Raw genomic sequence first — 72089 nt, 5'->3', positions numbered from 1 at the left:
GTAGCTTTTCCACTCTGACTGGTTATTGACTGAATTCTCAATAAAGGGACCCATTTGCCACCTACTTTAGCCAGATGATTCTGGAATTTTTTGCCAAGAAATGTATAAAACACTGGACAAACACAACAATACAAATAAGCTATATTACGTGTGACATATAAAGCATAGTCAAGACCATCACTGCAGGAGGACCTGTCTTCTTGGCTTTTGAGGAAAACAACTATGTTATATGGGGTCCAGAAGAGGAAGAAAGTGACCACAATGATGAAGATGAGTTTTACTGCCCGGGCCTTCTCCTTCATTTTGGTTTTAAAAATTGTGTGGATAATTCTGCTGTAGCAGTAGGTTACAACAATCAAGGGGAACAAGAAAAACAAAACAAATTGTTGGTAATAACCCACCATTTTCCATGTGTTCATGACCTCAGCAGAGTACCCAGTTTCTTCGCACAATGTCCCCAATTTTTTGTCTTCTCTGACATCATAGAATATGAATTCCTTTATGGATGCTAAAATACTGATAGACCAAGTTACTAGACTGGAAACAAAAGCGTACAACACACGTCTCTTCTTTGCAGCAGTCACAGCATAGACTACAGCTAGATACCTGTCAAATGTCATCAGGGTAAGAAACAGAATGGAGCTATAGAATCCAATAAAATAGATGCTGCCTATCAGCTTACACATTCCTCTGCCAAAGATCCACTCAGATGAATGATATGACGCCAAAAATGGCAAGGAGAAGGCAAACACCAAATCAGAAATGACCAAGTTCAGGATGAATATGTTGGTGGTAGTGTTCAGAGTCTCATATTTAAAAATAATATGTAAGACCAATCCATTGCCAAGGAAACTCAGCATGAAAATCACATAATAAACAGCTGGTATAAACTTTGCACCAAACCTGTTTACGTCGTCTTTGTCACAGAGATAAACAACATCATCAGTGGTATCATAATAATCTGTAGGAGGAATGCTGTTTTCTGAAGAAAAGTACGTAACATTGGAAAGAGTCATTCTAGAGAGTTCATACCAACCTGTTAAAAAAGGAAATGTAAAAAGTAATTTGGTTGCATAGCTGTGCAACAATACATGTACACAGAGTTTAAGGCATGCTGGTATATGAATGCATAGAAAAAAATATAACTGATTTATAAAATAATAAATTTAAGGCATAAATTAATGTAAAATCACAAGGCCAACTCACCAAGTCTTACATGAATACAGAATAAACCTTTCACATAAATTATGTCTTTCCCACCACCGTCTTATCTTTTTTGTTAACCACTTCCTTAGTGCAAACTGCACTTATGTGTCAATTGAAGTTTGAGTTGTCTTTCTGCCTTGAATGTCGGTTGAAGGACCAGACACACTCAGTGATGACTAAGATGTTATTCAGCAACACTTAAATTTGGTTCAGTACAATTATTGTGCTTGTTTCACTTCTCTGATCTGAGAATCTACTAGACTGCTATTCCACTAACCAAATAAAAATTTGGTGATCCCTGAATTAATGACATCCCCAACAAATTGTGGTGATCATTTATACTGTTTAGGAGTAGGACTAGCTTTAATGGTACTCCAATTTTCCAAACACATACTTAAAGACATGCACAATTACAGGCTACAGTAGGTTAGGTTGTTTGGTCACCCTAAATGTGTGGGTATGTGAATAGATGTGCTCTCCAAATGACTGGTGTGTGGTTCAAGGTTGGTTCCTGCATTGTGTGATGTGGCTGATAGGCTGTGACACCTTGTGATTCTAAAGCTGAATGATGCTGGCTCCACTTTTATTGGCTTTTACTGTTTTCAAAGTCCAAGCCATGTAATATAGAATAGCATTTGCACCCTTTAATTTATCTTTATTAGTCTCATATGTATCAACACAATCTATATGCAGTATATACTGTAAAAGTCGTGTATGTGTGGACTGTGGTGGGCTGGCACCCTGCCCAGGGATTTTTTCCTGCCTTGCACCCTGTGCTGGCAGGGATTGGCTCCAGCAGACCCCCATGACCCTGTGTTAGGATAGCAGGTTGGGTAATGACTGACTGACTGTACGTTTGTATATACGTGTGTATGTTCCAGCATCACTTCCGAACGGCTGGAGCAATTTTCATGCAAGTTGGTACACATGTTTCTCATTGGTCGAATAAAAATACCGTAGGGTAAAATAAACCCTATCCCACCGCCTTCTGGGTACTCTGCAGTGAGTGTGTACGCCTGATGAGCCCAGAATTTGGGTGAAACACATGTCACATACTCTTGCATTATTTGACAGTAAAAGCTATTTCAACCATTCTATGATCTGCTTCTCGCAACTGAAAGAGGGCACCGTGGCGGACGTTAGCCGACTTGCTGAACAACCACAAGCGTTAACTGGTAGGTAGCCACCCATACAATCGGATTGTGATTCAGACTATGAATGCCTTGACATGTAATTACCCCGATCTACTGTCAAATAAACGAACCACACACCGTGGCGCAACGTTAGAGGCTTCGCCGCTGACGCCTGAGGTTCGATTCCCGAGAGGGGGTGCAGTGAGTGTGTATGCCTGATGAGCCCAGAATTAGGGCGAAACACGTGTCGTGTACTCTTTGCATTATTTGACAGTAAAACTATTTCAATATATATATATATATATATATATATATATATATATATATATATATATATATATATATATATATATATATATATATATATATATTATATATACACACACACATACATATGTATCAGCGCTTCCCGATTCATTTTACCCTCGCATCCCCTGTGATGGACGAGGCAGATTTCACTCCCCCTTGGTTTAAAAAAGAAGTACGAAAAAATATGAGGTTAACGCAGAAAAACAGATCACCAATTGAAGCTTTATGAATAATGGATACTTTATTCACCATCAATAATTGTTTTGGTAAAGCCATACTCAGTGTGATCCTCCATCCATTTTCTAATTTTTTCGCGACTAGCCACGATTAAATGAACGGTAAAAAAGTAAGAATGAAGTGAGGGTAACTTATTGAGGCAGGCAGGCAACAGCACAATAGCGTGCGGGCTCGATGTAGTGCCCGTCAAGTTGATCTAAAATGTGCGATCAGATTCGAAAAAATATATCTTTTCTAGTTCTATTTGGATATAAGTAGGTTCTATTTAGTCGACAGAAATATCATTGGTAGGAATGTAAGTTGAATTTAGTCTTTAAATTTCTATGTTGAAGGAAACTTTATGCAATGATGACTAAATTTAACTTACATTCCTACCAAAGGTATTTCTGTCGACTAAATAAAAATTACTTATATTTAAAATTTAACTAGAACTTGAACAAATACGATAGTTCATATATACCCACGCAGCACTAAGTGCACATAAGAGCGGAAGTCATCCGTTTTAACAAGCAGCGTATTGCACTGATACGAAATAGCCTGCCCATTTAATTATTTAGGAATGGATAGATAAATTAAGATTTTGTACAAATAATGTTTTTCATTTTTCTTCCTCGATGGATTCTGGCACCCCCCACAACAGCTGCTCACACCCCAAAGGGTATATATACAGTATACAGTATATGTGTGTATATGTATGTGTGTATATATGTATATATATATATGTGGATGTACTGTATGTGTGTTGTAAAGAAACAAAGACACAGGCATAAAGGTTTGGGGTTTCCGCCCCGTATACTGTAAAAATCAGAAAAATATTGCAATTAGTTGCCACAGTCAAGTACATGAAATCAGTTCAGTGTTTTGACAGTTCAAAGATGGCAGCGAAGGAGTATTTATGTAGGAGGGGCCAGAAGTAGAGGTATGCTGGGTAGGAGCCGAGATGGATGATGGGATTGATGACATCATAGGTAGTGGACAGAGTAAGGGCGGAAGTAGCGTACTGTGGGAACTGTTGAAGGTAGGCTCATGGCGGCGGTGCGTCTTTCTTTCTGTAAGAAACAAAGAGAGAAAGGTTAGTACCCCACCACTAACCTCCTGGCGTATGACTTTCCGATCTTATTTAGGTCCGTCTGAGGCCCCCTACTCGCACGTGCGTGACAGTGGCTCCTCCAGACCACGAGGGGGCGACCACCCTGGTTGTGTTGGGGGCTTGGAAGCCCAACCCTGTAGGGGCCCGTGGCCACTGCCAGGCGGCGCCCCGGTGCATGAAGAACCTTGGACCTCAGCACTTCCGCCACACCAGGAAGTGCTGGGAGGAAGAAGACTAGGGACACCCGGAGGGCTTCCGGGTGTGCAGCCGGCACTTCCGCCATACGGAGGTGTTGTCCGCGGGGGATTGCCGGGAAGCAGCTGAAACCCATTCGGGTTGGGATAAAAGGAGCCGCCTCCCTCCGTTCATTAGCAAGTCGGGTGGAAGATGACGGAGCTCGAGAGTGGAGTGGAGGCGGCCAGAAGGAAAGGCATTTGGTGACTGTGAGGCCTGGACTTTGGGGGATCGGGGCTGGAGGCACTGGGTTTGCACTGGACTACATTTGTAAATAGTTTGTAAATAAAGAAGTGTGTTGGGTGAAACAACGATGTCCGTCTTTCTGTGTCCGGGTCCAGTTCCACAATGTATATATGTAGATGTGTATGTATATGTATATGTGTATATGTATATATATATCTTTATATGTGTGTGTGTGTGTATGTATATAAATGTATGTGTGTATGTATGTATGTATGTGTGTACAGATATATGTGTATGTATATGTATGTGTGTATATATGTAAATATGTATATATATGTGGATGTGTGTGTGTGTATGTGTATATACATATAAACTGCTAAAAAAATTTAAAGGAACACTTTGAAAACACATCAGATGGGAAAAAGAAATCCTCCTGGATATCTATACTGATATAGACTGGGTAATGTGTTAGGAACGAAAGGATGCCACATCGTTTGATGGAAATGAAAATGATCAACCTACAGAGCCCTGAATTCAAAGACGGCCCAAAAATCAGAGTGAAAAAATTATGTGGCAGGCTAGTCCATTTTGCCAAAATTTAATTGCAGCAACTCAAAATTGTATGCAGCACTTTGTGTGGCCCCTGTGTTCTTGTATACATGCCTGACAACATCGGTGCATGCTTCTAATGAGATGACAGATGGTGTTGTGGGGGATCTCCTCCCAGATCTGGACCAGGGCATCACTGAGCTCCTGGACAGCCTGAGGTGCAACCTGGTGGCATTGGATGGACCAAAACATAATGTCCCAGAGGTGTTCTATTGGATTTAGGTCAGGAAAGTGTGGTGGCCAGTCAATGGTATCAATTCCTTCATCCTCCAGGAACTGCCTGCATACTCTCACCACATGAGGCCAGGAATTGTCGTGCACCAGGAGCCACTGCACCAGCATAGGGTCTGACAATGGTTCCAAGGATTTCATCCTGATACCTAATGGCAGCCAAGGTGCCTTTGTCAAGCCTGTAGCGGTCTGTGTGACCCTCCATGGATATGCCTCCCCAGACAATCATTAACCCACCACCAAACCTCATGCTGAATGATGTTACAGGCAGCATAATGTTCTCCATGGCTTCTCCAGACCCTTTCACTTCTGTCACGTGCTCAGGGTGAACCTGCTCTCATCTGTAAAGCACAGGGCACCAGTGGTGCATCTGCCAATTCTGGTATTCTATGGCGAATGCCAATCGAGCTGCATGCTGCTGGGCAGTGAGCTCAGGGCCCATTAGAGGACATGGGGCCCTTGGGTCACCCTCATGAAGTCTTTCTGGTTGTTTGGTCAGAGACATTCACACCAGTGGCCTGCTGGAGGTCATTTTGTAGGGCTCTGGCAGTGCTCATCCTGTTCCTCCTTGCCCAAAGGAGCAGATACTGGTCCTGCTGATGGGTTATGGACCTTCTATGGCCCTCTCCAGCTCTCCTAGAGTAACTGCTTGTCTCCTAGAATCTCCTCCATGCCCTTGAGACTGTGCAGGGAGACACAGCAAACCTTCTGGCAATGACACGTATTGATGTGCCATCCTGGAGAAGTTGGACTACCTGTGCAACCTCTGTAGGGTCCAGGTATCGCCTCATGCTACCAGTAGTGACACTGACTGTAGCCAAATGCAAAACTAGTGAAGAAACAGTCAGAAAAGATGAGGAGGGATCATGGGGGTCTGCTGGAGCCAATCCCAGCCCACACAGTAACCAATCCTGGGCAGGGTGCCAATCCACCACAGGATACACACAAACCAAGCACACACTAGGGCCAATTTAAAATCACCATACCACCATGTCTTTGGACTGTGGGAGGAAACCCACGCAGACACAGGGAGAACATGCAAACTCCACGCAAGGAGGACCCGGGAAGCGAACTCAGGTCTCCTAACTGCGAGGCAGCACAGCTACCACCACGCCACCCACATTGACAATCATGTTACGTTATTTTTAAAATGTTTCATTTTATTTTTCATTACTTCTTTAACACACTACTTCTCTGCTGTGAAGCGCGGGTATTTTGCTAGTATATACAGTATATATATATATAGATATAGATATATATTTATTTATAAAAGTAAAGTACTACATTTTACATGATAAAACAATGTTTAAAATGTACATTGCATTATACTCAAAACAAAGAGTAAGAAAAATAATCTTTAAAATAAAGGTAAATTACCAGGAAATCAAATCATTCATTACCTAAAAGGTGAGAAACCACAAAAACTTTATTGCAAAAAAAATATAATAACTCTTGAAAACCCCCAGAAGTAGATTAAACCTGAGCAAGCCAAACCCTTACAATAATAGTAAAAATTCAAATAAAAATGGGAGCTTGACGATTCTTTTAACTACAGCTAGTGGATAAGAGGAGAAAATGAAAAACAAATGCTATGCCTTAAAACAAGAATGTCTAACTAGAATTAAAGTTATGTTTATTCAGAAATTACCTATTTTGTGAAGGGGAACCACAAACAAAAGACAAAGTGGAACTCTCAAAGCCCCAGCAGTACGACTTATAATTGACACAATCACCCGAGGCAGCCTAAAAAATACCACACACTTAAAAAGGAAGAAGTAGGCATTAAGCACAAATATCTGTTGGTTACAATAATTAATAAAGAAAAAACAAACAGCTAATGAAAATAAAACAGAACACAGACCAGGGACAGAACCCCTGAAAATCCTGTCTACCTATAGTACTTCTCTGGGGTCCCTGTTGATGCAAATCTACGTACTCCTGCTGGAATTTTGTGACAGGTTTTTCACTTCCCCAGAAGACATTTAAAGGACAGTTCTAACACCTCAACAAGCTATCCTTCCTGATGTGTTAACTGGTCTTGCCAATGCTATTATTAAGGCCTGCTAACAGTAGGAATTATAAAACTCCACCCTTATAAAAATGAAAATAATTGTATTTTTAAGTGAACCACCACTGGAGCATTGGCATCACATTTAAAATTAGTTCCCTATGCCCTATATTGATGAGCATTTAAACTCATTGCAAGGTTAAGGTGATTCTAAGGTGATTGATCTAAGAAGTAGTTACTCTTAAACTGAGGAGAAGATGGGCTTCACAACAGGAAGTGAAATGTGCAAGTAATGCCCTTTATGTTGTTTATGTGGCAAGCACCTTTGAACATCTGACGGACATACCTCTCTTGCAGTGCCTTGTACAGCATATCTAAATGATCTAATGAAATACAGACAGCCTTTTGGTAGCCCTATGGATTTTCTGAAAATAGTCATTCACTAGTTGAGCAAGGCAGGCATCAAGCAGCTTTCTGTGGAGTGTCACTGCTGCATCAAGGTCTTGTTTTTGAGGTCATTGAGTAAATAGGAAACAATCTTGATTAAGAAAGACAGTTGGAAGGCTATTCAGTTTCTGTATTTGACCTTGAATTATCAGTGGTTTGCCATTATTGCATCATCTCTACATCGTGTACTGTTTTGTGAGGGCCTTTTCAGTGTAGCAGAGGAAAGAAGGAAGTATTATGAAACCTTAAGAAAGCCCAATACTTATTCTTTGAGCTACTACCCCATAAGAGTCTGCCATTTTTACTGGATATTGGTGCTATAGCTGCAATATTATTTTAGCTGCAAACAGAGTAAGTAGTGGCTTGCTACACATAAACATGAAGTAACAGTGGAAGCAAAACAATTAATTTAGCCACTTGTAACAAATGTGCCCTCCTGGCACCTGACCCGACACAGATGGACACGGAGGCACATGTAAAATAAAATAACTATTTTTCTTCAGCTGGAGGGCACATCTTTCCCATGTCCCTAGCCACAGCACAGTCCCAAAAACCACACAAAAGAAATCACCACCACAAAACACTCTTCTTTCTTCGCAATTTCTCCCAGGCAACTTCGTCTTCCTTCTCCTCCCGATTCTGGCTCCCGGAGTTGTGGCTGTCGGCTCCTCTTATAGCCCACCCTGAACTGCTGCAGGTGCTTGTTGACCTACTTCCAGCTGTACCTCCGGGTGTGGCTATGTTCCTGCCCAGATGGGCTCGTTAAGCCGTGCAGCTCTGTGCAGCTCCCCCTGGCGGAGGCCACAGAGCCCAACAGGGCTGAGCTCCGATATTCCATAATAGTGGCCTTGAGGCAACCCAGGGGAGCTACCACCACGTGTTCTGGGGGAAGTAAGTGGCCTCCCATGGCTGTTCCCCCGGATCCAGTGTTAGAGGGGTGTCCTGGCTGAGCATGGGCCCCGGCCATCTGCCACACTGCTATTCATTTTTACATTCTGCAAGGAAGGACCAAGGACCATGCAGCTCATTAATGTATTCTCTCCTTCTGAGAACATTAGAAACAGATTTCCTGATGACTGGCATGACATCAGTTGGGCCTTCAGTTTACTGTGGAGCATTGTGAAGGGGTCAGCAACCCCAGCATCGATGCACTTTCCAGTGAACTGTGTGAAGGTTTGGAGTCCCAGTACTATAAGCTTGAGGAGGAGTGAGACAGAAGGGAGAGGTCCTGAGTAAGTCCAGCATCTATTTGTCGCATTCTTGTAAAGGCCTCATACCTTGCTCCACCATTTCCACTTTGTTGCAATTTCCCCATTTGTTTTACCTATTTTTCCCAATTCATTTCTATTTAGCTTGGAAGGAAAATTAACCCAGCCACAGGGGATGCACAAGCCAATGTGTTTTTTCATGCTGGCACCAAGCTCGGACAAATGGAGAGGGTTACGTCAGGAAGGGCATCCGGTGTAAAATTTTGCCAAATCAATATACGGACAATAATATAAATTTCCCTACCGGATCAGTCGAGCCCCGGGTTAACAATGACCGCCACCAGTACTATTAGCCAAAAGGGTGCTGGCGGAAATTAGGCTACTGTTGGCCAAAGAAGGAGGCAGGAGGAGAGGAGGGCGGTAAAGAGGGTGGAACTGAGGGTAGAAACTTTGAATGTTGGCAGTATAACTGGTAAGGGGAGAGAGTTAGCCAATATGATGGAGAAAAGGAAGGTTGGTATATTGTGCATGCAAGAGACTAAATGGAAGGCGAGTAAGGCTATGTGGATCGGAGGAGGATTCAAATTGTTGATGGGAGGAGAAATGGGGTAGGAGTTATTCTGAAAGAACAGAATGTCAAGAGTGTTTTGAAGGTGAAAAGAATGTCAGAGTAATGATTATGAACCTGGAAATTGGAGGTGTGATGATGAATGTTGTTAGTGCATATCCCCTGCAGGTTGTGTATGCGACGGATGAGAAAGAAGATTTTTGGAGTGAATTGAATGAAGTGATGGACAGTGTACCCAAGGGACAGAAAGTGGTGACTGGAGCGGATTTCAATGGACTTGTTGGTGAAGGGAACAGAGGAGACAAAGAGGTGATGGGCAGGTGTGGTGTCAAAGGAAGGAATGAGGAAGGTCAGATGCGAAAAGGATGGACAATGCTGTGGTGAATACATATTTTAAGAAGAGGGAGGAGCATAGGGTGACGTACAAGAGAAGAGGAAGAGGCACACAGGTGGATTACATCCTATGTAGGAGTCAATCTGAAGGAGATTGAAGACAGCAAAGTGGTGGCAGGGGAAAGTGTAGTTAAGCAGCATAGGATGGTGGTCTGTAGGATGACATTGGAGATCAAGAAGAGGAATAGAGTGAGGGCAGATCTAAGGATCAAATGGTGGAAGTTGAAAAAGGAAGACTGCAAGGTTGAGTTTAGGGAGGAAGTGAGACAGGCACTGGGTGGCAGTGGAAAGTTACCAGACAGTAAGGAGACAACAAATGTAGTAAGGGGGACAGCAAGAAGGGTGCTTGGCATGACATTTGGACAGAAGAAGGAGGAAAAGGAAACCAGGTGGTGGAAAGGGGAAGTAAAGGAGAATATACAGAGGAAGAGGATGGCAAAGAAGAAGTGGGATAGTCAGAGAGATGCAGAAAGTAGACAAGAGTACAAGGAGATAAGGGCGCGAGGTGAAGAAAGAGGTGGCGAAGGCTAAAGGAAAGGCGGGTGATGAGTTGTATGAGAGGTTGTACACTAAGGAGGGAGAAGAGGACCTGTACCGATTGGCTAGGCAGAGGGACCAAGCTGGGAAAGATGTGCAGCAGGTCAGGGTGATAAAAGATAAAGATGGAAACGTACTCACAAGCGAGGTCAAAACTGGAGCGCTGGAGTCTACAGTTTTGAGGCAGTACTAAACATTGTTGATGCATTTTTATCTTCCATGATTTTTAAAATGTAAGTGCCTTAAAACCTGAGAACAGTTTTGAGTGAAACTTAACTTAACAATTCAGGTGATTTATAGCAATAGATTGTAATTACTTTATTTATGGCTCCATTTTCCTTTAATCTTTTTATGAAAACACCATATGACTACATCATAGAAACTCTGACATTTGTCTGCGTATAGCTTAAATAAATGTTAGGAATCCCTGTTAGTGAAATATTTGTAAGTGTCGCTGTAAGACATAGCAGCACTTGAAGCTGTGCAGAGGACAGCAAATAAGTGCATCCCAAGACTACTCTGACAGACTCATAGAATTAAACCTTTTTAGATCTTGAGAAGTTCAGACTGCATAGGGACCTAATCCACGTATTTAAAATCTTCAAAGGCATTAATAGAGTACAGCCGTGGCCAAAAGTTTTGAGAAACAAATATTAATTTTCACAAAGTTTGCTGCTTCAGTGTTTTAAAATCTTTTTGTCAGATGTTTTTATAATATACTGAAGTATAATTACATTCATTTCATTAGTGTCAAAGGCTTTTATTGATAATTACATTAAGTTTATGCAAAGAGTCAATATTTGCAGTGTTGGCACTTCTTTTTCAAGACCTCTGCAATTTGCCCTGGAATGCGGTCAATCCACTTCTGAGCCACATCCTGACTGATGGCAGCCCATTCTTGAATAATCAGTTCTTGGAGTTTGTCAGAATTTGTGGGTTTTTGTTTGTCCACCCAGCTTGAGGATTGACCACAACTTCTCAATAGGATTAAGGTCTGGGGAGTTTCCTGGCCATGGACCCAAAATTTTGATGCTTTGTTCCCCAAGCCACTTATTTATCACTTTTGCCTTATGGCACGGTGCCCCATCATGCTGGAAAAGGCATTGTTCATCACCAAACTGTTCTTGGATGGTTGGAAGAAGTTGCTCTCAGTTGGATGTTTTGGTGCCATTCTTTAAATATTCATTCTGACTTTCTAAATCATAAAATTAGATTAGGTGAGCTTCAGAATGTATGGCAAATGTATAAATTAGGTTGCCAACGCCTATCCCAGCAGTACTGTGTGCAAAGCAGGCAACCAAATAGGGCATATGGCAGGCACATGCACATTTCCTTATATTTTTAAAGTCACCTATAACCCTAACCAACATATTACTGTAGAAGACAGTCAGTCTGGTACCTTCCAGTTCAACTGTATGGTATGCAGAGCATCCAGGGAAACCTAGATCCACTAGGGTGAGCTCCTTGAGGGTGCCAACAGGTTTTCAATAATGTTTGGTGTCATGCATGCACATCTCTGGATCATACTCTGGGCTCATCTGAGGAATGTAATACTGCTCCATGTCGAGAGGAGTTGCTGACGCTAACATTCTCATCTCTTGTTCTATCTGCAGAACAGAGAAGACGCCTAGTGAGGACAACTGACTCAACCCTTTCTGGCCCCCGAACTTTAAATTCCACTGCTGCCAAAAGGAGGTGTTCAGTCTTGCAAAGAACTCAACACAAGCCAGAGTTGCTTCCTGACGGTCTTTCTGTCACTTAGCCTAACGTCAATCTTGTTTTTGTGGCTTTTTCCTGCTGACGCACATAACGGAAGGTTTGGCGACATGTAGTTCTTTTATTCAACTACATTTGATAATATGGAAGTATTCCTGAATGGTTACCCAGAAGTATTTTTGGTTTAAAAGCATCTTACATCCAGTACACTGGCGTGCTTGGGAGCTGAGAGGTAGTTGGAGACAGATGAATGTGAGTAAGATAGGAAGGAAGGCCAGAGGATTGTAAAGAAGGGTTATTTGTAGTAGGACCTAAGGAATGTTTTCAACATGGTGTTTAAATGGACCAGTAACCCCTTAGGGTAATCTTTGCTGTACAGGAAAACATGACAAATTAGGTGTTGTTGTTTTACTCCTTTGTGCACTATTACTTCTCCCCTGCTATTGTTATTCACTGCTTTTTGTTAATAAATTCTCTTTTTTTTTATAACTTTGGATTCTCTAATCATCAGGTTTCTGAATTCTGGAATAGCTCTCAAGTACCTGTTAATGTCCATATCTCATATTCGGGGTCTGGAAGCCCATTTTTTGACCTTTGTCATATCTTCTAAGCATGTCTAAGAAATACATACACAGTCCTAAACTGTAACAATAGAAACCTGGCTTTTTTGTAGGCTATGTTATCGAAGACAGTGCTTGAAATCTATACTGCATTCAATACAGGGCATTCAAAAATGCTTTCTTTTACAAAGACAGGGCAATACAGACTCCATTCTGTTGGCCTTAGTGCAAAGCAGTCTGTCAGACAAACCTGACCCTACAACAAAACAGCGCCAGGTCACATGCAGCTGTGGTGACAGCTATCCTGCCTTTGCCTGCTTTCTCTCCTGATCCTAACCCTATAGAGCGCCTTTGGGACTCCCTTGATTACAACATCTGGAGATGTGACTTTCTGCCTGTCAATGCCCAGGAACTTCATTACGGCCATGTGTAGAAAGTGGATAACTGCAGATACAGAGATTTATTAACTTAGCCAGAGGTGTCAAGCAGTGGCAGCTGCAGGAGGCAATCACACAGGATACCGAAGGACTTCAAGATGACTGTTATTAATGTTCAGAGTTGTTACTGTTTTCCTGTTGTTTTTATTATTGTCCTGTTTTTGTTTTTCTACTATTCTCTTTTGTTTTTTATCATTTCAGCAATGCATATTAAACTTTCAGTCCCAACAATGAATGTTATGTTTGTTTTTTCATTACTATTTTATATTGTTTCTTTCATAAATAACAAAAGGTAGCCAAGCTGCTTGATGAATAATTTCAATGGGCTTAAAATTGGCCCAGGCATCACTTGATCACACATATGAAACAGAATGGAAAATAGAGATAGGTGTTATGCTATCTTCTGTTCCACAGTTAGTAGCCTCCTTTGCATTATACAATTGTTTAATATTGTTTTCTTTTTTCAATTGGAGCACAGACAGGTGAAATGACTTGTTCATGGTCACATTGTGTCAGTAACAGGATCTGTACCCACAAGCTCGGTGCTTGACGTCCAATGCCTTAAACACTATGCTACACTGTCTAATCCTGTAAAAATATACCAACAATGACATGTAAAATTGTTGTTATGTGTAACAGAAACATTTAAATACCAAAATGTTAACATAAGTACAGTAGGAAAGGTATGTCTAGTCCCTGAACAGCACGATCAATGTGCCAAATGTGTTATTGTTGGCTACCACACCATAAGCCTTAATGACTTCCACATGTCCTCTGAAACAAACATTGACAGTTGCTGCATTAGTGCTTAGGGGGCTATTGTCTTTCTTATCCTTCTACTCGATGGCAATCATTTTACCCTTTTGCCAAATAACTACTTGCATGACAGTGAACCTTCAGGTGGCCAAATTCACCAGGTTTATCATAGCAGTTTAGTCATTCAGTGCTGTATGCAACAATTTCACTGTGTCAATGTCTGATTACCAATTCACATTGTTCTATCTACCACCTGATTCAACTAACGGTTCAGTTTCAATTTTTTTTTAAAAGTGGCTTCACAGCTTCTTGTGGGGCTTTACCCCACTCGTGAATATTGATGAGTTACCTTAGAGTGGCAAAGCACATAGAAATATTCATGTTTCTATTGCAGGGTAATGTCATTCTATCCACTAGATGGAAGCAGAGTACTGTCCCGAATGTTATTCAGGCCTAACGTTATACTGTAGATTGAATTATAACAGCTACTGTATATCTTGAAAAATATTTTAAGTTAACTGTAATTTGCATATAAGTTTGGGCAGAAGAGTATTTTGGGGTTGATGCTAAGAAGAGTAAATGTTACTGTTTGTTAGAACCATAAAATTATCAGCCAAACACAATTTGCTAATGGTATTATTTACCCATACTTTTTTTCTAAAACAAAAAAAAATCATTAAATTCTAGTCTAATTCTTCCAAAAAATGTGAAATTAACAAGACCAGGAAATGTAAGAAGAGTTTGAGAGCCACAAACCATTACTGTATAATATCTGTTTAAAAGACTAGATATTAAACAATAGAAAGTTGCATTTAAATTAAGGTTGTTAGACATTGTAGTCAAATGATGTCAGCTGGTCCAAAATGAGCATTGTCCTTCTAAGGGAGGAGTTAGAAGCAAGGCTAGAGCTAATGCAAAGGGGTCATTGTCTGGGTCTTTAACATCAGATCTAGAAGTGAAGAGGAAGCTAGAATAACATCACAGTTGCAGACAGATTCTTCTGCAGCTTTACCCTTAAAATTATGTCCTGAAAAATTAGTAATCTACATATATATGAAATGATAAGCAGAAGAAGAAAGAAGAAGAGGAAGAAAGCCTTTACTGTAATTGTAACAAAATTACGAGCCCCACTCTAACTGGGTAAAAAAAGCAAAAACAACACTACTTTTCATGACACACAACCAATGCTACAACCAAAAAAATTAAAACAGTAATGTTATATGTAAAAATATAGATATATATATACAGTATATAAATAACTATAAAATATATATAAAGAAACTGTTTCTGAATCTATCAGATCATACTTTCAAAGATTTATAATGCCGACTAGAGGGCAACAGTTCCAACAGCTGGTGACTAGGCTGTGAAGGATCCTTAATGATGTTTGTAGTTCTGGTGAGATAGTGGAAGCGAACAATATCTTACAGAGAGGGCTGACAACAGCTTGCGATTTTTTGTGCTGTGTTTATGACTCTCTGGAGAGCCTTCTTGTCTGTTTCCATGTATCTGGCATATGATACTGTGATGCAGTATGCCAGGATGCTCTCAATGATTGAACAATAGAAACCCACTAATAATTTTTGCTCAAAGTTGTTTTTCCTCAGCACTCTCAGAAAGTGCAGTCTCTGTTGTGCTTTTTTGATCATTGCTGTGGTGTTGTCAGACCATGAAAGGTTCTCTGCAATTTGGGTTCCCAAGAATTTGAAGGTCTGCACCCTTTCCATATGGTCTCTGTTGATATATAGTGGAAGTGGTTCTGTGCTGTGCTTTCTGAAGTCTAGAATGAGTTCCTTGGTTTTTATGGTATTCAGTGCTGAGTTTTCTCCGTCTCTGAGTCTCGTCTCTGTAGGCTGACTCATCTCCTTCTAATTTGAGCCCTATTATAGTGGTTTCATCTGCAAATTTAATGGTAGTATTTCTGGAATGGATTGGGGTGCAGTCATATATGTACAAAGAGTAAAGTAGTGGGCTCAGCATACAGCCTTGTGGAGATCCTGTGCTGAGCAAAATGGAAAAAGAGAGATGAGGGTCGAGTTTAACCCTTTGTAGGTGGTTTGTCAGAAAGTCCTTTATCCAGATGCTGGTAGAGAAGGGGAGGCCTAAGTCTTTCAGTTTGCTTACCAATATGTCAAGGATTATGGTATTAAATGATAATCTGTAGTTTACGAAGAACAGCTTTACATAGCTTCCTCTTTGGTCTACATGGCTCAGCTCCGTATGTAGAGCAGTAGCAACGGCATTTTCTGTGAACATCTTTGATCAGCAAACTGATGCTGGTCAAAAGTGGATGGGAGGCAGAATTTAACATTCTGTAAGACCAATCTCTCAAAGCACTTCATTTAAGATCTTGGTGGATATTTTTTTAGGGACAGGAATAATAATTGATTTTAGGCAGGGTGGAATAGTGGTTGATGCCAGAGAAAGATTAAAATTCTTTGTGAAGACCCTGGCAACTGTCGTGGCGAAAAAATTCATCATCAGAAGGCTTTTTACCTAAAAATAAAGGCTATTAGAACTCAAGATAGACAGACAGAGTTCTAAGGATTTATTGCAATAAATCAACACAAAAAATAACAAGGACTCAACCCAATACGGCCAAATTAGATTGAGCGACGATCATTTCAGCCGTTGAAGCTTTTATAACAATTTCTTATCATTTTGGCTCATTTAATTATCTGACTCTGCACCTGGTTCAACTGTCCATTGTTCCTCTTGGTGTCTGTTTGGCTTATTCTGATTGGTCTAAGACTGGGTGGATGGCTTCCTCTTTCCATCTTTGGGCTTCCCTAGTGTAATTTCCTATCTTTTCTGACCTTGCTCTAATGAGCTGGTTTGCTTACCTCCGCTGACTCCCTCTTACTCCCATCCGACCAAATCTTGAGTTTCCATAGGAACCCTTATCATCTCCTTAGACTGGTCTGCTTGTGGAATGTGTTCTCTTTCTATTCTGTTCCCATTTTTTCTAACTAGCCAAGGCTACTAATCCATATATGGGTTTTCCTCTCTTAGGCTTTCCAAACTTTTTACTATAGTGACCTGAAGCTTAAGCTTTAATTAAAAAGAAGTATAGTATGTGCTTTCATTTGATCATTGCTTGCCATGCTTGATTTGTCTTAATTTCTACACTAAAGTTAATTGCTAATATATTCTTGTAATATTTTTGCTAATGCCTGCATTTGCTAAGATGCATTACAGTGTGACCTTGCTTGTAGCAAAGGCCTTTTGTTGCCTTACTGCTGATTCGGCAACTCAGCTGAATACAGAGGCCTTTTTTGTAAGTTATCTCTTCCTAGCCTTGAATCACAGGTGTCCTCCACTCTTATCCTGTCCAAAACTGGTTTCGCTGAATCTTTTAGCTATTCTTTTCATTACTTTGGAAAATTTGCTGTAAGCCTATAAAATAATGCAATATAACTGCTTTTTTAGTTAACCATTTGCTAGACCTTTATATTCTAATTTATGCTTAATCTAATGTTTTAGAAGCTTTTAATTACTTTCTATGGCTCGTATATGTTAATTTGCTATTCTCTTATGCTAATAAAAATTTTTCCTTCTACATTCCTCCCTTTTGAGGTTTAATCAAACCTCAACATCTAACCTGATTCCAAAAGAAAGGAAGGGGATGTTGATTCAATTCTTCTTCAGAGCCCAATACGGACCCTTCACAGTTCTTCCCCTGAGCTTGTTTGGTCTTTGATATGCCCACCAGCATCAGTATTCCCAGAATCAGCAGGATTGTCATCAAGAAGAGAATAAAAATCTGCAACTGAAGATGTCCATGGTTCAAGAAATTGGATGCACACTTGTTTGACAGCAACTCTAGTAATAACTAATTAGGAAACTGGTAATAAGCAACATAATACCATTCAAATATATAACAATACCATTAAAAGAGTAATTTCTGCTTCATTAACATGAACCCCCATGATTCCCAGGTTCAAATAAAGCTAATACTAATTATATTGGTTTTACCTTTCCTTTCTAAGATGGATTTACACTAAACACATAATGTATGTCCCAATTCCTAAATATGGTGAAATAACTATTTAACGTACCTAATTCTTTGTGTTCATCCACAATCAGACCTATAAATAATAGTGTTGGTGGTGATACAGATGGCATAAATATTTATCTTAAATAACTCAAAAGTTCTCAGTTTTAGGTTGCCACTGCTGTGCACAATGATAATCAGAGATAAAGTCCTTATACACCTCACCATGCTCACATCTTAACACACTCATTCATAAAATTGCCCAAATATACACCCAGCTGTGGTCTCAACCTTGAGCCACCTTTATCACATTAATGCAACCATTTTGTGGACAGTAGGTGTCAATCCTCCCTTCGGAAGACGTCAGCACTACCTTCCAAAATGCAAATCACTGGGTCATTTTTGAGGTCACATTCATTTCAATTTCAATTTCAAGGGTTATACCCAAGCTTCTTATTAAGGATTCATATCTTCAGACTTCATCTGGGCTTTTTAATTTACAGACCACATATTCACCACTGTATGTATAAGACACTCCATCTCCTATGGGCCAAATTATTACTTCATTTCACTAATTTCCATAACATACTGTATATACTCATCAAGCCATGATGTTAATCATTTGACCTGTATCACCATCAACATGCTAGCCTAAACTGTTGTATCCTATTCTAAAAGTTATGGATGTCCTGACCTATAGTAGGTGTCCCTTATCCCCAAAATACTAGTTATGTGTCATCCCATATGCTTACTATTATTCTTTTCAATTAAATGAATGTACCTAATGTTAAGCTCTACATTATTTGCTATAATACTACAGTCAATAACCTAGAATATCTAAACTGGACTGTAACTAGTAATAATGGATTGCCCCTGCAATGACAATCACTTAACAATCTCTAATAGATCCCTTTATGTTATATTAGACTCAATTCTGATTAACTTTACAAATAACAAAATCATTGGTCCTTAAAGGTAACTTATTATCTCATACTAAATATCAGAAGGCATATCAGAAGATTTACCTAAAAATATCTATTCTTAACCAATATGAATTCATAATAATCATGTAGTATTCCCATTATTGCAAACATTCATTAAATACATATTATTTAGGAGTCCCTATATTCTGCTTTGCTTACAAATAATTAGCTTTCCCTTCTATACCTTTCATACTTTACAGTTCAAACACTTTTAATTTAAAAGATGTTGCTATTTGTCAAACAAGTGGACAGTCAAAGTAGGCTCCAGCAAGAACATTGAGCCCTGCAAAGTAAAAGTGTGACAAATTTTCTTCTCTAATAAGGATTAAAGCAGGCGTTGGGGTCCAATATCCCAAGTAAAAAGGACCACATCTAGAAGGTTTGGACCAAAGCAGGCAGATGTCATCTATGATTCAGAATCCACGATGATCTTTTGGGCTCAAACATCACCAGCATAGTTGAGCTCTTGGCAGCAGGTATCTATGATGCCTGGAACTGGAATCGAAGTGCGTTGTCCAGTAGTCAGCTGATCGATGGCCTGATTCATGACTTGATTCCCTCTCTGGTATGGCTGGGTTCTCCTTAGAGTCAGATGATTAGTTTATCTGCAGACCTTTATCACAGCCCAATCTCTGGTTCAACTTCAAATGCTGTCATCTACGATGCACTAGGAAAAAACAGCTTTCACCTGCAGATGTAAAGACTTAAAAATGCTCATTTAAATAGTCAGCCTATTAATTCTTCATTAGTAGCTACTTATGGATCCAAAAAATAATTTGTCATAAGATGTCAGATCTGTTTCGTTGGGGGTACCCCTATTAAAAATATTGCTAACAGTGAAACAAACGGTCATTTCAATCCAGTCTGTGCTTGTCTAAGTCAATTTGTCTTTAAACAGTCAGAGTAAAAGTTTAAATTGATAAGCAACAAAGTTCAAGTCCTCCTTTATAACTGTTTCCAGTTTCGCCTCGGTTGCAATTTCCACTCAATTAAAAAACATGTCCCAAGTCATTATTAAAATAAAGTCAATCAATGTATTACAAAGGGAAATGTACTCAATAATAAATCATTACAAAAATTGGTCCCAATAATATTGACATAATATTCAAATTATCTGCATTTGTTCCATAATAATTAAAAAATAGTTCCAAAATTTAAACTGGTTTCAAAAATGTAAAATTTAAACAAAATTAAACATACTTATACCAATACTTATTATACCAACCCTTCCCCCCTTATTGACACTTGTGTCAATATTGCTGTTTTTATTTTTACAAGTAGAGGAGATGTGGAGCAAGAGGGTAACTAAAACTGATCCCATTAATATAATAATAAAAGCCAAATTTTATAGCTCCCTTACAGGGAAGACAAATACGTCCAGGGATAGAGAACAAACAAAACCAAAGAGAAGGTTGAGTATTTATTAGTTAAAGAGCCATGCTCCGTGGAGGTTGGTGTAAAAATCAAGAAGGCTTCAGTCAATTATAATAAATTTGTCTTAGTGTTCATTGTACCCGCCTTTATATGATCATCAAGTATACCAGCAACCTCCAGAGAACATCTCATAGTTAGCATAGCAAGTAGAGTCAAGAAAGAAATCCACAATCTGGATGGGTAAATTCTTAATCTTTTCCTTTTTGACATTAAATATATAAAAAAATAATTAGGCTCCACATTTCCTGTCCCATGTATCTAATTATAAAGCATTGTTCAAATGTACAAAGTCCTAAAAACATTTTTTTTTTTACACAAGGTGTTCACGTTTGAGTATATTTGGACCATATCTAAGATTAACAAGGTCAGTGATGTAAAATATTTTATCCCTTCCCATTCAAAGGCCCTTAAATTATTTCAAAGGTTATTTAGCAGCAAAAAAAATAATCTTGGACTTCATCTCTAACCCCTTAAAAGCTTAAGGTTTCTAGACATGTATCCCAAATAATATTTCTTTCTTTCTTATTACTAATTATTTAATTAAAATACCACATACATTTGGATCTTAGTTTAGAATCTTAATAAATATTATTATTATTATTATTATTAAAATGTCTCATTCAATATTTCATTAATGCATCAAAAATATAAAAGTGAACCTTCCATTAGTTTTGTTGTTATACCAGTATTCCACTATATTTCACACAAACATGTCAATATTACACACAAAGGAAATGAGGAAAGAAATCAATATATCAGAATGCCCTATAATGCAAAATGTGCCTTTATTTATTTACTATAAAGCCCTCTCAGAAATTTGCACATTCCTACCCATATTTAGAATGATGAACCCACTTCTTTATCAGGTAAATTTTTTCCCAGAATCTCAAACTAAGAAAATACTTTAAATCTACTTCAGTTACATACAGTGATTTCGTTTCCTCATAACCTACTGCTAAAGTCACTTGATCTTGCACATTCTTTCATTGTTATCTTCCAGATGTTTTATTACACGTTTTTCAGAATGTTGACTCCAAAGAGCACAGTCTGTTTTTCTCTTAGTTAACCCCCCTTATTCCCTCTTTTTTTAGCATATTTTAGCATGGAACACTACCTGGACTGGAAGCCACTGTTTTTCTTCAGCTTTATTTACTATTTTAAAGAATGTCTCCTTCAATTGAATTTTATTCCTTTTAATTCAAATCCTCCCTTTTATCAGAGTCTGACCAGTATTTAAATGAAAGGGGTGCTCATATAGTATCATGCCTAATCTGGAGACTTTACACCACCTATTCATATCTTTTTAATTTAGAATTAAGAGCTCTTTTAATTTCATCATTTACATTTACATTCTCACACACATTAATATCAATTATTTCATCCTTGCAAACAACACCACATATTTTTACACATACTTTTAAACACACTGAAACTTATTTAACATGCACACATAGGGATCCCTTTAATACACTATATAATATACATAAAATCACCCAAACCAATGCTTTAATACATTCAACCTTACCCCAGTTTTGTTACTTATTATTCATTGTTACACACTATATTTGGAAACAATGCAGCAAAGGAATCAGACATAGAAAAAGAATTCTGAAGAAGAGAAAGTTCCATTCTCACTTAACATTACCAATCAGGACAAACGAATATAAAACAGCCTCTCATGACGTTAGCTGGTGTTAACCCTAGGAAACATAACACGATCCTACTCAGCTCGAAACGGCGCTGGTTTCTAGATCAAGGAGACTCTATTGGCGGAATGACTCAGCGACAACGAGGAATTGCCTCCGTGGCGATCCTATTCCTGCGTCAATTAGGGCAAATCCAACTATCGAGAAATCACGCAGTTCGATACCACAGCAAGATGGCACTCCCAGCAAAAAGACTAAACTGTCATTGAGAATATGAACTCAAAACAAATAACATGTAAGATTCAACACAAATCACAAATAAACTCGAATCTTAGCATTAGTGCTAACCACTGCGCCACCACACACTCCACTGTAATAATCCCCATAATGCAAAATTTCACATACACCCATCACAAGAAAAAGAAAAGGACAGAAGGAAATTGAAAGACATTGTTTCCCTTGAATGTTATAGTTATCAAAAGTGCACTTTTCCTTAAGACTTGATCAGGGTCCGAAGGAAAGATGCCTCGCATATTTTATAAACATTATTTATTATTAAAAATGAATGCATTTTTCATTTTATCGAATGTTACAAATACTCAAATTTATTTTAACCCATATTTACTCAGGGCTCTGGAAGTTTATATGCACACGGCAGTTTCAGCAAATCATAATTGAACTACATTACCCAGAAGTCTCCATGTTTTTGCTTTCTTACGCACGCACCCCCGGAACAAATAACAGGCACGCTCACACATTTTTAGTACAAACATATTTACACACACACACACACACATAATATACATGCGCACACATAGAAATTAGCGAGCGCCAGGTACCTTTGAAGTTAAATACAGTGCACTTTTCTTTTTTCGCGCATGATATTCTTTTCAACGCTTGTTATTCTTTCCCCACAAATATAAATACAGATATATACATATTTATACACAAATCTATATACTCAAGCATTTTTCTATCGCTTAATTTTTCTTTTTGGTGCTATCCTCCTACATTTTTCTGAAGGCTTTACTTATCAGAATATAAAAATGACTCGAATTGTTTTTAACAGGGAGTAACATGAAGCACAACTATTTGAATCAAGTTAACCTTTTTAAAACATCACATTTTAATATCCGAATTCTTATTATAGTACTTTTCTAATTTACCAAATGCTCGCACTTCTTCTAATTGTCTATATTTACGTTAATTATGCTTTCTTGATTATTTTACGAAATCCTACTGCTGCAAGGAAGGAAACCCATGCCAACTAAAAGTACTTAAATCATGGTATTAAATTTATTTTTAAGAAATTATTTCACATGAGCTACGTTAATGCTTTTCTGGATATATTTTTGTAATATACTCTCTCTGATCTTTAGTTTATTTCCTCTTAACTCACTAATTTGGCTTTCATATATTTATTTGCTGTACCTCGTAACAGATACCGTCTTGATGAAAAATCTCTCAATGTATCTTTATGTAAAAAGTGCTGGATTATAAAATCTCACTCACACTCGTTATGTGCTTGATTACTTTATTGTATCTCCCGGTACCCACTATTTTGGTCCGGAGCTCACTCGCACTCACACTGGTCTCCGATCTTGTGGCTTATCTTACTACCACTAAGAAATAACGGAGCTTATGCAGTCACTCACACAATCATTCATTCCTTATTCGAGGGTGGGGCAATTAAAATATATATATATATATATGTCTGGCTATACTTCACCTAGCTGCTTTTGCTATTTAATGATTCAATCCTAATTACTGTTTTTCATTGTTATTTCTAATTTGGTCACAAAATCAGTTTCATCCACTATACTCAAATGCTCTTCCTGTCCCGTTTCTTTGTTTTCTCCTAATTCTTCCCTCTTATTTGTCACCGTTATTTGTACTTTAAATTCTATTTTTTCTTCTGTTACTGGGAGCTCATGTGATATACCTGACAGTGGTGCCAGTGGGATTTTATTCTCTACCTTTCTGTCAGTAAAGCACCAATTCATAGTGTTGCGTCTCTTCTTATTGCTTCCCCATAAACACTTACATTATGTTCAATTCGGTTCTCCTCTTATTTTCTCTTTGTTTGCTAACATCTTCCATTTTATGATTTTTATGTGCTCTATCATTTCTTTGCACAGTTCCATGTTAAATGAACCTTTTCGGGGCCAGCGGTTTTGAAAACTTTTTGTTCTCTTATGCCATTTTTGAGATGATTTTTCAATAAGATCTCTGTGGAGGGGGTCGTTACGCCCCAATATATCCACGGGCAACTCGCTCGCACTCATTTTAACTCCCTGTAGCCGTGGGCTTCCTATCGCCAATCTTAATTTTGATTTCCTATTTAAATTAAGTTTGAAGTCAAACAGGACCTTTCTTGTTCCATAGATTTTGCTGCCTAACTTTTCCACCACTCACAACCACAGTAATAAATCTTGTACTTATCCTTCTCCTGAGTGTCAACCTTCCAGTATTTACACAGCACTCTTCCTGTAATTCGATCTACAGCTCCTACTATTTTTCTTGTTTCTCCTCAATAATCTGCAATATTTTTATTTCTCCTCCACTCTTACGTATATATTTATCTATTTATAGCACTGTTCTTTTATTCTCCTTCGAACACACGTTGTAAAAATGTTCGATCCTTTTCTGTCTTCTTTATTTCACAACTTATATCTTCCGCAATAATATTTTCTCCATACATGTCTCCAAATGGGATATAAGATCAAAACTATATAGTATATCTAAACAAAAGACCTCTTTCTCTATTCCTTACCGAGTGTCTTAGCTCTACACTTCCTCCTTTCATTCTGTGATATTTATTTACAGCTAATTTTATACGCTTAGGTTTCTCTATCTTCTCTTAATCAATATAGTTTATTTTACACATAAAAAAGTTACACCCTAAAAATCCACATTCATACTCAATCACCCTTTTTAGCACCTAGTGTACTAATCCCTAATGCCCTGTTCTGCCCTAAAATAGTTTTTGTACCTCTGTACCATTCATTCTTCTCCAATCTGCACCTGTGTGCTTCACGCGCCGCGTCACCTTTTTAAAGCGCTCCAAGCATTCTGCGCACCTTTATGTGCTTCAACGATTGCCGCGACGCTTTTTTCTAAAAAAGCGCTCCATTCACACAGCACTTAAGTACATAGCACTTGTGTGCCTCCCTACCTACCCAAAAGAGAAATCCTAAAATAAAATAAAGTTCTAATTCCCTTGTCTGTCCCTTGTACTAGCACACTCACTCCACCTGTTACCACACGGATCCCTTTTACCAGCTCTCTATACGAACTTGAAAGCGTTTATCCGAACAGGAATTTCTGCCAATGCGTTGCCAATCCCCTTCTCTAATTCAGGGCAACAACGATAGGTCTCCAAGCGCACCTGAATTAACTCCTTTACTGTGGCACAATCAGAAGGAACTGCTCTCAGCGTTTCCCAAAGATTGTCTCTCTCTCGAGACAAGCGGGAATTTTACGATATCTCACCCGTCTCACTGGAGAACATACAGCCACAGCAAGACATGCCAGCTCAGGAATTCCACACCTATCTATACTCGGAAAGCCGTCGTCACGGTAACTTTAGTATATTCTGGGTTCGCCTTTACTAGTGCAATCCTCGTATTTGATAGGATTTCAACAACAATGCAGGCCTCCGTCCCCCGGATCGGAGGGAGCTATATTCTGCACCGTGCAGTCCCCTGTCCCCCGGATCAGGGCGTTTTCTATTAATAACCAAATACCAATAACCAAAAACTCAAATTCCCATTATTTTTCTGCAAAAAACTCATTCTCATTATTTTACTGTAAAAAACCCAAAACTCAAATGGCCATTATTTTGCTGCACAAACCTTAAATTTCCATTATTTTACTGCACTCTCAATCATATCATTCATACATATGCATTCATATAAGCTACACATTCTATTGAAGTCTGTCTGCCCATCCTTTATTCCTACCTGTTCGTTTTAGAAAGGCTAAATGCTGCTTGTCTCCGTTGGAGGGGCGGATGCTCTCTGAAACTTTACACAAATTAGTTTAGCGAAAATATCGCTTACCTTATAGGTGGCCACTAACTGTGCCCGTTTCGTAGAACCTCGCCCCAGCCTCTGGATTCACGCAGCTGCCTTATTAGTCTATCACATCCGGAAGGTCACCAATATGTCGTGGCGAAAAATTCATTACCAGAAGGCTTTTTACCTAAAAATAAAGGCTATTAGAACTCAAAATAGACAGAGTTTTAAGGATTTATTGCAATAAATCAACACAAAAAATAACAAGGACTCAACCCAATACGGCCAAATTAGATTGAGCGATGATCAATTCAGCCATTGAAGCTTTTATAACAATTTCTTATCATTTTGGCTCATTCAATTAGCTGACTCTGCACCTGGTTCAATTGTCCATTGTTCCTCTTGGTGTCTGTTTGGCTTATTCTGATTGGTCTAAGACTGGGTGGATGGCTTCCTCTTTCTATCTTTGGGCTTCCCTGATGTAATTTCCTATCTTTTCTGACCTTGCCCTAATGAGCTGGTTTGCTTACGTCCGCTGACTCCCTCTTACTCCCATCCGACCAAATCTTGAGTTTCCATGGGAACCCTTATCATCTCCTTAGACTGGTCTGCTAGTGGAATGTGTTCTCATTTTATTCTGTTCCCATTTTTTCTAACTAGCCAAGGCTACTAATCCATATATGGGGTTTCCTCTCTTAGGCTTTCCAAACTTTTTACTATAGTGACCTGAAGCTTAAGCTTTAATTAAAAAGAAGTATAGTATGTGCTTTCATTTGATCATTGTTTGCCATGCTTGATTTGTCTTAATTTCTACACTAAAGTTAATTGCTGATATATTCTTGTAATATTTTTGCTAATGCCTGCAGTTGCTAAGATGCATTACAGTGTGACCTTGCTTGTAGCAAAGGCCTTTTGTTGCCTTACTGCTGATTCAGCAACTCAGCTGAATACAGAGGCCTTTTTTGTAAGTTATCTCTTCCTAGCCTTGAATCACAGGTGTCCTCCACTCTTATCCTGCCCAAAACTGGTTTTGCAGCATCTTTTAGCTATTTGTTTCATTACTTTGGAAAATTTGCTGTAAGCCTATAAAATAATGCAATATAACTGCTTTTTTAGTTAACCATTTGCTAGACCTTTATATTCTAATTTATGCTTAATCTAATGTTTTAGAAGCTTTTAATTAATTTCTATGGCTCGTATATGTTAATTTGCTATTCTCTTATGCTAATAAAAAATTTTCCTTCTACACAACCTGGTCAATGCATGTTTTGAGTATCTTCCCAGATACTCCATCACTCTATTCACCGTTCTGAGCACTCGTCTCACCTCATGTTCTTTCAAAGTGGGTGTGTGGGTTCTGGAGTTTGGAGTGGTCAGTGTGGTCATGTAGGGCCTCCTTACCTCAAACCTGGCAAAGAAATGGTTCAGTTCTTCCGCCAGCAAGTCATTGGAGCCGACAGACCTGGGGTTGCTTCCCTTGTAGCTTGTAATGTGTTGATTTCCTTGCCACACCCACCTCTGTGAGGTGGTCTTTTATTTTCCTCTTATAGTCTTCTATGATTCTTCTCCTCTGGTCAGCTCTGGTTGTACTGTATAACACACTGTCACATGACCTGAAGGCAGTGTTACAGTTTTTGAGGAGTGTCTGTATTTCTTTTGTCATCCAGGGTTTCTGATTTGGAAACTCCCGGATCCTCTTTGTGGCAGTGACAACATCAGAACAGATCTTGATGTAGAATAGAACTGTTTCTGTATATTTCCCTAAGTCTTGTTGTTCAAACACATCCCAATCTGTTTGTGCCACGCAGTCTTATAGTTGAATGAGAGCACTCTTAGGCCAAGTATTTATGGCCTTCATCACTGAATATGTCCTCCTCCTCAGGGGTGTATAGGCTAGCATGAGGAGCAATGAAAGATGATCTGACTGACCTAAGTGGGGGAGTTTGAATATTGCATTTGAATACACATCATCAAGTGTATTTTCCCCCTTAGTGGAACACTTATGAAATACAGTCTTTAAACATGCTTGATTAAAGCCATCCATCCATCCATCCATTTTCTAACCCGCTGAATCCATTGGGATAAGCCTGTGGATTTTTATTTATTTTATTTTAAAGGATGTACCATACTAACATTTGCTACCAAGTGGAATGTAAACAGAAGTCACAATTACCACAGTTATCTCTATTGGTAAAAAGAATGGTCTGCAAATGATTGACAGAACATTTAAGACAGGTGAACAATGTCTGTCTATAACTATGCCGTTAATACACCAGTCATTGTGCACATACAGAATAAACCACCCCCTCTGTTCTTACAATTATTTTTATTCCTCTCCTGTCAGTGGATTGTATGGTCCTCTAATTGTATTGCAGTGTTGGGGATTTGCAGGTGAAGCCAAGTCTCTGTTCTGATGATCACACAACAATTCAGGATGAAAACATTTGCAGCAATCTGTAGCTCCAACTTGTCCATTTTGTAAATAATCAATCTTGCGTTGGTGAGATGCTAGGTAATGGCAGTGGCGTAGCAAGGTCTGGTGGCACCATCTGGTGCGGAGTTTAAACTTGTTAACCCCATGTCCACCAAAATATAAAATGAAATTTATTGAGGAAGCAATTTTTTTATTCAAGGGCATAATGTTAATTATTTTGTAAACAATTTTTTATGAATACAAAAAGTAAAATACTTTTTTATTAATAAGCCAGTTTAATGTACAATGTAAGAAATCTTTTTTCATAGTGATAGTACCTAGTGCATAACTTTATTATTAATACAATTTAATGAAAACTCAATTGTTTACAAGTTTCGTTCTCTAGGCTCTAATCCAACAAACTGTACTTCAACATGATACTTAGAATCTCTTCTTTCTAACTTTTTGTTCTGCAAATTTTGAAATTGCGTCATCAAAATCGATACCTTCAACTACACTATTTTCAATTGACAAAATGGCTAAGCTAGAGAGTCGTGCTTGGTTCATAGTGGATCTGAGATAATTGTTAATTAGTTTGAGTTTCGAAAAACTCCTCTCACATGATGCAACAGAAACACATAAAGTTAAGAAAAATCTTAACGCTAAAGTGAGATTGGGAACAGAGTCTAAAAGTTCATATTCAACCACAAACTCTAAGAATCTTAAGGAAGTCCAACCAAGAGACTCTTCTTTTGGAACTTTGGTGGCTTTTAGAAATCTTCTTAGGTGTGGAATTTCTGTAAGGATACCATCTGCAGAAAGCTCATTGTAATTTTCAACCAAACTTTGTATAAACTTGGGAAGTTGAGTTTCCGTGGTTTCGGTCAGATTGCTGGGCTCCAAGACTGCAAACCGATCTAATATACATTCCATGCCTTCGCAAAGTGTATCGATTTCTTGTTGAAACCAATCAATGCACTCTAACATTGACCTTTTTACATCTTGGCGACGTAAAATAAAGGTAATAATGAGCCAAATCAAGAGAACACCAATGATAATTTCCCAATACAGCCCCTTCTTGGCCTCTGATTTGTCATCAAAAATTATGCCAAGTCGCCAATTAACCAGAATAGTGACACATGATTTTATCGTGTGTCCCGGCTCGTATATATAGGGGCCTTAAGATAGTGGGATGGGGAAGGAGATATTGTCCGTTCACTTGTAGAACGATCCTAAAATAAACTTGTTTACTTTATGGTCTGTTCTAGAGTGGACAATACCTACCCACCCCATTGTCTAAAGCGTTTTGCGCCGACTATATTATTATAATGTTCGGGCTAAAAATATTATCTTGTTGCACAGAACGACTTGGGGCAATGATATATTTGTGGCAGGGATGAGACAATGAGTCACAGAACCGGTTGTTTGTTTACTTGAGCACCAGCACAGTTCAAAAGAAACGAGACAGAACACCCTCCCCCCACGCACCACACAATAATACTAAATCATTACAGCATCACATCGTTCACCTGCAATTTTCTGCAATTAGGGATTGTTAAAGCCCATGTAAATTATTTGACGTTATTTTATGTAACAAAAAGGTGCATTAATACAAAACCGGCAATTTTTTATCACCCCCTCAGAGCTGGTACCCGGTGCAGGCCACACCCACTGCACCCGCCTTCCTACGCCACTGGGTAATGGAAGCTTGTTGGGTTGTTTTCTTAGCCTAGCCTGTGGACCCGATCATCATCCCCGCTTCTGTTACCTCTCCCTCCAACATCTCTGTTGCTTATTGGGTTCAATTATAATCCATAGCATCCCTGGTGTTCTTGCTATGTCTACCGGTATGTTATAAATCTGCTGAAAGTGGTTTATGATGTTTAATTTATACGTACTATAATCCAATATCAATTAAGTCCTAATGGCTATATACAAGGTTTGCGTAACTCAACTAAACCATCAAAAATGAAACTAAACAAATAAAGCAAACGACCGGAGAACACAATGCCGTCTGCATTTTTCCAAAAGGTTGTATCCGTCTGTCTCACTATTACCCGCAAAACAATGAAGCTACAAAATTGATCTTAATTGAAAGCTAATGACATAATACGTGCCGGTTTTTACATTAATTCAATGTGAATGTCTTTATAATGATGAAAGACACAAGATCTTGGTAAATCCCACATGTCATGGTGGGAAAATTACAAAATCCACTAGGACTCTGGCCAGCCTGGAACTCATAAAGCAGAACCACTATGGTTTATAGTGTCAGGCTCTGTTTTTCTCAAGAATTCTTCCAGGGAACTTCAAACTATGAGTAGTGGGGATGATAGGCTTTCTTTGTTTGCATCAATACCCCTAGTTTCCTCTGAATATCTGCTTATTAATTTAAAGATAAGAATTATGTAGCATTTATCAAGCAATTTCTAAGGTTTTGTCCAAAAAAATTAAGGATGTTTTTATTTGCTTTGGCCTTCCATCCACACGGAAATGGCATTTTATACCACCAAAAACGTTCTCCAAAGTGTATAAATTTGAAAACACCTCACATTGATGGGGAGAACACAGTTTTTTGAAAATGCTGATGTGTAAGTATCATGTCATCTGGCACTGTGAAGTTAATCCTTTTCTAACTTCTCTGCATCAGTACTGCAACTTGAAACACTTGTATATTTTGCCATATTTATTTTTGTAGGACTCACAGTCTATATTTAACTATCTTATGATAGTTAAATCTCACCAGTTACCTGTCTTTGTAGAAAAAGAACTCCAGATTAATGTTTTCTTCTGGTGCTTTTTTGTTGTTCCTTGTGCTTTTAGTATTTTAATTTACTTTATGTTACTTCATAAACAAACATTGAAGTTAGCTAACAAATTGGTCATGTCTAATAGAAACGGTTTATGGGTTTTTGGCATTTCAGTAATGATCTGCAAATGCTAGTGTATACAAAAAACTTTTTAAATCATGCAATTGGTATTTACAACTTTATCTCCTTTTATTTTTTGAACAATTGAAAAAGCACTTCTGGCTTTCCTGGGTTGTTGAAGGTTCACCAGAGTCATTTCAAGATGACCCAGCACAGTTTTTAAGGTTACTTTGATGGTTGATTGTTTTATACTGATGCCATACATCTTTCAAATCCTGGTAAGCCCTCCTTTGGATGTTTTCACCTCCAACGATGAGAATGAGGAGTTGGTTTTGAAGCAATAATGGAGCTGAATCAGAGGACAGGAAGTTTGTGGAGGATTTCTTCTTGAGGTGCAGTGAGAAGAACCACCTGCAACTCAACATCAGCAAGACCAAAGGTGGACATCCAGTGTGCCAAGTGACCTCTGAGACCTGTCACTATCCAAGGGGAGGACATGGAAGTGGTGCAGAGCTAGAAGTACCTGGGGGTTCACATAAACAACAAATTGGACTGGTCTGACAACACAGTGGCACTGTACAAGAAGGGTCAGAGCAGACTGTACTTGCTAAGGAGACTCAGGTCTTTTGATTTATACGTAAGCTGATGGAAATATTCTACCATTCCATAGTAGCCAGTGTGTTGGTCTATGCTGCAGTCTCCTGGGGAAGCAACTTGAGCTCAAAAGATGCACAATGCCAAACCAACTTATCCGGAAAGCCTGCTCCATCATAGGGAGAACCCTGGACACACTGGAAACTGTTGTGGAAATGGGGATGGTAGCAAAACTGGGTACCATCATGAAATATCCCCTCCAGGATGCTCTGTCTTGGAGCACATTTAGTCACATGCTCACTCCATCATGGTGTTCTAAGAAGTGCCTCTGGCTATATTATCTGTCCCGTGAGTCTGTATGCTTGCTTTTTTATGTTTCTACTGCTGTATACATTTCCCCATGGGATTAATATCCAATCTAATATATTCTAATCTAATCTATTTGAACATCCAGAACCAGAGGATCAAGTAATTAGTAATGGTGACAGTTGACTAGACTGTTTTCAGACACTACAATCAGGAGTTCATACAAAGGTATGGCTATTGTCAGAGATAGCTGGGGGGGCGACCCGGCCGGGATGCCCTGGAGGACTGGAAGAGGGCTTACGCCTTCCTCAGACCACATTGGGGTGACCACCCTAGTCCCTCTGGGGACCCGGGTACAGAGCTTTGAAGCTCAACCCTGTAGGGGCCTGTGATCACCACCAGGGGGCGCCCCAATGGCTTTGGAGCCCTGGACCTCATCACTTCTGCCACACCTGGAAGTGCTTGAGGGAAGAGGAGCAGGGACACCTGGAGTGCTTCCGGGGATGCAGCTGGCACTTCTGTCACAGTGGGGCGTGTCAGCGGAAGATTGCTGGGAAACACCTGGAGCACGTCTGGGTGATTATAAAAGGGGCCACCTCCCTTCATATGATGGCTGGAGTTGGGAGGCCGAAAGACAAGGTCTGGGTGGAGAGGAGCAGGGGCGGCCTGAAGAGAGAAGGCATTGTGTTGTGGCCAGGACTTTGGGGGTTTTGCACTTCTGTAAATATGCTTAAAAAACGTGTGTTGGGTGACATGAATGTGTCTGCCTGTCTGTGGCCAGGTCATCTTCCACACTATACAGACCATGAATTGATGGAATTGCAGAGACACTCTGTTCCTATGACTTGTCTGTCAGAGAGGCTTCTCACCTTGCACTTTATTGTCCTCTCCCTCTCCCCATTATACCATAGGGCAAAGGTAGCAGATAAAGAAGAAAGAAAAGTTTTCAAATTTCTTAATATTGGTGTGGACTAAGCCTACAATAATGACTATTCCACAATGATCTGGTCTAAAGTAGCATGCAGTAATGTTACCCTAGAAGTTACATAGTCTTCTTTTCTCCAATACAGTCTTTGTGTGAGCAACTATTGAAACATTGGTTACAGTTACTGTGAACATTAGTTTTGATACCATCTCTCCATAGTGATTAAGAGCTGACAGGCAGCTTCACTCAGCCATGCAGTAAGAGAATAATAGAGTAAAGTGACCAAATGCTATACAGTAGTCTTCAGTAAGTTCCACAGCTTAATGGAGTGAATTTACAAGGTTGACATTGCAATGAACTGTGCACATTAATTTTACTCATGACAATACCTGGTATTATGATGTCATGAAATTGTATGATATAGCTGTCGATTGATACATTTATTGCACAACAACCCAAGGCAGAAGTTTGAGTCAAATCAAAGAGCATGGTGCAGTGACAGATTTCAGAATCACAGCATTGTTCTGCAACAGAGTGAAGAAATCTGAGAACAGACATGGTAGATTGTCAGGGAGAATTTACAAGGAAAAACAGATGATAACATACATGTTATTGCACATATAGATGTACACCGAGAGAGCCAAAAAATTTTAAACATATTCAGAAACACAATATGCTAAATGGGATTATCAGTGGAAACCTAGAAAAGAGTGGTAGCAAGTTTTAATAAGTGGGGAAATGCCTTAAGAGTAACATTAATTTAATAATGGATTGACCCCAGAATTGTACAGGAGCAGCTCAATGGCCAATATCATGACTGGAGTTAATGTTAACTCATATATTTTTTCTTGTACCTGTTTACGTTGGTGGATATTTAGTCCATAAGTTTATCTTCCTGCTATTTCCTTTATTCAATTTTGGAAGCATACACTTTGCTGGAAAATGATGTCACCCATAAGCTCCTGAAGTGTCACGGGCAAGAAGTCACTCGATGGTGGAGAATTCAGTGATTGGTGTATAGATTTGTAAAGTGTGGACAGAAGCATAGAACATTCTGTAGCCCACAGAAGCCACCATACTGTAGAACACTTTTCTATTGTTTCTTAATAAGAAAGAGGTGTTATTGAGAAGGATAAGTGCCTGTGTCTGTGAGAATAAATGTCAAAACATGAAGGACTGCATCCTATATTTTCAGTAGCCATAGGTATTAAGTTCAAAGTTGTGTAAATGTCATGAAGTCACAAAGAAACAACACTGAGGTCAAGGAAGCGGATTCATTTATTCTTTTCCTCAGTTTTGATCATTTCATGTTTCTTGATGTAGGTTTTATTTTAGAGATCAGAACAGCTTACTTAGAAATGAGTGTTGTAAATTCAGGCTGCTGCTCATCAACAGAAGCAGAAGATGCAATAAAAAAATGTCAATGATTCTTGTTACACCTGCCAATTGCATACTGCAACCCTTCAGACCTGATTCAAAATGAACACCCACTGTTATGATCAGATTTGAATAGATTAGCGCAACAGCAGAAACAGGAAACATAATAATAGGAAGTCAGAACTTAGGCGATGGGTGACAAATTAAAGAATAACACTTCATTACCAGTAAGGCAAGATCTGAAAAAGAAGGTCAAAACAAAGTTTGACACCTTTTAAAAAATCAGATTACCAAGGAAACATTTAAATGAAAGAAGAAGGACGCAGGAACCTAAAATTAGTGTGTGATTTTGCACATTAATTCACTTCTTCTTACCTCTTACACGGAAAAGTATACAGAGTTACTTGGAATATGCTTCCAAGTATCTCTTTAATGGTCTGGAAATTAGGGTTTCAATTTTATTTGCTATATGTAACCAGCTCCCAGAATTATTATTCACATTTGCTAAATATATAGAGACGTTATGGAAAAAGTACAACAAAAAGCACTTTATAATAACTTTACCAGTTAAGTGGACTGACAATGCAAAACTGTCCAATGATATGTGTGTCTGGGTGTTTACCCTGTGATGGATTGATACCCTGTCTAGGAATTGTTCCTGTTGTGAGCCCAAAGCTTCCAGCTTCCACACAATGGGTAATAAACATGTTATACTGTACATATTGATATTTATATGGTATTTGACACTCCCAGTGTTAATTATAATAGTCAAAAATTATTAGTCATAAATTGTAAACAACACCATCTTACTGACCAAAATTTTGACAACAGTAATACGACTGACTTTCGAAATGTTTCCACACTTTTATATTTTCGTTAGAAACAGTGAAGGTGGGAGGAGTAATAATTGAGCATTAAAAACTTGATATGACGCTGGGAAAATTGCATCGCAAATGAAGGTGAGTATGTAGAAAAAAGATTTAATTTGTTTTTGAAATTCTTAATAGTGTTTAAAAAGTGCGGAAACTTTTTGAACGTCCCTCGTATCTCTGGTTTTTAATGTTTTGATATACAGCACAGAATTGGTTTATGCAGAAAATGAATTAAATGGTCATGTCCTGTAACCTTTTTAATGGTCTTCAAGCTTTGTGCAGCTAAGTTAGAGAATTATATGCTAAAGTTAACAGACAAGGCAGTTTCAATGGTACAGTGATAATACTTCAAGAATATCTTCAGAAAATGGAGTCACTCCTGTGCATTTTTGTTGAGGCCTTGATATTGTAGTTTCACCCATTTTTATCAGATACCTGAAGCCTTCAGTTTTTCTGAAGAAGCTGACAATTTCTGCTTTTGCTCCTTTAAAGCTGTCTGGGATGCAATTTGCAGTGTACCTAAAAAGATATTCTGTTGTCTTGGTGAAAACAAGTGTGAGGCCCTTGCTGTCCACAGCCTTGACATCTTCTTGAACTTGGGTCATTAATAGTCATGATCTGGATACACTAGTGCAATGAGGACACCCAGACAACAAGATTGGGTGAAAACAGTGCATTTTATTACAATTTAATAGTGTTCATTAAATAAAGTGTGCTGCAAGGTATTCTCAATAAATAAATGATTTATAATCAAAACAAAATAATGTGTGATGATAAAATGCATAAATAAATTCCAGTAAATATTTCCATTAAAAACCAGGAATAAAAACACAGTCAGGATCATCTCTTTCCTTGCTTCTTCCCCAGTGGTCTTTCTCTCTCTCGCATTTCCCCTATGCACTCCTCTAGGGTCCTGCAGCAACCTTCTGGCTCCCTCTCGTTCCAGCCACCTGGGTCGATATCCATTGGGACCTCCTGCCATCATCCTACGGTGACTGCAGGCTTACACATGCAGCAAACACCCGTGCTACACAACTCAGTATGGACAATCTTGGCCCTCGCTCCACCACAGGAACTCCCAACTGCTTCACCTCCTGCCCTCCGTACTGGTTCCAACCTGTTTTTCCTTTCTTTTTCTCTCTATCTCTCTCCGCTTCCCACTACTCAGATGCTTTTTTTATCCCTGAGAGTGTAGGTTGTCTGTTAACTATCCCAACAGAACTGCTAATAAGGAATGAATGGACCAGTCACTCGTCTACAATTGCTTTTCTTAATTACCGCATTCCCTCATTGCACTCCATGGCCACACGTCTATCCAGTATAAATCTACACCTGCACTATTTTAAAACAAAAATTCCTGCACCACCATGGACCCCTAATATGCTTCACCACATTTAGGTTCAGGTTCTTGCCAGTTTACTCCACTTTGTCAAACGTTCCATCTCATTTCTCTTTGTAATTTTATTTCTGCTGCTTTTCATGCAGAATACAGTGGAGTCATTAACAACTTTATCAGTGTGATTTTAGCAATATTTACTTGTGCAATTATGAGTGAAGAGTTAATATTAGGATATCAGTATTGAAGCACACCAAATGAATGAGGTTTTGTTGAATATGTTTATCACCTACTATCTGTCTTTGAAAAAATACAGAAACTGAATTGCTGACCAATGACAAAAAGAGCTATGTGGCAACAGGATTAGGGTGGCCACAGGATTAGAGTGGCCACAGGATTAGAGTGGCCACTGATCCAATAGGCAAGTAATTCTCAAGTTCAGTCCTGTGGGCGGCAGTGTGGCTCTAGGTTTTGTTCCCATTAGTTTCACAATCAGTAAGTCACATGACCTCTCATTGCTTAACTAGCTGGGCTTTTTTTCTTTTGTCAGTATTCAGATTAACACTGCAGTGTATACCTTACATGTGTAATAAAGTTAAATCTATTTGTGTTTTTGCTATAGCTTTAAATGCTTAACTGTCATTTTCATTTTCCTATTAGCTCACTTTGTCTGTGGGATTTGCTCCCTTAATTCTATCCAAATAATTGCAATTAACAGAGAGCAGAGTAGACACCGAGGTAAATGCTGAACAGCTACAGTTACTACATAACCAATGATGTTCTCATTATTAAATAATGGCTTAAATAACCAAAACACCAGGGGCCTCATGCACAAACAGAGCGTACGCACAGAAATGTTGCGTAAGAACTTTTCCACGTTCAAATCGCGATGTATAAAACCTACACTTGGCATAAAGCCACGCACTTTTCCACGGTACCTCATGCCTTGTCGTACGCAAGTTCTCCGCTAGGTTTTGCAGACTGGCGGCACCCAGCGTCAAAGCAATGCTACTGTTCCTGTGTGGTTACCCTTTATTTCTTAGAAACACATTTCTGACGCAGCTTTATAAATACACTGAAACTAACCACATATTGTTTATTAGTGTAATACATCTGATTGTAGATTACCTGTAACAATATAATGGCCCAGGGAATAGCCACAGTATTCCAAATACCATAACTGCTTTAGCGTTGTTACTCTCACTGCACCATCTTCTTCTTCTTTTTCTTCTTTCAGCTGCTCCCTTTAAGGGTTGCCACAGCGGATCATCTTTTTCCATATTACTCTCACTGCACCACTCGGAGCATTTATATCACTGTATCTGAGTGGGGAATCACAACAGCAGCTGATCGGAAAGAGAATTATCGGTATACAGCATCAAGCACATGCTGCCAAAGCTACGGCAAAACGTTTCAAAGCCTTTCCTGTATGGACCTTGCGGTTCAGCAACAGTTTCATTCCAAGAACTATAAACGCACTCAATCAAGTGCTCCTTGTAGAACTGTTTGTACTTATAAGTACAATTACCTCACTGTAAACTTACACTACAGTTATAATATTGCACAATCTGAGCCACTTTATAAAGCGCGTATTTACATATGATGACGATATCATTTTTAAGATGAAATGCAGCAAAATATGTTGATCATATTATACAGATAAAACTTTAACTTCATTTAAATAATCTGTATTGTTATAATTAAACATGTGAGGACACGGTGCCGCAGCGCTAGCAAGTTCACGTATTGTTCCTGCCTTGCGCTGTACATTTGCTGAGGCTGGCACGACACTGGAAGGATTGATGGATAGAATAATTAAACACATACTATGAAGATATTTCAATGTTCCTTAAAAGTTTTGAGGAATCATTGTTGTAAGCTTACAGATGGCTTAACGTCTATTACAGAGCTGATTGTGTGGTGATTGGGTATTTGGGGAAAGAAAAGTAATGACAGGAATTGGAGGTTAGTACGTTTGAAAGAGACAGTATTGCTACAATAAATTATTTCATCGAAGGTTGCGCATGGCGCAGCAGCATCTTGTGTGAGACATGAACAATCACTGCGCCATCGTGTTTCCATGTTTAATAACATGCTTTCATTCCAATCATCATGAAAATTATATCACGTATACATCTCAGTATTTTAATTATTCAGAGAGCTGTAATATCACGAATGTAATGGATTTTGTGTCCTGTCGGATAAAGGGAAAGAGCGGAAGCACGTAGTGATTCACACTCATAGAGCACATTGAAGATCAATCAAGATATAAAACAAAGCATTTAACTTGCTACTTTAGTTACGATGGGATTTGAGAAACTAGCAAATTAAATGAATTTAAGATGAAGTTTATGATGTTCTACTTTAATGACAAAATAAACTATGTGATTAAAGTGGAAATTTCGAGATTAAAGTTGACATATTGTGCTTTTTTCCCACTGTGTGCCTATTTGTTTTGTCTGTACCCTAATAAGTTCAGACAATGGGCTACAACTTGCCTTTTCACGGCGACTTTGATATGTGACTTCTTTTTTATTTGTGAACTTGAGCTTTCGAGTTTCCCCGACACGCTATGTCACTCGATCAACTTCCGTTTGTTGTTTATTCCACTATTTAAATCAACAAATAGTATGTTTTTCCTTTGTCTCCACTTGGTATTCACTGAAATTCTTCTATTTTTCCTTGTGCTTTTCCCATTGTCTTTTCACAGAAGGCTGAGCTTAAGGGCTATTTATATTGATTTGCATATTCAAAGAGGTGTAATTCTGGGAGGAGTTTGGGCGGGACAGCACGCACATGCACGAGCATTACTTTTCACGCTGACCGGGATTTATGGAGCGGAAGAACACGGAAGTTGGAGTACACACAGATTCCTGCATATGGATTTTTCAGTGCGTAAGCACATTTCGGCTTTTGTGCTTATGTCATGTGTGACAGATAGGGGGCGCTATCGCTCAATTGAACCCTTGCCCAAGACGTCAGACACCAGATAAAAGTCCAAAAGATGACTTTATTCATATACAACAGTGCACAAAGCACCCTCCTCTCCACTATACTCATCAATAACCACAATAATAAATAAATAATCACAATCAACCACTCCCAGACGCGTTGCCACCCTTCCACCCAGCTCAGTTCTCCGTCTGGAAGCTCCCACAGTCCTTTTATATTCCCTGACCTGGAAGTGTTCCAATCCACAGTTCATGTGATCTTCTATTACTTCCGGGTCAGATCAAAAGTCCTTTTCTTCACCCCGGAAGCACGTCATTCCCCTTGTCCATGTGACTCAGACATACTTCCGGGGCGTATGGCAAATAAACATCGTTCCTCCCTGCAGTGTCTCCTAGTGGCCCCCATGGTATCCAGCAGGGCTGTGCGTAAAGACTAGATAGCATTTTTAATACTTAGTACTTTAGAATAAATATGAAAAAATATAATATTTGGATTAACAACAAATCATAGAAATTCTAACTAAAAGCTGGTTGGGACAAAAAACCTGTGGCCACATTGGACCCCCAGGATATGCAGTAAATTCAAAACCACTACAATAGGCAGAATTATTTAGTGAATTTCTCATTAAGCTAAACATACAAAACTGAGTAAGTATTCAGGCATCAGACCGCAACCATTACTAGACAGAGAAAATAATCCACCTTAAAAAAGGACAACTCTCTGAGTATCTGTGTATCTGTCTGGATGTGTCATTCGGCATAGGACTTGTAAAAGCAGTTATAATGATTGTGGTGTGCCATCCGTTGGAATGAAAAATGCAATTCATATTAGTATATGTATTACAAAATACATTCTAATTGATGGTGCAATGCAAACTTAGATTTTAACCTGTTTAATGGACATCAAGCAGATAATGGCATCCCACTCAGGACTGAACCAGGATCCTTACCTGGTCGGGAGACCAGTGCAATGGAAGGACCGGGGAAGATGCAATGAATATTTTATCCCCCTAATACATTAGATGGCAGCTTTCATGGGTTAGGATTCCCACATGGACACCCTCAGGGCAGTTTGGGACCTGTAATTCCTTAAAGCAACTCAATTGGGTATGAACCTGTTTCTTTCATACTATCTTTGCCTCTTAATGGAAGTAATCCAGATCCTGTGAGTCTTTTTCTCAGCTCCTTTCCAGACAGACAGTGGGGATGTTTGTTTTGTGTCTGTCTAACAAGCAGGCTTACACATCCTACCACCCTACTTGCCCTTCTCCATCTTGTCTGTGCAGTTTGTTGCTCCTAAGCCAGGCACCAGCTCCTATTTCCATATTATTTGCTCAGCTACCTCAGTCTCTATAAACTAGGTGCCACATTATTTGTCATTGTTTTGTCTGCAAAGCTGACTGATGAATAAGCAATCAGCAACAGCCCCGTTTCTTCTTCTGCATTGCTGATCCACCCCTAAATGTCAACTTCCTTTTGTATATCTTGTCTCTGCTTGCATCTTCTTACTGATAATATCTGTGTTTGTGTGTGTGTGTTTGTTAGTGCATTAGTTGATCTAGGCTTGTAATGATTGCCTTTTCAGTAATAGATTATCTGGTCATGACCCTGGCAAGCCCTTGTTGATGACTCTAACTTGCTCCTTATGAAGACAGTCTATTACTAGTATTTCATATAGAAGATTTCTGGTCACTGCGTTATATTAGATTAAGATTTGGCTTAAAAATTTGTTACCAATGCTTTTCCAGTTCAAAGGTAACAAACATAGTTCATCAGACATAAAGGATGAATTGTCCTTCTTGTTTCTTTTGTACATGTCTGACTACATTGTGACCTCTGCAAGTTTAATTATTCTATCCAGGATTGCACCAGATCCAGCAAGTATTGAGCATGAAGCAGGGTTGGTCCCAGGACAGAGTACCAGCTCATCACAGGGTGCATACGAGCACACACATAAACCAGTAGCGTCAATTTAGCATTCCCGAATCCCCTAACCTGCATGCCTTTGGAAGGAAACTGATGTGTGCGGAGAAAACCCATCAGGAAGACATACAAACCCCAGGCAGGGAACACCAAGGATGTGACCCCCATAGTGCTTCCGCTGTGCCACCATGCCCCCACATGTTTAATTTTTAACAGTATACATTTTTAAAATGAAATTGACAATTTACCTGTAAAATGTGCTATACATACTTTATTTCATTTTATGATAAAAATGATTTCAGGTATACATTCTAGTATTCTAACAGCACAGAGCTCCAAGAGGAAGTTAGTATGATCTCAAAATATGTGGTCTCTTCCAATTCTTCTAACAATGCTAAAGCTGCCATGGTAGTTGGAATAGTTTTGCCATTTTGTGCACCATTGTATTGTTACAGAATGATTACAATCAAGTGCCTTAAATTTGTAAATGATATGCAATTAATTTCAGTGTATTTGATAGAGCCTGTGTCAGGGATGCCAGTCTATAAAAATAAGGGAATCCTAACAGAAACAGTGGCACTGCTTTGACGCTGGGTGCTGCCCGTTTACAAAACCGAATTGAATCGTGCGTGTGTGCGGTATGCTGTGAAAATGTGCATAACTTTACACCAATATTTTTGTGTGTATGCACCTTTTAAACATGAGGCCCCCAGTGTGTGAACTCATTTGCTAGACCAGGGCCTGAACAAAATGGGATCACCTCTAACGCTTAGGGTTGGGTTGTAAAAAACAGGAGAGTGTTTGTACCAGAGTGGAAGAGCCAAGATTGTTTCCCCACTCTATACCAAATGTCTAGAGTAACTTTTGTAATGTACTAAAGGTTACAATTTTAACTGCAGGATTAGAACTTAACTTAACCAATTAAATAAGCTGATGATTTCTGGGCAACACTGTGGGGCAGTAGTCAGTGCTGCCAACTCATAACTATTGATGTAAATCCTGGACAGGGCAGTGTCTATGTGGATTATGGACGTGCTTTTATGTTTATGTGGGTTTTCTCTGAAGTGTGGATGTGTGCATGTGTGCCCTGTCATGGACTGATGCCTTGTTTACCCTGTTTTGGTCATAAACATATGTTTTAAATATGTATGGCATAAATTAACATGAATGAGTACAGGACATAAATCTGTTCAGAAAGAAATCAGTAAGACACCAACGTCTGAATTTAAAGGGATAACTTTGATTGAGTTCTGTTACCTCATATATACAATAAATATATTTTCTTTTCCTTTCTGTAGAAAAAAAGGCTTCCTCAGTACAACACACAAATGTTACGATTTCAAAATCCACTTGTGCGGCTAATGAGAACAAACATTCAGTTGCTGGCTGATAAGGCCTGATTCAAAGATTGAGGAAGCTGATTCATTTAGTGACTGGAATCAGCAGTGTGACTTCGATGTGGAATGAACCACAATTTCTTTGTGGTATATTTCAATGGATGATGGATGATTTACAATATCAACAGAATATCAGGCATGGACAGATTTGTTAGTACCGTTAAAAGTGATTAAATGAAAAGCAATTGTCCTATGTCTACCCATGCATGCCTTTGATATGTCATCGAGTAAAGCAAAGCAAGTTTGAAAAAATAAAAAGTATTGCTTATTCTACAAAAATATTCTAAATTGGCCTGGACACATTTCTTGGTACCCCTAGAAAAGATCATAAATAATTGGATTAGAGTGATTTTTCAAACTTGCTTTTTTCTTTAATTAGTATCAGTCATTTTGTCCATTTAAATGGAGAAAAGTAGTTAGTCTGCTGTTTGGTATCATTGTGTGTTCCATGCTGAACATGGACTAGAGGAGAGGAGAGTGTTGACTGAGAAGATTAGAAAGAAAATTATAGACATGCATGTTAAAAGCAAGGGCTATAAGACCATCTCCAAGTGGCTTAATGTTCTTGTGAGAACAACTGCAAATATTAAGAAGTTTAAGGGACGTGGGACTGCAGTCATCCTCCTTGAATGCGGCCGCAAAAGGAAAAATGACACCAGAATAGGCAGAAGGATAGTAAGAATGGTAGACAAAAAGCCAAGGACAACTTCCAAAGAGATACAAACTGATCTCCAAGGTCAAGGTCCAACAGTATCAGTATTTTTAAGTGATGGTGGACTCAGTGGAAAAAGACTCGTTGGGATTCCACGGTTGAAAGAAAAACATAGAACAGGAATTTGCTTAAATGCATACTGAAAAGCCACAATGCTTCTGGGGGAATGTCCTTTAGACAGGTAAGACAAAACTGGAGCTTTTCATCTAGTCATATCAGCTGTTCGTCCACAGATGTAGAAGTGAAGCTTTCAATAAAAATACCTACTGTGAAATATGGAGGAGGCTCGGTTATGATTTGGGGCTACTTTTTTTGCATCTGGCATGAGGTGCCTTGAGTCTGTGCAGGAAACAATGAAATCACAAGACTATCAAGTTACTCTGGAGTGAAATGGACCGTCCAGTGTCAGAAAGGTCTGTCTCAGTCGCTGGTCATGGATCCTCCAAAAGGAAAATTACCCAAACACACAGCTAAAAGCACCCAAGAATGGCTAAGAACAAGACATTGGACTATTCTGAAGCGGCCTTCGAGGAGCCCTGCTTTGAATCCTATCATATATCTACAGAAAGATCTGAAACATGCAGTCTGGCGAAGGCCCCCTTCAAACCTGACACAGCTAGAGCACTTTGTTCAGGAAAAGTGGGCCAAACTACCTACTGACAGATGGAGAAGTCCCATTGAGAGCTCCAGGAATCGCTTATTTGCAGTGGTTGTCTCTGAAATAAAATATTGGGTTAAGGGGTCCATCATATTTGTCCATACCATTTTTATCCATCCATCCAGTATCCAACCCCTAATATCCTAACTACAGGGTCACGGGGTCTGCTGGAGCCAATCCCAGCTAACACAAGGTAGGAAACAAACCCCGGACAGGGCGCCAGCCCACCGCAGGGCACACGAACACACATTATGGACAATTTAGAATCGCCAATGCACCTAACCTGCATGTCTTTGGACTGTTGGAGGAAACCGGAGCATCCAGAGGAAACCCACGCAGACATGAGGAGAACATGAAAACTCCACGCAGGGAGGACACAGGAAGCGAACCCGGGTCTCCTAACTGCGAGGCAGCAGCGCTACCTACTGTGCCACCAGGCCGCCCGGTGGTAAATATGCACAGGAGAAATGCACCCAATGACAAATGTCTGCAGGTAACAGGGTGCTCTTTCCATCTTGGAGAGTCACTGTTGACAGAAATGCAGAATTTAAATTTATTGGAGACCTGGAAAAACAACTATAAGGTTCCCCTGTAGTTTAAATCTTATTAAGTTTTACGTTTTATCCAATGTAATGACAGACCTGCTACTTTGTCCTCCACAACCAAAGGCATCAAAATCAACATACAAGCAGATAAATTGCTGCCTGCAACAGTTAATGCTGACATTTTGACAGGTGTCACTGTCAGACTTTTCATGAGGGGTTGCATAAATGTGGCACTATAAATTGTACAGTACAGGTGCCTTTTACTTTTCAAGGTTTTATGGTTTCTTTCTGCATTGTTTGATTTGTTTTACCAGTAGTAAAACATGCTTCACAAGAGATTTATATCCATCCATCCATTTTCTAACCCGCTGAATCCGAATACAGGGTCACGGGGGTCTGCTGGAGCCAATCCCAGCCAACACAGGGCACAAGGCAGGAACCAATCCTGGGCAGGGTGCCAACCCACCGCAGGAGATTTATATTATAAATGAAATTATATTTAAAGCGGGTACTGTATATGTAATCATGGACCATGGAACTAGGAAAAAGGGGTAGCCATAGTTTTGGATTAGTATATTCTGTGTTATTATTTTTTTCATAATGTATGGAATGAGATGGTCAGGGCAGCAGAAATTTGCCCATGTTACATATTGGTCTGCCATGCAAATAAGTTTAGTTCAGTTCAGTGAATGACTTTTATTTTGTCAGATGAAAACATTGGCCAATTGCCCACTAAGTTCAAAATAGTAATCAACACTAAAAGTGTAAAGCTAAAGCTTTCTGTGGCATGATGTGTGAAAAACATAGATTGCATAAGCTGTCTGGAAACAGAAAGACACACCATAAAACAACTACCATTTTTTTATAGTGCACGTATATTCTTTGTAAATTGGCATAGAGAAAGAGAACGATTGAGAACTGTCTTTGAATAAGTATAAGTAAGTAGTAGCTTTTTACTGTTTATTATGAGCAGACATTTATTTAAGTCCATAATATGATGTGGCATTTGAATCGAATGCAGAGCTGTGATTCATAGCAATATTATATCTAATTTGAATGATTTTTTACTAATTCTGCTGCCACCCCTTATAGAAGGGAACTCCGCAGCAGTCTCTTTGTACTCTCCATCTGCTCCAGAGCACAGTGAGCCCTCCCCTGCTGCAGATGCTTCCCAAGGTTCATTTATTCTTTGTTATAGTTTTTTAACTATGGGATGCAACCCAAAATGCGTTGTAGGTTGAAACCTTTTGGGTTGTGCAGGTTGGTGACTAACCATTGTATTCAATGGGAAATGACTGTGAACAGTTTGCAAAGTGTCTTGATTGGTCACTCTGGGCAGTTTAAGCCATCGATGTTGCTTATGAGTTCCAAGGGAAACCAAATTTCCACTGGCTATGACCGTCTGTATCGATCTGACATCCCTTGTCGACTGGTTAAGATTGAGGTGCGAGAAAAAATGTTTGAGAAGCACTGCTCTGTGAAGAAATTATTATCCAGCAGGATTAGCACAGAGCACAAAATTTAAAGCATTTTGTCATGCAGGTGAACCTTTTTGTCATTTAGAATGTCCACTAAATTTAATTTCAGAGATGGAAAAAAGAAAACAATACTGGTATTTTTTTTTCTCCATGCTTATGATGGCATGCTTTTGTCTCTCTCTCTTTTGTCATGCCACCATGATTGGGTTTTGTTTTAAATCTCTTAGTGCTTTTTTTTATACTTTCTCCTGACTGCGAGGCAGCAGGGCTACCAATGTGGCACCCACAATTTTTATTTGTGTTAGTATTTGAAATATTCTATTGCATCAAAACTTTAAAGCAAAGTCTTATTTTTGTTAAACATGGAATAAAATATAATGGATGCCAAATACTTTTGACAGTTTCAAGTCATTTCAGAGACAATTATAGTTTTTTTCATGGAGGGGGACCAAGAAATATGTCCACATCTGTAGATGACGTATTATAAAATTGCCCGCAGTTAACCCATTTTTCTCAACAGTTAAAATTCTGAAATCAATTAAATGTTTAGTAAAGATGTACATAGTAGATTCAGATTACAAAACAACAAAAAAGCCTGCAGTGCCGGTAGTATTTTTGAAAGATATTGTGGTCACTTTGTGATGCACAACTAAACATTTTGGGGTTGCATATTTGCAGTGGTCTCGTTGTCTATCACATGTCTGTGTTGGTGTTATCAGACTGCTTGTTACTGCTAAAGCTGAAGCAAAGTGGTGGCATCAACCCTCTTCCGACTCATTAATCTCCAATGTGATATTTTATGGCGAATTCAAATCACCATTTAGTTTTATTTATTTATTTATTTATTTTAAACTGCAAATGTGATGTATAGTTTTCAGCAAAACGTCTTTTGCTTTCACTAGGCTTTCACTTTGAATGGTCATCCATTTTGCCGTTTCCTTTTTTGTGGCAAAGTAACACAATCTCATAAAAGTGACCCGCTAGACATCTGCTCTGAATGGCTCCTACCCACTCATAGCTCTCCTTTTACATGCTTTTTATTTACATTTAATCGATTTAGGCTCTAATTGTTAGGATCAAAGTGGGGCAGGGTTGCTGTGAGTGCCAATCAGAGAAAACTCAGACTTTTTTCTGTTATTAGGCATTTTCTTTTCTTGCATACTCTAAGGCAGGGGTACTCAAAGCTTTTGAATTCCGGTCCACATTCAGTTCGCCACCAACCATCGGGGTCCGCTATGGCCAGGTTTACCGTGTGGGTCTGTAGGACTGTAGGTGTAGGTCTGTAGGAGGCTAGTAATAGATTCAACGCAAATGATAAAATTTTTAAAGAAGACCAAGACATGCACAAAACATGGAAAACAATTCAAAAAAGTCACATGACTACTTGCAATTAACACACCAATTACAAGAGTTGGTACGTAAATGATTGTCACTCAGTGTGAAGTGTGAAACTGTTGTTTCGATTTCATAATGGCAGCATAGTTCGGTGAGTAACCAGTCAGTGCAATTCTCATTGCATTCCTGAGGTTCTGGTCGGTAATTACACTTCGATGTTGCGTCTTGATAGTGTTCATAGTGGAGAACGCACACTCACAAGAATATGTTGAACCAAACATAGTGAGCACGGAAATCGCCAGTTTCTTTGCAGCAGGATAAATGAGAATCTGGAACAAACTTTGACCAAAAAATTGTTATGTCGACTTCATTCAATTTTGCTTTCAAAACGTGAGAAGCTTGCAAATCAGCTGCTTCCATTTTCAACAGTGATGGGTTTGAGTTCGGAAAAATTGAGGCAGCCACAGATGTCCATTCACTGTCAGGCTGGACAATGAAAGGTTCAGCAACAAACAAAAACACAGGCTTCAGTTTTCTGAAATCCTTAAAACGTTCATCAAACTCGACCTTCAAATGATGTAGAAATGTGGAAATCAACTGAAAACATGCCGGTGGATCAGCTGTCATGCAGCTCTTCAGGTTTGGGAAATGCAGCATCTTGCCACCTTCCAAGTCATTGATGAAAACGCTCAGTTTTGTTTCAAAGGCACAACATTTTTCTTGCAATTCGACAACGGTTTTGTCTGCACCCTGAAGTGACAAATTCAGTGTATTTATATGTCCCATAATATCAACAAGAAATGCCAGCAGTGCGACCTTGTCTTGAATAAATGTTAAAAATTCTGCAGCTTTCTTTGTATTCAAGGACTGCAGGAAGTCAGCTACATCTTCACGGAGATTCCAGAACCTTTCCAACACACGGCCCTTGCTTAACCATCTAACGTCATTGTGAAGCAGCAAATCTCCAAATTCTGCAGACATCTCTTCAAGAAAAGATCGAAACAGACGATGCTGCAGAGTCGAATTACATCGTAAAAAATTCACTAATTTCACAAGAGTAGACATCACTTCCGCTAGTTCGTCACAAAGTTTTGAACAGAGGGCCGACTGATGAATGATGCAGTGATACGCAACAAGATTGGTCTGAAGTGCCTTCATACGAGTGACAAGTCCTCTATCTTTACTAGTCATTGCTGGTGCCCCGTCTGTTGTAAGGGAAACCATTTTTGTTACATCCAATCCAGCTGCGTGCATAAACTGCGATAATGCTGAAAACACGTCCTCACCGCGGGTCTGTTTTGCTAGCGGTAGTAATGTCAGAAACTCATCAACAAAATTATGGCCATCAAAAAATCTTGTGAACACACAGAGCTGAGACATGTCAGTTTTATCAGTGGATTCATCACACACGAGAGCAAACAATTCAGCCTGTTTAAGATCTGATATTAACTGACCACCAACATTGTCAGAAAGGTCATCTGCACGACGACTAGCAGTACTGTCTGATAATGGTATCTGCTGAATCAGTTCAACACACTTTTTGTCGCTAAACAGAACCGAAGAAGCAGACATCATGCATTCTTTAACAACCTCTGCATCAGTAAATGCTTTCTTATGTCTGCCAAGAACCCAAACAATGCTTAGCGAAGCTTCTGTAACATTTGATTGTGTGGTGGTCGCTTTCATCATCAGCGATGAACTCGCTACCAACGACGACTTACGGGCGTCGATCTTATGCGAATGGAGCTCTGACTTTGGTGGATAATTTACAATGTAGTACTCGGCGTGTTTCGTCTCTAAATTTCGTTTTACATTGCCGCTTTTAATCACGCTTACCGACTGTTGACTTACGCAGAAGACAGTTGCGGTCCGCCAAAAACGTCTTGGCGATCCGGATTGTGGACCGCGGTCCGCCGTTTGAGTACCCCTATCTAAGGCTCCTTTGTGACCAGGGTCCCAGGATGCACGCACACCTGAGTCACCCTGTTGGCAGATCCAACCATGCGCAGAGTAGTTCATTGACAGCTAAAAACTAGCCAAATGAATGACACTCTTAACGACACAAACTTTTGTTGCTGTCGACGTCTGGACATCCTTCCCCCTTGCAGTTTTGCCACTATTAACGTCTGGCATTGATGACCTTGGGCAGCTGGGCATATCCTTTAAAAATTGCACAATGACCCACACCATCAAAACAATTTTTTTCATTGCACAGCACTTTCAAAAATAGCTGAATTTAGCATGAAAACTACACCTGTGGTAACTCTGGTCATGCACTAAGCAGTACGTATGATCTCTGCATTGCAATAGTATGGTTGGTGTGGCTACCAGTATGACTTAACGTGTGACATGACATGTACTATTTTGAATAAAAACAACAAGGCAGGAACATCACTTTGCTGCTGCTTGATTTAAAGAAATAAAGCAAAAAGCTTGTTAAAAGAAAATATTTTGGTTTTAAATGAGAAGACGGGCATTTTTTTTACTACTCTGCCTTCTTTTGACTGAATTTTTTTTAAGATTTCAGAATCTAAAATGATTATTTGTATTGTTAATCTTCTCCAAGTTAATCAGCATTGAGCTGCTCCAGGTCAAAAAATATTTGAATAAGGTAGTGGTCCCCAAAATCAGACTTGAAGGGCTGCATTGCGGCTACAGATTTCTGTTCCAGCAAAATGGCTTAATTAGGAGTGTATCCTTGCAAATAAAACAATTCAATCTCATTTGTATGTCTTGTTTTCAATTTCTTAGTCATTCTTATATGGTAGATGGTTCCTTTCATGATTGTTGCTTGGGGTGGAGATTACTAATTCTCAATTCTCTACTTTTTTTCTTCCATTTCTTTCTAAATATTTTATTTGAGGATGGTGCAGTGGTAGTGCTTCTGCCTTGCAGTAAGGAGACCAGAGTTTGTGTCTCGAGTCTCCCTTTGTGGAGTGTCACAAAATCAAAGTAGCCACAGAAAGGTTTCGGGCAGCCACCTTGTATATTATTCCCTGGCTGCAAAACAGTTAAATATTTGTACTGATGTGTATAGATTGGAGTCCAGAAAGAACTGAGGGAATAGGGGAAAGGTGGTGGCTTTTAAAGGCCAATATAGGAAATGACATCAGGGGGGTTAGAACTGGAAGGGTCTTCATCCTTAGGCTCGGGCCCAGAAATAACATCAGAGGGGTCGGACCCAGAAGGGTCTTCATCCATTGGCTCGCAACTGGAAGTGATGTCAAAGGGATTGGAAGCAGACTTGACGTGACCAGGACCAGGCGGAATTTCCTGTGAATGGTCTCTAGAAAAGCAAGAAAAAGAGTTAGCGCACTCTGTTACATTCCGGTCTGGCTTGGAATTACCCGTATTCAAGCCCTTTAGCTGCCTCCCATGAGCACGTGTGTGACAGGAGTTTGCATATTCTCCCTGTGTCTGTGTGAGTTTCCTCCAATAATCAAAAGATATTCAGGTTGGGTGCATTGGCAACACTAAATTGGCCCTACTGGGTATGTGGTGTGTGAGTGTTTTCCCCAGCAATGGGCTGACACCATGTCCAGTTGGTTTTTCCTGCCTTGCGACTTTTTTTCTATTGACATGATACAGACACAGCCAAAAATGTAAAGAGATGGCTCAGTCAAATGAAGCTGCAAATTGAGGTCTGGTAATTATAGATTTAGCTTTTTTGCTTCTGTAACTGTCTAACAGTGATTTGAGTATGTGTATTTAAACATTTATGTTAAATCATAATATGTCCTCCATTGACTCAGAATCTGTTATTTTCCCTCAAGAGAAATGGTTACCTTGTTCCTCAAATGGATCAGTTTGATATAAAAACTAAGTGGTTAAAGTTAAAGAACTCATCTTGAATTCATGCATAATTATTCTTATATCTTTAGAGCTTGTAACGAGTGCCACATGTACTATTGGCCTTTTCTTAGTTTGTCCTCTCCTCTACTTGGGAAAATGGATTGATATGGGTTTGCCTGTTATTGGGGATCTGGACCTTTATGAAGGAGACACTATGCGGATGGGACTAATTGCTAAAAGGGATTTAACCCAGAAAGGTATGAGGCGAGAGAGAGAGAGGGAGACATCTGGAGGTGAACCAAGGAGAAACAGCACACAAGCTCAGGAAATTCAAAACTGAAGCCATCTACTGAAAGTTGGATTTTTGTCCAGTTTTACAAGTGACATGTTCTTAGACTAGATTTCCTTTAAAAAGATGGAATAAAAAATGTATATGTAATGTATTGGTATCTAATTGATAACATCTGTTCTCTTTATCTGCTGTTGTTTAGTTAATATTGTTGTGTGTGCTTAAGACATTTCAAGAAGCTGCTTGAAGCATTTTGTATACCCAAGTGCAGTAGGAAAGGAAAGGGCTAATTAACAAAATTCATCAATCCGTTTGTCCATTTCATGATCCACTGATGAAATCCAAATTCAGAGGCAAAGACTATCACAGCAGCGAATAGTGTAGTCCATCACAGAGGATACTTACACATGCATAAAAACATTTATTGTAACAAAATTCATAATTTCAAATTTGTGAAACACATATTGTACAAACAATGCAGTAACAGTAACTATCCAGAGCTGATGAATACTTATTGCAAGGCCTGATGCATGAATTGATTTTGAATCATCTCTTATCTCTCTATATTTTACATATATTTGAAATGACAAGCAAAGATCTGGACATTGTCCATTTTGTACATTGTTGAGGGGTCAGTATATGATTGGCTGAAAAAATGGGCCTGGGTTTAGGCAGCAATCACATCATTATATGTTATGAGTTGTTTATAAGTTTCCTAAGTTGTCATTATTGGACAATATGGCCTATTTTTGTTTGCAAAGCTTGCAACATTTTTTATCAAATAAGGAATATTAAACAGGTGATTAATTTTTTTATTCAAACCATACCCTTAGCCATTCAATATTCAATATGGATCCTGTAAGAAAAGAAGCAAACACAGGAAAATGTTTGGGGTACTTCCTTAACCCCATATAATGTACATAAATGTAAGCAAAATGACATCTTTTCAGATGGGAGTCTAATATAGAACTGATTTACAATTCCTGAACTTCCGGTCATGTGGATTCAAGGCAGGAGATGGCAGGTTCAGGAGGGTGGAGAACGGAAGTGACGTCAGCATCGGAAACAGCCATCAATCTTTCTTTCTGCAGATGGAGTAAGAAAGAAGGCTTTATAGCACAGCGCCAGATACCATCACCAGAGCACTTAAGCTGCCTCCAAAGCACATCCGCGTGACAATCCCCTCTTGTATCTTGGCTTGTGGGCAATTTCATAATTTCATACAATGTAATTTCAGTGCTTGCTTTGTAGCGCTCTCTTTCCTCAATTTGCCAAAAACAAGTTTTTATTCATGTTTTGCTCTGTATACAGGTTCATTAGTATTAGTACCCTTCCATATCCTCATATCAGTAACACATTCCCTAGAACACTGCAGATATTCAAGGTTGGGTCTGATCTTGCCCTGATATTGCTGAAGTAGGCCTCAATAATACATTAACCTAGTCTGAAAAATACATAAATACATTTTATATGTGCAATGCATTGATTTATTCACACATGCTGAATACACTGGAAGATGATGTTCTTCACATATACTTAAACAAAGAATTTATTCTATAAAGACTAAAATAATGAACTGCGAACTATAATGAGAACTTAGGAAAGTAAAACACTCATGCTTAACTGTCTCATTCAAACTTAATTTCACTCAAATTGGCTAGTTTGCTTTCTAGATCCATGTCTATGTGTAACTTTAATGCATATTGATAGATAGATAGACACACTTCTGCTGAATGATTTGTCAGCTGAAAGTACTCAGTGTGTTAGCATTGTTGATAATGGTACTGAGTTTTGTTTTAATTATCTCTTCTGCTACTACTTCCAGGGAGTCGAGAGTGTGCCCCATAACCGAGTTTGCCTTTTTAATTAGCTTGTCAATTCGGTGGACCTCTCTTGAACTGATGTTACCAGTCCAGCACACCACAGCATAGAAAATCTCACTGGCCATCACAGAGTTATAGAAGATGTTGCATAGATAGTATTTCATTCCTTTGCTGTAATGTATCATTGATTATTCATAAATCATATAGTTCTTGATAGCATTAGATATGAAATATGATTTCTATAATAAAGGTCGATTGGTTTTCTGTTGCTTTATCTCTAAAGCATGAGTCTAATTGTTATGGTGTATAATTATAAAATACAAGGTGGCATGTTCAAACCTCAGTGTTCTTTAACAAACCACTTGATCTGGTTCCTATGTTGAAATAATAACACTGTCATGATTTGAAATTTCCTGTGGGAAGAAAGCTTAAGCTAACTGAACAAAACTAAAGAGTCATTATGAGTAAATATGTGAGCGTGGTGAAGAAACGTACTGTGTTATACACTACCGGTCAAAAGTTTTAGAACACCTCAGTTTTTCCAGTTTTTCTCCAAATTTAATCGGTTGAAATGCAATGAATGATCAAAAATAGTGAAAAGGTAAGCAGTAAACTGCTAGAGGTTTAAATTTAAAGTTTAGGTTAGCAAAAAACTGAAAAAAGGGAAATATCAGAGTATTACAAATGGGCTTTCTCCAGGGAACAAATAATAGGTTACAACCTACAGATGTTCTGCTGCAGTTAAAGTAAATTAAACCTTGCAGGTTGGAGTAAACAATTTGCACAGGTGTCACTAATTCTGCTGATTACTTAAACGTCTTCTGTCTGTCTTAAAGCAGAGTTGGAACAGACTGTTATTACTACACCCTCTGAAGTACTGAATGAAATGAGACAGAGAATTATTATCCTTAGATGTGTAGGCCTTTCATTTAGAAAAAACTGCAAACAAAAAAAATCAACTGTCAGTGAGTACAGTGTCCTACACAATCCAAAGGCAATTGGAAACTGGAAGAAACTCTAATAGGATGAGATCTGGCAGACCCAAAATCACAACCCAATCAGTAGACAAGTTATTGAGGGTCTCCAGCTTGTGGATAGGCCCCTCGCAAAACAACAGCTACAAGCACAGCTTAACAGTGTAGATCAAAAACAGCAAGTGTCAGTTTCTACTGTGAAGAGGAGACTTTGTGCTGTAGGCTTGACCGGGCAAGTGGTAATAATAAAGCCATTCCTTAAAGGATAAAATAAGAAAGCAAGACTTGCTTGGGCCATCAAATACTGACTGAGGACTACTGCAGACTGGAAGAATGTCTTATGGACTGATGAATCAAGGTGAAATCCTTTTTGAGTCTGTGATTTGCACAGAGTGACTGGCATTTTGAATCAAAAGCGTTACCACAGCAATATGTAGCACCACTCAATACCTTCTGGCCTGTGTCTAGTAGGCCAGGGGTTCATCCTACAGCAAGATGTTGACCCAAAACATACATCCAGGCTATGTCAGAGCTACATTAACAGAACAGAACAAAAAGGTGCACTTCAAAACATGGACTAGCCAGCATAGTCTCCAGACTTAGTTTCTCTGTTATACTTACTTAGTCTGGGATGAACTGAACAGAAGGGTGAAAGGAAAGCAACCTACAAATACAACACATTTGTGGGAAGTTCTGCAACAGTGTTAAAGTGAAGATCTTTCTGAAAATTATTTGATTTCTCTTATAAAAAGAACGCCATATGTGTGTTTCGCTGTTATATTAGCGAAAGGTAGCTACTTTGTTGATTTGTATACTTAATGATTCCTTGACTTTTTTTATTTGCCACTATTTATTTGTTAAATGCCTTGACTTCATAAAACATTAAGACATTAAACTGTGTGCATTTCCATTAAAACTGAAAAAAACAAGGTGTTCTAAAACGTTTGACCCATAGTGTTGATACAGTAGGTCTACTTAAACATGTGAGAATACACAAGGCTTTGAAAAATAAATCTTGCAAATACTTTTGATGATTCATGTGATTGCATTTTCTTAACAGAATTTTATTCCAAGAATAGACCGGTCACCAACATTCAAGGAAGTACAAACCCAACCCCTTTATGTTAATATAATTACTTGTATTAGTTTACTTCAACGTAGAAGGCATATTGAAGCTTTCTTCACATTATAGTGGAAAACATAAAAGTTGCTGCCAGAGGTAATTTTGTTGTCTTTGTGTCTGTCTGTCTGTTTTATTTTTTTCTCAGTCACATTTAAAAGTGTTCCTTCTTTTATCTTTTTCCTTTGTACAGATTTGCAATAGATATGGATGAACTGACAACAAGTTTAAATAACATGTATGATACCATCTCTAATGAAGTCGAATGCGATGACGGAGATATAGAAACGTTTGGAAAAAGGTTTATGCCAGCTTTCTACTTCACTATCTTTACACTAAGCACAGTGGCCAATGGACTGGTTTTATACATTTTATTCAAATATGAGAAACTGGAACGAGTAACTAACATATTTATTCTTAACCTGGTTCTTTCAAATATAATCTTTGCATCTTTTCTCCCTTTCTGGGCAATCTACCATAGGTTAGAGTGGGTTTTTGGAAATGTGATGTGTAAGCTGTCTGCTGCTGCTTTTTTTATCGGTTTCTACAGTTCAGTAATATTCCTGACACTCATGACTGTTGACAGGTACCTGATTATTGTGCACTCAATATTTGCTCTCAAGACCCGGAGAAAGCGCTATGCGTTCCTTGCCTGTTCATTCGTCTGGTGCCTAAGTCTGCTGACTGCCCTGCCTAAGTTCTTTCTCTACAACACATTTTCATTTGACGAAAATGGTTTGCTCTGTGAAGAATCAGGATATGTTATTGATGTTATCAATAGGTGGAAGCTAATTAGTAACTTCCAGCAAATGTTATTATTCTTTTTGATACCTTTGGTTGTTATGTGTTATTGTTATGCAAGAATTGGAGTAGTAATTATTCAAAGCAAAATGGTGAACAAAAGTCGGGTACTTATTATTATTTTTATAACAGTTGTGTTGTTTTTCTTGTGCTGGACTCCGTATAATATAGTAATCTTTTTGGAATCATTAAATCTACTGCAGTCATCTAACCAATGTGATAATCTTGATTATCCATTTTATATTTGTAAAATCTTGAGTTATTTACATTGCTGCATAAATCCTATATTTTTCACTTTTGTGGGAAAAAAGTTTCGAAGACACTTGTTTAACATTTTTAAGAGAGAAATACTGTGCATTGGAGTCGATGCCAATACTAGTGTAAGCGATCGTAGATATGTTCAGACAATGAATAACTGACAAATGCATAATCCATCAGAAAGTGCTTTTTGCAAGTAGGTGTTTGTCACTACATGTGTGCACTCTATTACCTTTAAGATTTTAATGTAGTATATAACACATTTTCTGCGAACATGGCCCCATTTACACTTGGCATTAAGATTAATTTCTATTGATCTGATCATGATCGAAACGAACTTGATGACTATAAATACATTTGTGATCAGATCGCAATTGGATCACTGAGACCACATTCATAGATGGTCAGAAATGGATAGAGACCACATTTTACACAAATGAAAATGCTATTGCATTTTTTAATTTGCATACAACAGCCAAGCACATGCAAGCTGATTTGAATTTTGTGTGGGGAATGTGAAATCTGATCTCTGATATGACACATTAGATGGATTTTTAAGGGCATGCGTAAACGAAATTTGGCTAAAATATATCCTGATAAATCCAGATGCTAAATACATGTCAATGCCAAGTGTAAAGTGGAGCTATTTGTACAATTCAACCATAAAGTCTACCTTAATAATGTTTTATATTTTCATAAAATCTATTAATTTCTGTCTTTATTATGTTGCTGTAAATAATGAACTGGATCACCTCCAATAATGATTAATACTCTTAGATCTGGTAGGAACAAAGTAATTGAAATCAAGATTTATTCCTAGGGAAAAAATGAAATTTAGCTAAAACGTGCAAATGAAGCTCTACAATAAATAGTATTTTTACTTTCACAGAAAGAAAAAAATGCTGAAATGTATACACAGAATGGTCAACTGGCTTGAGCAGAATACCTGGTGTTTATTACATAGCATTCAGTACTTAAAAAGTGTTTGTTTCTGTAATTCTATCTTCATAATATATATTTATTTAATTATATAGTACATTTTAAAACTTGGTGTGAATATTTTTCATCGCAATTTTGTTTTAATACAATATGTTTAAAACAGTTATAGAGGGAAATATAGCTTGATGAGAAAAATAAAATTGTATTTCTTTCAATTGTTTTCAATTATACTTTATTTGGCTGAAATCATCCAGTCATCACTTTTTATGCATCTCCTGAATTTTGATTGGTTTTCTTGTATATTTAATATTTAAGCAAATGTCTTAATAAACTGTGGTGAATTCAGTAATGTATGTAAGTGGCAAACCCAAATACTTTTGTTGTTATACACTATAACAGATAAAAGACAGAATAATATGTATTGTGTTACATACATACAGTGATCCCTGAAAAATTATGTGTGCACTAATTTCTCTTGATGTGTATAAAAATACAGTTAATTGTCATAATTTTATTTCACTTCATGTGTAACAAAATACATTTTGTCCAACGACAACAACAACATCATTTTTATGTAGCACATTTTGATACTAAGAATCTACAGCAGTGATTTATGAAACAATCAAGGGTTTGTATGCTTTTAACATACACAATACCATTATACTGCGGTGGACTGGCGCACTGCCCAGAGTTTGTTTCCTACCTTGCACCCTGTCAGCGGACCCTCGTGACCCGGTAGTTAGGATATAGCAGGTTGGATAATGGATGGATGGATGGAATGCCATTACACACTGTTTACTGAGCAGGCTCCTTCCCTTTCCCATTTATAAGAGTATATATATATTGTATTCCTTTAATATTAATTTATCCTAAATTGGATAAGCAGGTGCAGACTATAGATATTAATGCACATATATACTGTATATACTGTATATACTGTATATATATATATGATTACATCTTTCCTGAAGAAGGGGCCTGAGTTGCCTCGAAAGCTTGCATATTGTAATCTTTTTAGTTAGCCAATAAAAGATGTCATTTTGCTTGGCTTTTCTCTACATTCATAATGGCTAACACTGTACAACACCCTAGTACTACTATGAACATATATATTGTAATTAACCCTATTTGGGACACTGTAATAGCCTGCACCAGGAGTTTTAGTTAGTTAAGAGTATGTAAGGCTGCAGCATGTCATTTCAAGGAAGAGCAATGCCTCTCTACAATTTGAACACTGCCACTATAATCAATCTCCATCACCCTCCAGCATCACTGAGACCAAGACAAGTTCTAATTTTACAGCAATGTAAGACTTCTGTCTATCATTTTTCGGTGAAAGGCTCTGTTTCCCTTTCTCATATCCTGCAGAGAATTGTGAAATGGTGTGCTCCCTGTCTCTGCCTGTAACAATTTCATAGATTTCTGCTCGTGATGAGTTGTCTCTTGAATGGTAGTATACTTTCTCGCAATAATGGATACTCACTGATTTATAACACAACATGTTTTTTGAACATTCATTTTCATGGGATTCCCAATTTTTATTTTTCATTTTCAGGCTTATAGGGGTCCAAATGACTAATTGATGGGTGCCAGAACTCTCAGGAACCCTACATTTCTCAGCCAGCTAAAAGTAAATGCTGTACCATTGATATCAAGTTAAGGAAATAATCATGATGATAACTGCTAGTGCAAGGATCAAAACTGTAATACAGTACATATTAGCAAGATGTGTCTCCAAATCAAAAACTCCATGGTGACAAATAATATAATGGAAAAACCAAAGGACATAAGGTAGAAGTACTCTTAGAAACAGATTTAAAATCTCCCAAAGAAGTTTCTTTCATTTCAACCACTTACCCCTGCCTCCAGCAGACATTGTACTGAGAACATAAATGGGCAAAATTCTATGTCTACAAGGAGATTATGATGTACAAATGAGAGGGGATAAGCAAACTATTGTTCTTTCATTGTATGTAGTAAAGTGTAATCAGCTATCCCTGGTTAACAGAGATTGGTTGTGCAAAATACGACTAAACTTTACATAGATAAAAACTGCCCACCAGAACACAACACAAATTGTGTTGCAGAATGATGCAGTCTTTTCTAAGAAGCATGACATGTAGAAGGAAACTGTGGCAAATCTGTTGCTGACCACAAATCCAAGTTCTGTTAGCTGTGAGTTATTTCTTACGAATTGTTGAAATCCTGAATTCTAAATCCTGTTCTATGCACTGAGCAGTATCCAGTTCCGCACCCTGAGGACATTTCTCCATCACTGGCGGATGGGCAGTGCATCAACAAGTTAGATCTGTCCTATGTCTACTATCAAGTGGAAGCTTAAGAAAAGTCATAAAAGTTCCTTTCAATCACCACACAGAAGTTTTTTTTTACCTTCTATTTCAGGTTGTGTGAGCTCCAGCCATATTTCAGAAGGTTATGAGTCAGATACTGCATGGACTGCCCAATATGCACTGTTTGACATCATCCTGATGACAGGGTGTACAAATGCTAAGAACCTAGAACACCTGAATGAAGTCCTAGTATGCTTTGAAAAATATGGATTCCAAGATGATAAAGGAAAATGTGTTTTTTTCAAAGTTATTCCTTGGAATACTATGGTCACATTCTTGAGATTGTAGCTCTGAAAAAGTCAACTGAAAAATTAAACACAAAAGTACAGGTGCTAGTTCTATCCAACCTCACTCAATTGAGATCATTCTTGAGTCTGATTAATTTACACAGCTTATTCATGTCTGATCTAGCACTAATTCTGATTCTGTTTTATGGGAACACATTTGTGTTGGTTACAATGTGTGAGTCTGCAACCAAAATGGCAAAAGAACAGCTTGTGACACAAAATTCACTGACTTACTATGATCCTCAGCTCAGCATTCAATTACCAGTTGATGCAACACCCAATAGCATCAGTACAGTCATTTCTCATGTGCTACCTAATCTATATACTGTATATATACAGATTATACATGCAGATTGTCTTCTCTTATATTGTGGATATTAGGACTACAAAGAAATGGAAACATTGTGCACATAAACGTCTGCCTCAGCAGAACGAGATTGATTCTCAAAAGCTATCTGAATCAGATAAGGCATTCTCATATGATATTCCCAAAGTGTTACGTACTACTGAAATTACTGTGGATGGTGTTCATCTAAGCCTAAACTAGGACAACCTCAGTACTCATGTGGTACTCCCGAGGAATCGCTGGAAAACTCACAAGTTACCTGATGCTTTATTAACAGAGAGAAGTTGTTTATGCAACCAAGCTCCCTGTCTGTCCTTCAGAAAAACAAAACCTTACAGGTAGCTGGTTGTATGTAATCATAATAATAAAGCTGTGGTGTACAGTTAACTTTATTGAAACAAATGAAAAGTGTTCTTAATATATTTTTTAATATGCTCTGTGAACACCTCTACTGCATTAGTTTGAGATGCTCTGTGTGTTGGCATTGAGTGTCCTATAAGCTGCAGTACAAAGAAACATGCAATAATTATGATTAGAACAACTTTAACAAGAACAGGCCATATAACCCAACATGCTCACCAACTAGATTAGATTCTCCAAAATATTACTCAGCCTCCCTAAAATCCCACTCTCCACCACACTGCTTTGTAATTTATTCTTTGAAAAACATTTGTGTAAAATTTACCCTTAACATGTTTCCAACTGTGTCCATGTATTTTTTATCCATGGAGTGTTGGCTCTGAGGCTAGAGATCAGTGCCAGCAATGCCCGTACATGCCAGAAGTGATTCCACTCCATTGGGCCCCTGATCAAAGCCCTTACTCCGCAATTGCTCCATTGCGTCCGGCAAGAAGGTCCTCCCAATTGCAATGGAAATTCAAGGGTTGGTGGCAGGATTAGCACTGCAGCCACTGTAAAAAAAAACCTCACACTGTTCCATTCCATCCAAAGTAGTGTGGTGCTGAGGTGTCACTCTTTGCACGGCGACACTTGGGTCCTAAATGGGATCCTGAGATGGTTTGTTCTGTGGCGGATGTGGCAACATACTGTATCAGTGCATGCGCCCAACCTCTCCAAATGTGAGTCCAATGATAAGGTCAGGTGGCCAGGGTGGACAGCAAAAACAAACAAAAAAAAACTCCAATTCTGCTGGAGATAAAAAACAGAATCTGTATCAAGTCCAAGCCAAAAGATCACCCAGCCTCAACTGGACCTTGTACCTAACATTTGTACTCCTGCCTCACAGCTTAAATTGGCAGAATTACAGTCAAAGCTTGGTCCCCGTCTGTGTGGAGTTTGCTTGACCACACTGTGCCTGTGTCAGTTTTTCTCTGGTGTTCCTCACACGTCCCAAAACATACAGTTTGAGTATATGCTGACTTTCATTTGGCCAGCTTTGAGGGAGGGTATCCTACAATAGACTTACATCCTGCCCATTTAAACTGAGGCAGAGATGCATCAGGCACACTGTGCTTTCTATTGTGTGTTATTCTATGTGTCTGAATACATCCTTATGTTAAATTCCACCAGAGAGTACTGTTATTTATTGCATGTTGGTTAGACATGTCAGTAAGACTTTTACAGTACATCTGTATGTATATGTATATATATATATATATATATATATATATATATATATATATATATATATATATATATATATATATATATATATATATATATATATATATATATATATAGTACTTATAGTATTATAGTACATACAGATACATGTATAGGTACATAAATGTATATTGTAAAATATGTATATTTGCCATCCGCATTTAGAACATTTGTATATCTATTTATATATATCTATATATCTTTTCCCATCTTCACTGTGCTCTTAACTGTACATATCGTATTTAACTGTATATATCGCATTTAACTGTAAATATCGTATTTAACTGTACATAATATGCACATATTATATTTATTGTACTTCTGCTCTTTGCACTTCTGATTAGATGCTAAACTGAATCTCGTTGCCCTGTATTTATACATGTGTAATGACAATAAAGTGAATCTAATCTAATCTAATCTAATCTAATAATCCTACTACTACTACAACCACTGCCTTTTGTGTGATGCTACTTGGATTATTTCTGGGATCCACATCCTCATACAGGGAAAAATGAGTTTAGAAAATAGACGAATAAACCTTTATCAGGAGTCTGAAAATATATGTCTGTTGACTGAGATTTTTAACTTGAACTTATAATCAGGGGTGGGCAAAGTCGTTCCTGGAGGGCTGCAGTAGCTGCAGGTTTTTGTTCCAACCCAGTTGCTTAATAAGAGGCACTTATTGCTCTAGAAACACTTCCACTTCATTTTAGTTATCTCTCTCATTAAGTTTGTGAACCCTTATTGCTTATTTAAGTCTTAAACAGCTGCATTCTCAGTTTTTAATTGCTCCTTATTAACAATAAGATGCAAATGACAAAAGAAACCAGCAGTTATCCATTTTGCTTGTTACCCTTTACACCTGTGTGTATTTATCGTGCACTATTTAGTTTAGTTAAATACTTAGAAGGAAAGAGAAGAGAAAAAAGTATTTGGATGATATCCTTAGAATGGAAAAAAATCTAGGGTATTAGAATGACTTGACATAGTAGAGTTAAAGCACTAACAAGCCATGAAATGTCATTATTGGCAAGGATTGTTTTCTAATTAAGCAACTGGGTTGAAACAAAAACCCGAGGCCACTGCGGCTCTCCAGGAATGACATTGCCCACCCCTGGTATACATAATAAAAGCTTCTATTGCTTTTCTTTCAAACCTTAACCAAGCAACAGTTTCTTCTACACGTGTATGCCTGCTTCATTTTCTAGTCATTTTTAAAAAATGGAAGAGGAAAGAAGAGTAGTAAATATATAAAAAGATACACCCTTCCACCCATTTTGGTGATAAGGTCTGCATTAGCCTGGAGATGAGCACAGAAGAGCAAACTTCCTCCATAACAGGTTCATGCCTGTGGTTTCCTGCCTGTTACAATTTTAGATACAAAGACTTCCTTAAGAGATGCCCAAACTACATCATTTGGCTCTGCTCTACATAGAAAACCTCCAAGGTTCTGCTGCATTGCCATTTTGGTAACAGTACAAATAAATTCTGTTTGTGACAATACTGAGAAGATCCAACAGTTTAACTTACAGAAACACATCAGTCAAGACTACCATTGCTCCCTGATTCTGCTTGTTTTATTTCTCTCATCTCACAAACGTAAAAAGGATTTAAAGATATAATTATTCTTTCACCAAGGACAGCCATCTAAAGGGTAACAGAAACCATGCCCTGACAATTGGGGTGTACTGTATGTCAAAATACACCTTTACAATCCATTTTTGGAGTCTCAGACATATGAAATGGGTCATAATGTAAAGGAATGTTCTGTGTCAATCCATCCATTGTCCAACCCGCTATATCCCAACTACAGGGTCACGGTGGTCTGCTGGAGCCAATCCCAGCCAACACAGGGAGCAAGGCAGGAAACAAACCCTGGGCAGGGCGCCATCCCATCCTTTTTAACTAAGGGTACGCTACAGTTACCATATTATTATAGGATTATTTTAGAGTTATGTATATAAACACGAAACAATTACATTTCCAGGTTTGTGTCAGAGAAACTCTCAAATGGCTGAGAACATTTATTTGTCCAAGTAACATTGAAATAAGCAATACTGTTGCTCCTAAATGAGTCACATTGTGCATATGAGTTAAACAGACTTATGGCATGATGCAAGAATCTACTTCCACTTAAAACAAGGAGTGAACTTGAACTGTCCATGTTGTTTCTTATCAATCAAAGAACATAAGTAGTGAGTCACTTAATCTGTCATCTGCATAAAAACTACATTACAAACAGCCTCATATTTCACAACCAATTCCTCATTAATCTGCTTATATTTGAATAATATTTAGAAATTAAATAAAGAAACCAGTGCTTCCACAGACAAAAGGCTTCACTGCCATAAATCTTTCACACTTTGTTTGCACTTTGTATAATCGACGATTCACCGAGGGTTCATTCATAACGTAGTACTCCATAATGTTTAGGACAAAGGAACATTTTTCCTTGACTTACCCTTCAGCTCCACAGTTTAACGTTATATAACAAACAATTCAGATGTGATTTAAGTACACATTGCAGACTTTAATTTAAGGGTATTTGTATACATTGCAATTATACCATTGTGATAAAGGTGATATATGGCGCTTGACCCGGCACAGACTGACGCAGAGGCACATGTAAAATCACACAGGCTTTTATTTTCTCTTCAGCCGTGGGGCACGTTATCCCCGTGTCCCACAGACCCAACACAGTCCCAAAAGCACTTTAAACACAAACAAACAACTCTCCACCTTGCACCACCACTCCCAGGCAACGTCGTCCTCTTCCTCCCGATTCTGGCCCATTAGTGGTGGAGGCTGGCCTGTTTTATAGCCCACCCAGAAGTGTTCCAGGTGCTTGATCACCTGGTCCCAATTGCACCTCCGGGTGGGGCTGATGACTCGTCCAACCAGGTTCTTGAGTCTCGGCAGCACCCCCTAGCGGCCACCCCAGCTCCCACCCAGGTTGTGGTAGACTCCATGTCCCATGGAGCCATGCGGGAGACTGGGGAATCAACATCGGCCAGGGAGGCTGCCACCAAGCGTCCCGGGGGAGGTATTGAGCTGTCCATGGTGGCTCCCCTGGAACATATGCAGCAGGGGCGTCCCGGCCGGGCATGGGACCCGGCTGTCCATCACACCCTGTAGAAATGACAATACTTTTTCTGCTTGGTCCCCCCCATTTAAAGCGGACATATTTAGTACTTTGTTGCATATCCCTTGCATACAATGACTGCTTGAAGTTTACGATTCATATACATCACTAGGTGCTGAGTATTGGCTCTGGTGATGCTCTGCCAAGCCTCTAATGCAACCAGCCATCTTCAACTCTTGCTTGTTTCAGGGGATTTTCCCCTTAATTTTTCTCGGCAGCATATAAAGGGCATACTAAATTAGATTTAAAGCAGGTTCCTGGCTTTTCATTTCTTTAGCTATGAAAAACTCCTTTACTGCCTTAGTAATATGTTTGGGATTATTATCTTGTTGTAGGATGAAGCCCCGCCAAATGTGTTTACTGGAACTGAAAAAGATCAGATGCTTGTGAACACCTCAGCATTCACTGAACTACAGCTGTCAGCAGTTACATCGTCAATGAAGATAAGTGTGCCAGTACTTGTGTCGGCCATACACACCCCCAGCACCATGTTTAACAGTATGCTTTGGATCTTGGGCAGTTCCTTTTCGTCTGCACACTTTGCTGCTACTATCACTCTGGTACAGGTTCAACTTTGTCTCATCTGTCCACAAAACCCTCACAAGAATTCTGCAGACTCATTTAAGTACTTTTTTGCAAACTGTAATCTGGCCATCCTGTTTTTGAGTTCAACTAGCGGTTTGCATCTTGCAGTGTGGCCTGTTGATTTCTGTTCTACAAATAGTCGTCTCTGACACATCCACATCTGCCTCCTGAAGACTCATTCTGATCTGTTGGACAAACATTTGGGGCCTTTTCTTCATCATAGCAATGATTCTTCTGTCTTTATCAGTGGAGGTCTTCCTTGGCCTACCAGTCACTTTGTGATTACTGAGCTCACCATTAGCGAGAAGTCAAGCAAAATTACACCATTTATTAGCTAACTAAAAGATTATAATATATAAGCTTTTAAGACAACTCAAGCCCCTTCTTCAGGCAAAAAGGTGTAGTTTTGCTTTATTTATAACTACATCCATAATGGCGAACACACTACAACACCCTAGTACTACAGATCTCACCAGTACATTGTTTCTTCTTAATGATATGCAAGAATGTTGCTTAAGGTAATCCTAAGGCTTTATCGATGTCTCTAATGGCTTTTTTCTTGAGTATTTAAAGAACTCCAACATTTCGAATCACCAGTTTAGTCAGTCTAAAATTGTCCATAAGGTTTATACAACTCCTTTAAAATGATGTTTAATGGGCTTAGCCTCTGACCCAGTTGGTAATTTATGATCTCCAAAAGTGCCTGGTTTCATTTTTTCATATGTGTTTGTCTACACTCTTGCAGCATCTTTGTAGACTTCCATTTTCACCTGTCTTTCCCTCATTTTGGATGTGTTTACTCCTTGTTCTCCATAGCTTTTTTTTTACATATTAATTTTTCATCATACTTCTTTTCATCCTCTATAGCAATCGATTTCAGTGAGTTCTTTAGTTGTTAGGATCTTCTTTGTATCTTGTTGGAAAAAGTAAGACCCATGTTTAGTAAATTCCTGGAGGAACATATAACTTATTTGTTTTACTGTAGAACTTTCAGCTGCTCATATTACTTTATCATATTAATTTCTCTTCTACATCCACTATGTAATTTGTAGGAAAAGGATTTGCATTTATTGAACATTACTTATTTGGTGTTAATTGGGATAATATTCATAATAATAGTAGTAGTAACAATAATTTTTTACATTTATATAGCGCTTTTCTCACCAAACAAAACACTTTTCAAAGTGAGTGTGAAGGCACTTCAGCCACCACTAATGTGTAGCATCCACCTAGATGATGACGCAGAAGCAATTTTTGCTCACCACACATTAGCTTTTTGGTGTTGAAGTGGTGAGAGCGATAGCCAATTAGAGAAAATAGGGATGATTAGGTGGCCAGAATGACTAGACCATTGAGGGCAATTTAGCCTGGACATTGGGATACACCCTGCTCTTAATGTACAACAGAGAGTCAGAACCTTAATTTTACATCTTATCTGAAGGACAGCACCATTTTTACAGGACAGTTTCCCAGTCACTGCACTGGAGCATTAGGATCCACATTCAGACCACAAGGTAAACACTTCCTGCTGGCCTCACCAACACCTCTTCCAGAAGCAACCCAAGTTTTCCTATGTGGTCTCCCATCCAAGTACTGGGCGGGTCAAATCATGCTTATCTTTAGATGGATGACCTCTTCTGAAGTGCATGTGGTATAGTGTAGGGCATGTAGCTTCCACTTTCTTTAGTTATGTGTGGTGTGGTGGTGTTTTCAGGTGGGATGGGGACTTTATTTTATATTTGACGATAAACTTTTCTTATCTGGTTATTCACCTTTAATTAGCTGTTTAATAATAATAAAAAAATGTTTACAAAAAAATAGCAGGCAACTGGTGAAACAAATCTAAAAATAAATGAACAAATAGAGGCAAATATGCCAAAAAAGAGATGTTTTAAAGAATAAGGCAAGATAACAATAAGTATGAGACTAAAAAGAGTCAATGAGCATTAAGCAGTGGGCAAGTGCCAGATTATATAATACAATCTGCTTTAGTGGGTTAGAAGATGGAAGAATGTGTGTCCCGACATTTGCGCGATAGACATATGAGCGCCGACAAAATAGCGCCGATTAAAACGCGGCATCAAAATCGCGCCGACAAAATTGTGCCAACAAAATCGCGAAAGGTTCATTAAATATGAATTACTAGTTTAAAGAATATATAATAATGTTTATTTTAGAAATCAATGTTATGAGACGTGGCATGCCTTAAGATCCTTAAGATCACGCCCTGCATATGTAGGAAGAATTGCAGCAAGACGTCTTGATAGTTGAGCGTATTTAGACTTGCTGGCTGCCTGACTTCTGGTAATTCCGCTTTGTATACGACACGTTATGCCAACCCTCGACTGAGTTATTTGTTCGCGGCATGCCATCAGCAGTTATAACTGTTATAACCTAGCACATAATGTGTACATAATGCGCACGTAAGTGTACCACTCTCTTGGCCTCTCTCGCGATTTTGTCGTGGCGATTTTGTCGGCGCGCATTTGTCGAAAACCAGTTAGCAGGTTTGTTGGTGCTCATTTGTCCGTTGCGGTTTTGTCGGGGCGCATATGTCTATTGCGCTTTTGTTGGTGAACCGAAGAATGGATGTCAATTTATTTAAATAAACTGATGTCCATCAAGTGTTTGCTCTTGCATTGTACCCAATACTGATGGCATAACAGACATGTTAAACCTCACTGCCAGGTGTGGCTATCTGAATTGTTCAAGTTCAAGGGCCACCACATTCAGCTAGGATTACTAGTCAAACATTGCATCAGCTATGGCACATAAGCTTTAAAACATTTTCATAAATACATAATGGCTATATAACAAATCTGGGTGCTTTTAATGAATTAATGTAGTTAACTTTTGAAAGTCAAAACAATTTTTTTATTTTTATTTTTTTAACTTCATAAAAGAAACAGGTATCCCATTTTTTGTTTAAACTATTTTAGTGTTAATTTAATCTTGTTTTTAACCAATAATTTCTAACCCATATATGCTAAGTCACATTTAGCAGGTGTCTATGCTAGGTGCATTTTGTGCCATCACCCAAACCCATTCATAGAAGGTGGATGGACAAATGTTGTACCTGAAGGAACCACAACACAAATATATGATAAAATGCTAATAATGCAGATGGCAACCTGAACCATCACATTTGCTTTATATTTCATTGTAAAGGAGAATGAATGCAGCTGCTCAGCACACTTCTTAGTAAATTAGGCATCATAGTCAGAAACATACATTATCCAGTATGTTATCAATCCATCCATGATCAGCACCTTCTTCTTGCAAAACATTTGGGTTTGAACCTGAAAGTCGCATCAGGTGGAAGCCTGTGACTGTGGATGGAAACTGGTGACTATAAATCAGTACTGTGTGGATTGTCAGTCCTTCAGTGGTTACTACCTACCTAGCTAATAATCCTGCAACAGTGTGCTTTACTGTAGCCCCATGACTTTGCATTCTCACTCATCCTTCAGGTATTCTTGAATCTATGGAATATTACAAATACAATCCATATTTTTCAGAAAAAAAACATAGGGCAATTATATGATTTTTAATTAAAAGAAACACTTACTTTGCACATCCACAAACTTGCGTGATATGAGAACTATGCTATATCTTATAGCAATATGATTCAAGTCAGTGTCCGACATCTCAAGATATGTGTGTTAATTGTTGACATTTATTTTCTGCAAATATTTCATAAGAAGACCATAATGTCATTATAAACATAACATTCCTAAACCCACTTAAACCAATTCATTGCTACAGGTGCCTAGAGCTACTGGTGGCAGTATTTATAACAAGATGGGGAAAAAAAACATGAAGATGGTATCAGTCAATTGCTGGCCTACTCACAAAAACAAAACACACACACCATTACATGGGCAAATTTGGAGTTTCCAATTACCCTAAAATGGATATCTTTGTGGATGTGAGAAAAAAAACAGAGTTCCTGGAGGAACGTACTTCCAAATTTCACATGGACAAGATGGTATGTAATCAGAACCCAAAACATTAGATACATGAATCAGCAACATTAACCACTGAAGTACTGTGACACCTTCATTATGATCATTTGACTGAAATATAATTAGTAAATATCTGTATGGTGTTTTTAATATTTTACTTTGTAAAATTAGGGAAAGCACTAGACTGTAATACCAAATAGTTAAACGATAAACATTGTGGCATGCGGCTGGGGGTGGTACCCAGCCGGGACGCCCACGAGGACCAGAGGAGGGCTTGCACCTCCTCCCGACCATGAGGGGGCAACCGCCCTGGTTGCTTTGGGGGCCACGGGTACAGAGCTTTGATGCTCAACCCTGTAGGGGCCCGTGGTCACCTCCAGGGAGTGCCCCAATGTCTGGAGAGCCCTGGACCTCAGCACTTCCGCCACACCAGGAAGTGCTGGCGGGAAGAGGAGCAGGGACACCCGGAGTGCTTCCGGGGATACAGCCGGCACTTCCGCCACACTGGGGCGTGTCGGTGGAGGATTGCCGGAGCACACCTGGAACACATCTGGGGGACAATAAAAGGGGCCGCCTCCCTTCATTCAGGGCTGGAGTCGGGTGGAAGAGGAAGAGGTCTGGAAGGAGAGAGATGGAGGCGGTCTGAAGGAAAGGCATTGTGGACAGAGGCCTGGACTGTTGGGGTGATTGGTGCTGCGGCACTGGGTTTGTGCACTATTTTATTGGGTAAATAAACGTGTGTTGGACTTAAAATGATGTCCGTCTGTCTGTGTCCAGGGCTGCTTCCCACAGCATTTGTATAAAATGTGTCAAACTGGTGAATTTAGTGAGATAAAAGTAGCTTCATTAGATTTTTTATGTATGTAATTTATGTCCTTTGCTCAGTTCCTGAAAAGAAGCTTTCGTCTGACCTCTTACTTTACTGTATTTATTAATGCTGTACACCTGCACCTCTTCTTAGACACATGACACCTCTTCATTCTGCTCAACTCTTGTACAAATTTACACCCCAATCTTTTTTGAAAGTGGTTCTTTCCTATACAGTTCCTTTTTAAAGTCACAATTACTCCAGTTCTCTTTTCCCAATATTACTAACATAAGACTATGTGACACAGCATTGTATGGGAAATTCCGTTTTATAGCATTTTACCAAATACATATATTTCAGATATTGTTTCTTTGATGTAAATATTTTGGAAAAAAAATTTCAATGTGGTAAGATTTATGCAACAATGAAGTAGTCTATGTAGGATACAAACAGCTTGCCTGCTGATGACTGGTTTTCAAATCAGAAATCGCATTGCTCCTGTTTTTATCATGATAATGATAATCCCATAATCCGTAACCACTCTCTTTAATTTATACTTTCTTTTCTATTTTTGTTTTTCTGGTTGCATGCCACAATTTCAAACAGTACAGTTTGTCTCAGCTACACTGTGCCCAATCCTGCATTCAGTGGCCACTTTCAGAAATTCAGCTCCCCCTAGCTATAAATATCCCTGTAAGTTACCCACTCTTTACACCTGCCCATCTATTTTCTAAATTAGATTTTTTGATTACAGCACCTCTCCTAGCAACAACAATCACAAAGCAAAATCCAGCCCTTAAGGCAAAACCAGGCTTATAATAGGACACTCACCATTCACCTTTAACCTATCCTGCATGTCTCTGAGATATGAGAACCCAGAAAATCCCACACCAGCACTAGGAAGGTGTGTAATCTCCTGCTCTACCACTAATACTTTTCATCTGATTTAACTGATTAACACAACCCATTTCACACCAGGTTACTTTACATCGAAGCTAAGAAGTAATAGGTTGAGCCCAGTTATCACCAGATCCAGCTGTGCACTGCCTGCTTAACAGTTTCTCTTTTCCGCTAGTGAAGAGAGCAGAGAAGAACTTGAAGTGAGCGGGGTCTGTGTCCTTTGGAAACTGGGGTCTATGTAGTTGTCCAAAACACTAAAGATACAGTAACAGTTACTGCATCATATTGGTCTCTGTTGTATCTTACCTTCCCAATCATGTTGTTGTCTTTGTCTCAAATGTACAGTTGTAATTATAATATATTGTGAAATTGTATAATTGAATCAAAAAGTATACATTCATTTATAAAAATTAATACAGAATGAATAGGGAGTTTATCGTGGCATTATTTTTCAAC

General features: G+C 38.7%; 3 protein-coding genes across 3 annotated transcripts in view; 1 reads left to right on the top strand and 2 right to left on the bottom strand.

Moving 5' to 3' along the window:
- Positions 1–1349, bottom strand: part of ccr12a (chemokine (C-C motif) receptor 12a) — a 3160-nt gene extending 1811 nt beyond the window's left edge. The window contains exons 1-2 of the mRNA XM_039753488.1: positions 1207–1349; positions 1–1036 (exon numbers count right to left, since the gene is read on the bottom strand). The exon at positions 1–1036 is cut by the window's left edge and continues 1811 nt beyond it. Coding sequence (XP_039609422.1) covers positions 1–1016 — 1016 coding nt within the window. The 5' untranslated portion in view covers positions 1017–1036; positions 1207–1349. The remainder of the gene's footprint in view (positions 1037–1206) is intronic.
- A 46536-nt stretch (positions 1350–47885) lies between these two features.
- Positions 47886–49649, bottom strand: LOC120529910 (general transcription factor II-I repeat domain-containing protein 2-like). The gene has a single exon (XM_039754120.1). It carries the CDS (start codon positions 49647–49649, stop codon positions 47886–47888), a length of 1764 nt encoding a protein of 587 aa, XP_039610054.1.
- A 6033-nt stretch (positions 49650–55682) lies between these two features.
- Positions 55683–57788, top strand: LOC120530012 (C-C chemokine receptor type 8-like). The gene is made up of 2 exons (XM_039754183.1): positions 55683–55727; positions 55822–57788. The coding sequence occupies exon 2, from the start codon at positions 55835–55837 to the stop codon at positions 56846–56848; it is 1014 nt and encodes a 337-aa protein (XP_039610117.1). The 5' UTR covers positions 55683–55727; positions 55822–55834; the 3' UTR covers positions 56849–57788.
- Positions 57789–72089: the final 14301 nt, after the last annotated feature.

The sequence above is a fragment of the Polypterus senegalus genome, chromosome 5, assembly GCF_016835505.1.
Source record: "Polypterus senegalus isolate Bchr_013 chromosome 5, ASM1683550v1, whole genome shotgun sequence".
NCBI lineage: Eukaryota > Metazoa > Chordata > Cladistia > Polypteriformes > Polypteridae > Polypterus > Polypterus senegalus.
This window is presented reverse-complemented; position numbering and strand designations above follow the sequence as displayed.

What these genes read in the sequence shown, in the direction of transcription:
- LOC120530012 (XM_039754183.1), top strand. Translation starts at nt 55,835, where the DNA reads ATGGATGAACTGACAACAAGTTTAAATAACATGTATGATACCATCTCT.
- LOC120529910 (XM_039754120.1), bottom strand. Translation starts at nt 49,649, where the DNA reads ATGAACTACTCTGCGCATGGTTGGATCTGCCAACAGGGTGACTCAGGT.